We start from the raw sequence: 63,425 nt of genomic DNA, 5'->3' as shown, positions 1-63,425 counted from the left end.
AGCAAGCCCAGAAGAAACCTTAAAATTCTTCCTTTTCCATGTGTCTCTGCTGATATGATGTCATAACCAAAACTCAGTAACCACAATCTAAACTACACCATAGTATCCAGAACAGATTATTCTTATTCATTACTGGCTCCACAACAGTTTGGAAATGGAAAAAAAAAAAAAATCCCTTTCTCTTCCCATAAATCAATGGTAACTTTTCATTAGGTTTCATTTTACATGTCAGAATAAAACTTAGATGAGGCTCCAGGGTGCAGAGACCCAGGCAACACTTTACTTTTATTAAAATTATTTGCATCTGTTAAGATGCACATGAAGATTGCTTGATTCTTTTTTTTCTCTTTCCAAAATACTTGGCACTCAACCTTAGTGATGGAATTTAGAGTTCTGACCCTTAAGACTCCTGTCAGCAAGCTGAGGATGCAATTTGCTTTGGGGTTATCATAGCTCTGAAAAACTGAGCTAGATTTAACCTGGCATTTGAATCAGTTTGCAATCAAATAGAAAAGCAAAAATAGTATAATGGCTCATATTTTTTAATGTAGGCACCTGAGATTTTTGTTTGTTTTTGTTTTTTGGTTTTTTTCATCTTATAGATCAGCACTATTGGAACATTGGAGGGCTTTATAGAGTATTTTCTTTTTCATTTACCCAACAGGTTTGGTCAGATATGTTGAAGATTTTTTGCTAGGAATCTTCTGGAAAGATATGTTTTGGCAGTTACAGAAGGTCTTAGAGGGAGGCCTGAAGCTGAACAGAACTCTGTGTGCAGAGAAGATGTGTCTGTTCCCAACAGGTAGTTCTTGTCAAGGACCTGCAGGTTCAGCTCAGGTGATCCCTCAGAAGTTGATTATTCGGGTTTGAAACTTAAATGTCCTGGAAATCAGCCTGGAATTTGTGTTTAAGGACAAAACAAAACAAATCAAAACTTTCTGGAAGTTACTTCTGAGGTGATCGCTGTGTTCTGTGAATTTAAAATAGAACAAAGCTGGCTTAATTGTGTTGACTGGGTCTGAAATACCATGAATCCTACGCCTTCCGCACAATCCTGGCAGGTTGGTGTTCTGTCCTGGCCAAATCTCAGTTGTACCAAAGAAGGAAAACATGTAAGAAAATGTTATTTCACGGAATTAGTCAATTTTTCACATGTCAGGAAAGCTACAGATGAAAACTGAAGTGGGCTTTCATTTGTTCAAAAGTGGATTATCATCAAAAGAACAGAGCAAAAAGAAAAGTCTATTTTTCTCTACAGCTGATTTTGTAACTTGTGAATAAACCTTTGACAACATTTCAGTTTATGTTGAGCTGGTTCAAATTATGTGCTCAAATTTTATGCAATATTTGGCTTCCAGAAAAAGAGAGATCATAAAAGTGGGAGATAAATTGACAGACAAACCACAGACTCTGCCTAGAAGTGCAGAATGTGCCTTGTGATTTCTGTCAAAGGTGTTTATGAGATCGTGTTATGTGCAGGTAATTGCAAGAACCTGTCACTAAATTCACAAAATGACTGAATTAAAAATTCTGAGCATTCCATCTGCGTTTGGGGAAAAATGCTCTTTTAGATAGAGTAGAAATAATACTTAAAGAAAAATGAGGCAGCAAAAGCAGAACAGATTGTAAATGAGAAATGTATCCCAACAGAACTCCAACAAAGAGTGCTACAAGCAAACCTTCAGCCAGACTGCCTCTGACAAAACGCTTTCCCAACTGCTCCCAACTATGTGCTTCTTTGCCAAGGCACATGAAGCAGTTCATTAGGAAGAAATGCCTTTATCTGTTGGCCCAGAGTTGGGAATGTAGGTGGGGTTACACCACTGTGTCCCACAGAAGGGGCCAAGCTCCCACAAGAGGTGAGGTTCGTTGTGTGGTTGCCCCTTCTTGCTCCCTGTTGCCTTTTGTGGTCAAACCTGCCACCTTGGCCTCTCCTCGTCCTTTTTCCTTTGGAAGTCCAGCTATGTCTCTCCTGCAACCCAATCTGCTTTCCTGGTTCCACGCCTCCCGCTACAGAACAACATTTCATCAAAACCCATTTCTAATTAATATGTGCTGGATTTGGTCCCGCCTCGGAGAGAAAGTCCAACTGATTTGGGTGGGAGGAGGACCAATCTTTGTTGTGTTCTTTTCGGTTAGGAATGTACCAAGATCCTGTGAAGCCTAATCAAATAAAGGGATTTTCCTCTGACAGTCTCTCTGTCTCTCCTGAGTCTTTAGGAGGCTGTTCAGTTCATTAAAAGCACCTTGGAAAATGTTGCTCTTGGAGACGGCAAAAGGCGCAAACATGATTAGCTGCAGATGAGCAATTTCTTTTTAAAGATCAGGGAATTAGAATCCAGGCTTTGGAAATCTTTTCTGTTCTGTGGCACCAGTGGTTCCTTCTCGCTGCGCTTGGGAAGGATTATCTAAGAGGTGATTCTTTCCTTGCTGTGTGTTTGGAAGTGCACCACAGCCAAGCCAAGCAATGCACACCAGCACTTCTCTGTCAAGAGAGTCACGCTCTTTAATGGCATTTCCACCTCATGAACTGGTGTCAAATATTCTGCTGGAAACACATATTTCCAGGGCTGGAAAACCAAGTAAAGAATGGCTGGGAGTGCACCAGAGCATGTGCTGGATTGTGTAGGGGCTGCCTGCTGCCTTTGTGTCAGTATTTTCCTGCTGGGAGGTGCTCATGACCATGATTTGAATTAACAGAAGCCAAACCAAAAACAAAATTGGAAAAATCCTATTTTTTCTTTATTTCTTTTCTAGTAGTACCTACAGGTACAAATCAACCTTGTGTCTTTTTGTCTTGGGCATTGTACCTTAAGCTGGGTTTATGCTGTTAAAGATGACTAGGGCTGGGCCTGCAATCTTCCATAGTGATCTACTCCCTGAAACATTTTCACTCCATGCCATTTTTCTCTTTCCCAGAAAATGCTCAGAGATGGTTCAAATACTACCACGGGTCAGAGCCTGTTCCCAGGAGGAGGTGTGGGTGAGGCCACTCATTTTTTTTCACATGGACAAAAGTTTAGCCATATGTCCATAAGATGAATCACACCACTTGCCGTCAGGGCCAAGGAACAGGTCCTGGACTGTTTATCCTGCTTGTGTTGGTGTATCCTTTTGTAATCAGATAAAGGGCTTGCCTTTTAATACTTGCAATCTCAACAGAAAAGAAAATCAAAAGGGAAAAATAAAAGAAATATTGTTTTCCAGATGGTACAGAGAGATTAAAGACATGTTTGCCTAGTGCAATGGAGCATTGTGCAGATGTCCTCGAGCTAGTGCTGACCTGTGGTTGATACATGCTCGCCACAATGATGAAAAGAATATCTCTGCTGGACTGTCCAACTTTAGAAGTCGGTTCAAATTCCATATAAACCAAAGACCACTGAGAAGACAGTCAATAAAGTAGCAAAAAGACAGTTGAAAGGAGACATAAAATGAGGAGACTTTATTACAATCCTTGTATTTCATCTGGAGTGTGACTCCAGCACATTTGGTTTCATGAAAAGCCTCAACTTCTGAGCAGTTGCCAGTGTGATTTTCTGGTGGCATTTCTCTGCCTCAGAGTTGCAGGTCCCTTCAACTTTTCATGGAAGGATCATCAGACCACAGCAGTGCCTGTAATGTCCACTCATCACCTTCCTTTTTTTATCTCCTAGAATTGTAAGTTTTTTCACCCTTTTAGAGTTCTGAAAGAATCTGAATCCTGATAGAACAGCAACATGAGCTCTTTAATATGAAAATTGCATATTTATGCTCATCATGGGCCGTTCCAGCCTTTTTACAGAAGGACACTTCTAATCAAAGCATACTGAAACATCCCAGCTCAGTTTCCCTTTGCTGTGGGTGGGTGAACTGGGGTTTTATGACCCCATCCTACAGTAGTTTTAATGCTGACCATATTTCCTTGATTTTTGCCCCTTTGCCTTAATCACTGATAATTTTCCCTAAAAACTTTCTGGCTGAAGACTTGTTCTGTATCTTGACTGTCCACCCAGTGAAATACTTGTGACTAAATTTATCTGCCTTTTAAGTTGTTTTTAAATTGCCTTTAGCGTGTGATGTTTCCTTATCTTGGACAAGAGAGAGGAAAAAGGAAGGAGGCTATTTCTGCCATCTCTTTCCTCCTGCATGAAACCCTCCTCCCCCTTCCCTTCTCCCTGCCTTCCAAAGCTTTTGTTCATTTAAAATTAGCCCTTTGAGGTGTTCTTGGGAAAAGCAGGCTGCGCACAGCGAGCAACTCCCTGTGGGGAAGTTTGCTGCAGTAAACATGGGGCAGAACCTCAGTGAGTCACCTGGCTGGCGTCCCCCCAGTGTAGGAGGGACAGGGCAGTAGGAAACCCATAAAGAAACATGCCACCACCACCAGGGATGCCTCAGTAAAGCCATTTCCCATCCCATCCAGGCATCCTACCAGCAATTCCCTGCAAGCGTCAGTCCTCTTGGTAATTAGCGGGCACTGGATGCCTGGCTCTGATCTCATTGCCATTGTTTGACCAAAGGAAGGATTCAAAACAAGGCTTGGGGCCAAAAGTAAGGCCTGGAATGCTTTTAAAATTCAGGTTATCTTGCCCCCATTCTTTTTAATTTTTTTTTTCCCTAATTTCCCTTGCAGCTTAATTTTAGTGACACCCACTGGCCAAGGCTCAGCTGTAATGAATCCCTGGTAGCCCTGGTTGGATTGGAGAGAAGGTGTTGTCGGCCTGCAGTGCATCAGAGCAGTCTGATTGATCTGTCTGCCTCAGCTCAGCCACCTAGAAATGCTTGGGATAACTGTTGAACCTAAAAACGCCTCTGCTGAAGCTTTTCCCAATAAAGGCTTTGCAGGAGGGATGCAGCAAAACAAATTATCCTTTGTCAGCCTTTGATGAAAAAAAGAAAGCACGTGGGATGTTTTATTCAAACCACCTGTCAGGATCTTTGACAGAAGCTGTGTGAAACGGGAAGGAGAAGAAATACACAAAATGACCTTTTTTGGCATCTCCATTATCTGTTTTGTTGTTCTGCAGTGGAACACATGGATGGAGGGTTTGTTTTGCAGGAGAGGGAGGATGACAAATGCTAACAGCTTGTTTCAGGGGCTCTGCTGGGTGGAAGGTTTATAGCAGCTCCTGACAGCTTTGAAGGCAAAGAGAAAGGGCTTTATTTGATATTTAAGTAGTACCTGGACAGCTTGGATGATGAACTTTTTTCCCATTCTCTTGGTTTTCTCTAGACGTAGGTCAGATTTCAGGTTCTAGGAATTCCAAACCCCACCTTTCTAATGCTGCAGTTGTATAGATCTTCAGTGCTTGCCTTAAAATACCTATGAGTTAAGCTTCCTTATATTAATAAAACCTTGTTTTCAATGAGTAAATAGGAGTTTTTCCAAAGTCTTGCCCTACATTGTAGATGAGACACATCTGGTGTCATGACATCAATTTATCACATCTTTTCAGCTGGTACCTTCAACCAAGCCAGCTCTTGTTGTGGAGGTGGAGCAGCCAGGGCAGCAGAGATCTCAGCATGGGGGAATTGCTCTGCCAAGGGGTGTTTTGGTCTGGCCCATCAGACACTGACCCCACAGGGATGGCATTCACTGCTCGCAGCAAACACGGGCTGGGAACAGGACAAGGCTTTGAGAGGCTGCATAAATGGATGGACTGTTCCCAAGCAAGTGCCCATTCCTGTGACACTGGAAATTTACAGCTCGTGGTGGAAATGGTTATGTGTTTGCTGCCCCACCAGACAGAAAGCCTTTCTTCAGCTGGATATTTTACTGATCTGTTAGAATTTTGTGGTTTTATGGCATGGACATGCTTATCACGAAGGAAAAAAACGCAGAATCAGTGGTAGGTCTGATATTTCATCCAGAATGGAGCAGTGGCACAGAACCAGGACATTTCATATTACATTTCCATCTTCAGTTTTAATAGACAGCTTTAAAATTTACATTTTAAAACCATCTATAAGTTAATTTACAAAAAAAAAAAAAAACAAAACCTCAAAGACAAAGGAAGCACATATCACCTGTCAGAACTACAATCATGAGTGGTGTTTTCAAAGCAAAGATTTTATAAAAATTAATAAATACCAGAGCTAAGAAGACATGCGTATGTACACCACCAGGAAAGTATTTCCTGATTTAATTTTTTAAATAATTCCTTCATTTCTAAAGAATTTTTAATTAAAAAATAAATTTTGCAGATTTAGCATTTCAGAAGATCAAATATGATAAAGAGAAACAAATAGAAAGCCATGCCTGAGTGAAAGAATAATGAAGAAATAAAGAACAGCAAATTGTTGTCTTGAAGTAAAACAAACAACAAACAGGGGAATGAACATAAAGAAGAAAACCATAAAGAGTAAAGAAATTCAGAGCTCAACTGTCTATTAGTGAATTCCACCAGATTTCCATTGTGGTGACTAATAGAAGGTAGACTTCTATCCAAAAGAATATTTCATCTACCTTAAAAGAATTCTGCTTCTCCTTCCCATATCAGATGGGAGGACAAGTCATAATGTCAGTGTTTCTTCTGCCTCAAAGATTTTACATAGAAGAATTGTTTGTGGCTCTTCTTCTGATGATCTTGATATTGTGCATGGTAACTGTTAACACTGTTTTGGAATTTTTAAAGGGAAGTTTTCTCAGCTTTTGAAACATTTGCCTTCCTGAGCATCAAAATTTGATGTAATTTGATTTCGCTGCCCATAACTGTGCAGCCCTGTATAAAGTAATGAGGAATTCTCTTCCTTTAATATTTGGAAACAAACTAAAAAGCAAAAAATAAGTTTTCCCTCTTCCCACATTTTGCTGAGGATACAGTTTCTATAACCTTTTCCTCTCAGGAACAGACCAGCAGATAAAACTTTTTCCTTAATATCCTTAATATCCCTGATTTCCTGTTGTATTCTGGTCTCTCTTGAGACTACTGACTAATTGAACAGGATGAACATTGTGACATTGAGCTTCAACACAACACACAGATTCTGTTGTTATCTACATGGGAAAAATAAAATTGAGGACTGTCTTTGGATTTCCAGTGGCATCACCAAACACTGGCATCAGTCCTAGGAGGGATTGGAAGTTGCTGTTCATAGCTGGTCTCTGAGGGGACCTTGTTGACCTCAGTGTGAGCTCCTTTCTCAGCTCACTCTCTTTCTTGAGCCCTGACCAGCTCTTCTGAGCTCTTTGATACCTCCTTGCTCCATCCTGCCTCGCTGGTCTGTGTATCTTGGAAATATTTCCAGGCTAAGCAGTGGATGTGTGATAGTTCACTGAACTGTAAACCACCCACTTAGATCACCTTCTGTATGCCCTGAAATGAATTTGTCTTTAACAATTTCAGAGTTTTTTTCTGAGGAGAGTAAAGAATTTAACCAGGTTATAGAGGATGACACTTTATCCAGCAATGCCCAGCACAGACTTCATTTTGAAGTTAAGTAAATACAGGTGCATGTGGAGCTGGTTGCAAAAATACATTATCATAGAAATATAAAATATGCTGTGTTGGAAGGAACCCACCAGAATCATGGAATCCACCTTCTGACCTTGCACAGGACACCCAAAAAATCCCACCCTGGGCCTGCGAGCGTTTTCCAAATGCTTCCTGAAACTAGGCAGACTTGGAGCTGTGCTCCTTTCCAAGTTCAGTGCCCCACCACGCTCTGGGGGAAGAACTTTTTCCTGATATCAGCCTAAACCAAAAATTCTATTTGTCTCCATCCAAAAAGGACACTCAGGCAAGAGGAACTCAGTGTTTTAGGGGGGCCCTAGGTCTGCCATCCCCGTGCACACCTGGAATACTGGGAACACTCTCTTTGTTCAAGGGAACAATCAACTGATGCCCCCATTCCCTCTATCACGAATCCCCAGGACTCTTTGCTATACATGAAGGAAGGAGTGGGAGAAATAAAATAAAACATAAAAAAGTCCAGGAGCATCTTGAGGACTGTCAGGAAAAATCAGGTGGGACATGAACTGAAGCTCTGTAGTTACAAGCAAATACTTGTTGCTTTCTTTTTTGGAAAATTGCTGCAGATGTTCAAGCAAATTGAAGAAAACTTAGTAAGAGCCTGTGAAATGAAATCATGTCTTCCATTACGAAGCTTGTTTGCTTTCTTTTCTGAGCCCCAGAGAGGATTTTAAAATGCTCTAAATTGTTTGTTTTGACTTAAGTCAAGATTAATTAAGTTTTCCTTGGATATAGCTGGGCATGTCCAGAAACAATTGGATGAGTATGAAATAAAAGTGTACATGGTAGGTAAGAACTCTAACTTTTCAAGTAATTTATAAATCCCGAGGCAGATGACTCCCAATTTCAATATTGACTTGAAAATTATTAAGGAATAGGGAACCTTTTGTTTTATTGATGATTTTTAAGCCTTTCTTTGCAAATAATTTTCTGAAAAAAATAGTAGAAAGTGATATTGTCCCATGAATTCCAGAGAAGTTAGCAAGTTCAATAGCTGCAAGGAGAGGTGGATTTTAGAGCTAAATGAGATAATTTTAATTATGTGGCTTGAACACTTCCTAACCCAGGCCAGCATATCTAAGCCAGTAATTCCTGTGGTGAGTTTCATAACATCTGGTTGAGATAACCCAAGTGTTTCTTAACTGGGTTTCATAAGGCACCTCTTCATCTCAGCCCTCACCTCTTATCAGTCTGTGCTGTTCTATGAAATATTCCTGTTTTATCAGTAGAATAATGGAAGGAATTTTCAGGGGTGTCTCAGAAAGCAAAACCCTTGAATTTCATCTGACAGAGACTTGAACAACATGAAGGACTTCAATGTAGGTTTTAAAAGGGCGTCTCCACAATCATGGGCGTGAGGAGGTGGATAATGAGGAAGATCTCCTTTTAAGCCTTTCAAATTTGCCCAGAGTGCTTATTTCCCATCCCTTGGAAAACCTGAGGAATATCCTGCAAAGTAGGAACGATTCGTTCTGAGCTGTTCAACACTTTTCTCCCTCTGTTTTCTCCATGTTGTCAGCACACTGGCTTTGGTTTCAAACCAAAATTAATCACTTTGCAGGCAAACAGGCTGGCTCTAGAGGTTTGCAGTGTTTTCTTCAGAGGGTGGGTTTATTTTGGAGGTCAAGGGAAGAGTTGCCAAGCAGCTGCCAGAGCTGATGGATAGAAGGCAATTGCAGGAATGTCCAGAAATGTTTCATTGTTCTTTAGTTGTTTAAACAAATGGATGCAGGATGAACTCCAGGTTGTTCTGGGTGTGGGCATTGGCCAAAAGAGAGGACTTTGCAAATGTATGTATATTATTATTTTTTTAATGGAATTTTGTTGTTATTTCCACTGTTTCAGCAAGCTGGAGAATTCCAGAAATATAACAAGTTTATGTTGTTGTTGTTGTTGTTGTTGTTGAAACAAATGATTCGAATTCAGAACTTGGTTTGAGAAAGGATTTGTAAGAAGTTGGGACCTAATGGGCCTAAATCACTTCACTCTGTTATAGTGATTGCTTAAAGTGCTGCTAATACCACCAAAAAAACCCCTGCCTATTTTTATTAGAAAACAGTAACTCCACATATAGTGGTGTGTTTATATTAAAAGATTACACGGGCTATCACATGAGCAGACACCATGAGAGCATTTAATATTTTGGGCTGAAGAAGTTTCATACCCAACTGGTTCCTGGAAAAAAACACCCCTCCAGGAGCTGGGTTGAACTGGAAAAGAAGTGAAAGCACAGCTTGTAAACCTGAAATTTCTCACATGCATAAACTGTGTGTGAAACACAAGTATTTTATCCCTCCATTGTGCCCTGGGATTAATTAATTCTGGAGTATTCATTTACAGAATGAAGATAAATAATGATGGCTGAGGACCACTGAAGTGCCTGGCATTTAAACAACACTTATACTACAAAAAACCACTGAAATTAGCCCTGAAATTAGGCTTCAAAATCTGTCTAGAAACAAAAACCAACTGCTGCTGCTGGAAAGAATGGTGTTGCACATCTGGAAAGTCAGAGAGTGTTCAATTGTTTAAAAATGGCAACTGGGTTATGATTTAGCTCGAAATAAATGATAAAAAATTCCTTTGCCCCACTGAGGCAGCACCAGGCCTTTAAGCAGATTAATTAAATGTTGACAGTGATAATGGCAGATTAAGGGATATTTTGCCTATAGAGGATTTGCTGTTAATAAGGGAAGCTGTTAGCAGTTATTAGGTTTTATAGGCTGAATATTGCCTAAGTAGGAGAGTGAGGTCCTCTGTAAGTGGACTTGTTCCCTGCTATCTTCAAAGGTATTTTCAAACTTTCTCATGTGGTTTTGGAGTTGTTGAAAAGGAATGCAATGACTTTGCAACCTGCAGTATGAAATATTATTCATCATTTTGACCTTTTGAGAAGGTTTTGGGTTTTGGGATGGTGTTTTGTGTTGGTTGGAATCTTTTTTTTTGGTTTTGGCTTATTATGTGGAAAAAAACGGAGATAAAAAAATCAGAGGAAGAAACAGTGGAGTGAAAAATGATGTTTTCTGAAATATTTGCTGTGTTAGAGACATGAGTTTCTTCTCCACCTCATATTTTGTTATTTGGGGCCGCCCTGTTTTCTTGCATTGGCTTGCTCTGAAAATGTTTTGGTCACATTAAGTAGGCAAGAAAAAATCAACAAAATAAGTCAGAATGAAGTCTTATCATGGGGGACATGGCCCTTGGAGTGCCTTGGTTTTCAGTTATCATGTTTCCAGAACTATGTGGATCGCTCTGTAGGCTCTATAATTTAGGGGATAGACATTGTGGGGAGGGAGATGTTCCTGTCACCTCATTTTAAAAACCCAAGTTTGACACAAAGTTCAGCAGTTTGGGATCCGTGCACTTATTCAAAGGAGAGAGACGTGTTGGTGAGAGCCTCTGGAGAAGCCTCTCTTGCAATCCAGGAGACAAATCACATAACTGTGATCCTCTTCCCATGATAATCAGTCCTGAGGGACCACAGCATGGGGATTTGCAGCCCAGAAAAGGCAAAACCTTAAGAAAAAAATTAGTCTTTGGAAAGATGGCAACTTCTCAGTTTGTCCTGCTGGCATTGGCTTGGACCCAGTCTCTCTGAAGCAGAATTTAAGCCTTGAGTCAGAGGTGTTAATTCTTGCAAGGGCTGAGTAAAGAAATGCTGTGTCTGGAGTAAATCCTCGTGGGTGACACACCAGGGCTGGTTGTGGAACTTCTGTGCACTGTGAAACCTGGATATTGGGTTGTATAAAGTGAAAGAAGTTTTAGTGAGGAAAACTTTCCTTCCTCTGGTGTGTTCTTAATGCAACTGGTCCTGTGATATCCCAAGAGCCTCAGGACTTTCCCTTCTTTCTACTTCCTCTGGCAAAAATATTTGTCTCTCAACTCGCCTGTCTTTAGTTAGCAAGAAGGAGTGGTTTCCTTTGAGATTTATTCCCCTGCTTTGAGGCTGATCCCCTCCATATCTGCATCAGTGACCATTGCATTCCCACCTGGTCTGGGGACTGCTCTGACTTCCAGTGAAGCCAGCAGGATCCATTTCGTGGCCTTCAGTGGCCAGCTTTGATTATCCTCTGAAGGCCAAAAGACAAACACAAATAAAAACGTTGATCTATCACATCATCAGCACCACAGAGCAAAGCATCAGGAATGCATTTATTTCACATTAGGATAAAACTATCAGAGAAGCCAGAATCATTAAATCTGACAGGACATTAACAGGCAGGAATGATTTGGAGGAGGCTGTCAGGGAAATCCCAAGACTGAAATACAAATTATGTTGAAATAGTGCCTATTCAGTGATAAGTTAATGCTCAGAAATTCTGCTTTAACATCTGCACAGTTTTCTCAGATCCATAAATCCTGAAGCAATTCCATATGAAATTAGAGCTTCTTCTATCAAGGCACCTTTCATCTCATATCCATCCCACTCTTGGAATGGTTTTAATACAGGCAGAGAAGATATCTGGAATGACACCAGGAGGTGATTCATAGGCAAAACCCACGTGCAGAGGGTACACAAGTTTGTTTTCTTGGGCAAAGACCCTGCCCTTGGCTCTCTGGTCTGGAGGTAGGTGGGTCTGGAGATAGGTGGGTCAGCAGGCATGCACTGGAAAGAAGTTGGAAAAGAAGAAAAAATGTTGTTCCTCTGCCTCATCAGTTTTGATTATCTTCCTCCTTGTTTTTCTGAATTTTCCGCATGAAATTATTAAGGAATCACAATAATAAGGAAATTAGAATGTCCCTGTTAATGACAGGGCATGGGTCTTTAGAGCAGACCAGGTGCTCCTTGGCATTCCATGCTTCCACTCTTGGCTCCATCACATTCCAGGGTGACAGGATGATTGGAGTGATCTGGTTTGGGAGATTGCATGAGCTGCTTTAGGAGTTCTCCAGCTGTTTCCTCCTTTTGGACAGATAGCAAACTACTGCAAAACATTTCTTGTGGCTCCTTCAATCCTCAAAGATCTTTACAAACCAGAGATGTGTTTCTGAGGCCTGTTTTCACAGCTTTCTGAAAGTCTTCTTACCTTTACTGTGTTTCCCACAGGAGAAGCCTATTAAATGCTCCTATTCCTTGCCAGCACAGGTTTTCTGTTCAGTGCACACTTGTTGGTTTGGAAAAAAATTCATGGTTAGTATTTTAAGAAATTTTGTGCTCATCACTTCCTCAGGGGAGTTATTATACAATAGGTCTTGTTGGGAAAGTTTCTCCTCCACCTTGATAATTTGTCCTAGGTTTACTCTTCCTAGGGGTGTATATATAAAAATATATATGTGATATATGATTATTATATATAATAATATATGTAACTATATGTAATTCAAATAAGTTCCTTATTCTGTTCTTTTAACACATCATTAAATCATATGATACCCCAGAGCCCTTCCTATCCTACAGCCTGGATAAATTACCCAGTCTCATGTGCCTTTTGCTAATATTCATTATTTTTCCAGCTTGCTTCTAGAAAGTCAGCACAGCCCCATGGCTGCAGGTCTGGGAATTCAAACCTAAATTCAATTTCTTGCTCTGCCATGTTCTTTCCATCAGACTCTGAGTATTCATCGTTAGTTCTCATCATTCCTTGTAAGTGCAAATATTATTTTTCTCAGCTTCATCAAGATCGAATCTCACTTGTTATTTTCCTGTCTCTATTTGTCCCTATTTACAGTGGGTTCTTCTTAAATTTTTTTCTTTTTTTTTCTTTTTTTTTTTTGGTGGTTGCCTTCCCCCAAATTAATCTCCTCCTACACCTGCAATGGCATTTAAAGGCTCTGATTTTTACCTCCTTTTTTTTTTTTTTTAACCTCCTTCTCTCTCTGGGAGGTAAAAAGAAATTTTTGCTCAGAAACATTGACAGTTCTGGCCAACAAGTGCTGCTCTAGAGAGGAGCAAAACTCTTTTGTCTTTATTTGTGGCATGTTTTTGGTACAGGAAATACCCCACTCCCTCACTTCTCATCTGATTCATCCAGTGATTTCAAAGAAAATAACAGCAGATAATTCGAAAGGAATTGCGGCAATTTATGCCTGGTGGGCTTGAGAAATTTTGCGGTATCTTTCCTCTACTTTTGATGAAAACTCTAAAGGTTTCTGTGTGGGGAGAGATTGGCAGGTTGTTTTTGTTGTTAAGCTGAGACAGCAATGTGTGGGTGGAAGAAGGTTTTGTTTGATTCAGTGCTGGGAAATGGGGGGACTTAATCTTGCCTCCAATATCCTGCTTCTCTCTGTTCAGTGGAAAACACTGGAGTGAGCAGCTAAAAGTCTCTGGGAGCAGCAAAGTGCTGCACAGCCTTGGTCAGCAGCCAAGGACAATGCCCAGAGCACATCTAAAATTGTGTTCTGTGTCTGAAAGCCAAGGAGAAGAGAGGTCAGAAGGCAGCAGCTGCAGCAGCAAGATTTGCACTGCCATGGTTAAGATGTAAATTGGGATATTTTAACAAGGGGAGACTTCATGTATCAGCACCTTCCTCTTTATCCTGCCTGGACTGTGCAGGTTCCAAAACCTAAATGATCCAGGGGAATCTGCTCTATAATTGCTCATACTGCACACGTGGAAATAAATTGAATTCTTCATCTCAGTCTTCATCATAGGTCTGAAACAGGTTACCTGCTTTTCTTAGTTAGGGGCCAGAAAAGACATTGGTAAAAATTTAATTCAGGTCCTTAAAAAACAAGAGAAAGAAACACTTTTTGAATCTGCCAGCAAAGAAGGGTTGGCTGGACATGGTGCCCACCTAGTGTGGGCAGGGGTATGGACAGCAGGAGGAAAAAAGGAAGAAAATTCTTCCTGGGAAGAACATTAACCAAAGAAAGAATTATATTTTTTTCCCCAAACATGATTTTATTTTACATAAAGTGCTATCCATACTGCTGGAGGCTCTTCACACAATACCAAAGGATGCTCCATGTGGAAATAGTCTGGATTAGCCTGAAAAAACAGGCTGGCTGCTTGAGTCCACTGCTGGAATCCTTGATAACTCTAAGACTTCTAGAACATTTAGACAGTTTAAAAGTGTATCTTAAGAGACAGGATGAACTTGAGCAGAAATACAATTTAATTTGAGCCAAAGCTCAAGTTTATAAACTTTTTTTAATTTTGCATGTATGGAGGTCTCCTCTCTGGCATTGTTCTTTTTCTGTTTTAAATTGGTCATCCTGGCTGCAAAGCAGAAGTTATAAAAACTTGGCTAAAAGCAGTGATTGAAAAAAGCTTTGGCTGATTTTTTTTTTGTAGTAACTTTGCAGAAAGATGGAGGAGTGAAAAAGAATTGTTTAAGGTAAAGCAGGGTACAGGGATAGTGGGAATTATCTGAAGAGTAATATATATGTATTTTGAAATGAAATGTTCCTGGCCATGCTTGCACTGAAGTTTGGAAACAGCTTTGTAATGGGAGAAACAGAGGAAAGAGAGGAAGAAGTAACTGTGAGCTGGAGCTTTATGCATTTACTGAAGTCAGAATATGATATGGATTCTTTTTAACAGCAGTGAATTGAATTTAATTATGGAAGAGGTCATGCACCTCACTTCTAACTTCCAAGAAACAGATGCTGGCAAAAGCACATGGGCCAGTGAAGAGATTGTGAATGTCATTCACATCAATGCAGAGGAAGCACATGGAATGAAAAAGTATCTCCCTGTTTTTCTCTAATATTTTTGCTCCAGGGTTGAGATGGTTTAAGAGATTAAGGACAGGATATGGACGATTTCAGCAGAGGAAAGCTTTTGAAATCAGACTGTGATTCTCAGCAAATGAAGAGGCTGCTGTGTGTTCAATAAAACTGTGTGGTTATCTCAGTCTAATTTATGGGGATGCACATGTAAGGCTATTCCTTCATGGCCCAATTCATTGCATTCAGCAAGATCAGAGCAAATTTCTCTATCAGCTCATGAATTTGAAATAGTGGAGTCAGAACTCAAACCAGGCTATAATTTATGCCACTGGAAAATCACTCTACTCATCCTTGTACTGGAGACTACTGGGCAGTGCCAATTATGGTGACTTTTAAGTCAAATTTAATCCAGCTGTTCCTCTTTGGGTGCTTTGTTTGGTGTGCCTGGGGGATTTCAAGCTGCATTAGACTTTGTTGTCTTTCATGGTCAGAAAATACTCCAGATTCCTTTATTCCTACCTCCTGTTCTATACAAACCAATTCCTGCCTTCATAGGAATTTTTCTAGTTCTTCCTGATTATATTTCTTCTGTTTACCAGTAACTACTGCTAGTACTCTGCTTATAAACTACTACTGCTCTATTGGTCCAGTGTGAGGGAAAAGTCAAAAGTAGAGAAAAGTAGAGAAAGTTTGTCTGCATTTTGCAGACTCTGGAATTTGTTGCTTTTGAACTATGGACACAATAGGAAGAGAAAGAATCTGGAAATCATCTCTCATGCCCATCCTATCCCTCTCCCTGCCCATCTCCCTCTAATGTCCCACATTGGCTCTGTGAGTTATTAAACCCAGGTGATGCATCAGCCAGACATTAAACTACTTGATCTTTACTACCTGATATTCATGTTGCATAAAAGGAAAAGAAAACATGCAAAAGCCCCGTGGCCAAGCCAGCTAGAGGAAATGGAAAACCACAGCAGCCTGCTAGGAAGGAGGAGAGATTATTACAGTGCAGTTGGGCAGAGCTTCTCCTCTGGAATAGTTAGGAACAAGCCTTTGGGGCAGGAGCTGTGACATCTGCCCTCCACTGCAGGAGTAACAGGAATCCTCCAAATCAAATGCCTGCCCTGAAGATTTCCATCCATAATTTCTTTTGCTGCAAATGCCAGCTTGATCTTGCTGTGGCACAGCTGGATGAATGAGAAATACTCCATGTCATCATCCTAATGGCTGCCCAGGATAACTGAAAGCAGTCCTGCTGAAAGTCCACAGAGGAGTTCCAGCTACAGATCCCACCACCTCATCCTCCTGTCACACTGTATTGGTGTGAAAAACCAGGTGTCTGCTAAGGAAGGCAGGAGCCTCCCTTGAAATGGAAAATGTAAATCCCCTCCCTCTGAATTATTATAATTTTGAAATTAAGGGGCTCTCAGGCAAGGAGATGGGAACAGGAATAACAGTTTTTTTATTAGGGAAGAAAATAAAAATTAAAAAAAATGCAAAACACAGCCAGAGTGAGAGCAGGAGCTGACCCCTGTGGGTCAGGGTGGTGGCACAGTCCCATCCCATGGGGGCTCAGCCCTCCTGCAGTGCCAGCTGTGCTTCTGCAGGAGCAGGGATCCTGCACAAGGCTGCAGTTTTCCTCTGCAGCTCCAGGGCTGCTGGAGATGGGCCTGCTCTTCCTCTGGGAATGTAGGGCAAGAGAAAGCTGCTCCTCTGGGAATGCAGTGGGCAAAGGCTGCTGTGCTGTTCCAGGCTCAGATTGTATCCAGGTAGGAATGCTTGGCTCCTGCCCTGGGTGGAGCATCTCCCCATGGGATGCTGGAATTTGATCAGCCCTGCAGGGACACTCAGTGGCCATGGAGAGCAGAGATCTCCTGGAGGGAGGATTGGCTGTGGGAGAGATAAAGAAAACTGCCCAATGAACAGAAAATAACTGTCCCACCTCTGACAGATGGCAATAGCACACCCCCAGCCACATCTTCTAACCTAAGGCACACACCTGGTGGATCCAGGTGATTGAAACTGCCTGTGTTTGTACAATAAAACTGAACAGGTCCAGGCCCTGGGGTTTGTCTCCTGCAGAAAACCATTTGTGTTATAAAGTTTCTACCATCCATCATCTCTAAGATGGTGTGGCTGTCTCCACAAATTTTCCTCTGGGAAAGGTAGGCTGATTACTTTTAAGAAACACCAGAGAAGGATTTAAAACCACCAAACTTCTTGGCTGAAGCACTGAAGCTGAGAACCTGGTTGTTACAGACTGGGATGCTGGAGTTCACTGGTTTCTCACCTGAACTATTTGGAAGGCATCCAGCTACATTTCTCCTGATATATTGGCTTCAGTTTCCCCACTGAATTTGTAGAGAAGCTGAGCCTACGTGGTATGATTCACATATTATTCCCTCAAACAGCACAGACTCTGAAAGTGCTGTGGATACTTTTCCAGGCACTTGATTTTAGCAGGGCTCTGTAGTCTCAGAGTCACTCCTGAATATGGATGGGAATGCAGAAAGGTTTGAAACAAAACGTTAAAATGATGTTTTCTGTCATCATGTGTGGCCGTGCTCAGGTGAACACTCACTACTACTGGTGTATAGCCCAGCCCCAATGAACCTTATTTTCCATCAGCACTGGTTGAAAAGAACAGAAAATAACAAAGATTATTGATCATGTTTTTCTCTGCATGTTGACAATCAGTGTATTAAAAGCTGATCTCTGTGATTATTGCCATGAGTCAGTGAGTGCCATCTGTCTCTTGGCACTGATAACTCAGCCAAGATCAATATCTACATCATCCTACCTTCGTGTCTTTCTTTTAAAAATTGTTTTAAATTTCTCTGAGTGATTTTCTTTTTAAGGACTTTCCAGGCTTTTAGTCTCTCTATGGAATAAGTGTGTTTATAAATCCTAGAAAACAGCATTGGAATTCTTACCCATTAAAGAATATCTGCCTTATACATTAGCAACTTACCATGCTCAAAAAACAAACAGAATTTCTGTATGCTTTTGCAGAAACAGAGGTTGTGCAGAGCAGTGGACACTGAGCCAGGACTCTTGGATCACCCAGGAAAGGCTCTGAGGGCTCTGTGGGCCCCCCAGGTTTGTTTTTACAAGAAATCCTTGACTCCAGCCAAGGACTGGTGCACTCTAGCATCCCATCCAGATGAGAGTCAGGAACGTGCCTCTACCAGCCCCTCCCCACCTCGTTCCCCTGGCTGCACAAATTCCCAATGGTTTGTCAAGCTGTTTGTATTTTATTTTAAAGCACAAGGCTCAAGCACTCTGTGACTACTGGAAGTCTTCCAAATACCAGTTAAACCCCAGCCTGAAATAAGCAATTTTCTCCTTATTTGAAACCTTCAAAACAATGCAAGCAATCTGCTTTCACTCTGTATCATCCACAAGGCCATGGATCACTGATTAATTTCTGTTCCTCATCTTCTAGGACTCTGTTTTGTCTCTTATCTCATATTTTATTTCCGTGCATTGTTATTGTGGAAGTTGCTATCAAGACTATTTTGCTGTAACTTAAATTTTAAAGATAGTTTGCAAGAAGTGCAGCAAAATTAGAGTGTTTTTCACCCTGTGCCAGTCCTGGTAATAATTTAAAAAAGAAAAATGGTGTGGCCCCTGAAAATCAAAGGTTTTCTTCTTAAGCCTGTTTTCTTGTGCCCCTGCAGAAGAGATCTGCTGTCCCAATGTGGATTTGCCACATAGCAAGGAAGGCCTATGGTGTATTTTTCATGGTGTGTTGTTGCTCTAAAGAAGTTGTAGATGACATTTAGCCTCTCTGAATACAGGTTTTGCTTCAGGCCGCAGCCTGTTGTGGTCAGTGGCAGAAAAACCAACCATGAATCTGCAATTTCAGTCCGTGGCAGAACTGCCCTGGGAAAGAGCATCGTTGGAGAGCAAATTTAGGTTTGAATCAAAGGCCCAGGGCCAAAATCTTCACAACACGGGCAGGGTGAAACTGACAGTCCCTTGGAATAAGTTGCTGTGTAATGCCCCATTCATCATTATTCTGATTTCTAGAGAACTGGTTACAGCATCACAAATGTCCCATGAGAAGGGAAGTCTCACAGCCCCAGCTCTTTTCACCACCAAAAATGCTTTTTCTCCATTATTCCTTCACAGTGCACCACCATTGTTTTCTTCTCCTGGAACATTTCCATTTATTGTCCTGGGAAAATCTGTGCTGGCAAATAATATCATGGAAGGGTCCTGAATTATTATCCCCACATTCTGTAAGTTCTCATTGTCCACAGGATCCTTGTTTATTCACATGTGGGTAAAAAGGTTCAGAACTAGGCCCGGAACAGTTAAACATCACATTTTCAGGTGGTGAAGGAAAAATGCAGCTGGAAACTGTAAGTTCACCAAGTTTATATCTAGCCAATTATTTTATTCTAATTTTAACATGTGGTAAGAAGGGTGGGGGGGAAAGTGGATATTTTGAGTTCACTGTGTTTTTGTTCTCATGAATAGCTGGCATATTGCTTTGCCAAATGGCACTGTGGATCCATGATGGAAAAGGTTATGCAGAACCCCTCATTTCTCTTCAGAATAGATGCAGCTCCTGACAGAAGAGAGCTGGATTTAAAGGTGATGCCAGGCAGAGCTTAGGCACTGAGGCTTATCATGTTTGTCCAATTATGAAAGTTGCTAAGTGTGCAGGCAATATCGTAATCCTAAAATGCAGGCAGGCAACGCACAGAATTATGTTTTTGAGTGTTTAATAGTTAAATCTGACATGTCATGGCTGGAAAAAATTGTTGTGACCTACAGTATTATAGATGTAAAACTTCTACATGGAGACAGGAATGAATCCAATTAATCCAAAGAAACAGCAAAGGCTATGAAAAGGCTAAAATTGATGAAGAAAAAAGTTTTGTAAATAACCTATTGCAGCAATGGTGGAGGGGCCTAAGAATAATCTTAAAATAATGAGGCAACAGAGAAAAACAGACCCAGTGCTATTAATGCAGAGGAGTTGGAACTGGATGATCTTTAATGTCCCTTCCAACCCAAACCACTCTAGGATTCTGTGAACATCACCAGGAGGATAAAGCAACATGAAAGAAAAAAAATGTAATTTAAGCTTAATGCAATAAACATCTTTATAATGGTGAGACCTGTCAGATCCTGGACCAGTTTTCCAGGGGTAGTAAATAACTCTCCACAATGAACAGATCTAAATTCAAGATGGAGAGAGAAATATAAAAATACTCCAGTAAAAAGTAGTATAAAAATAAGAAAATGTACAATTGATATATAAATGTTACAACTGAAAGACAATCGATACATAAACACTGCAATTAAAAGACACCCATAATTGTTTGAACTGAATTTCCATTTTCAGTGTTTGCATCCAGGTATTATTTTAGAGAAGTTTCTTGGAAAGACAAAAAAATTGGACCTTTCCATATGATTCTTCAGTTTCTTATATAATTGGAATTGTCCACAGTATTTGGTTGTTGAACATATCATAACATATACTGATTGCACTTTTCTTGGAAGAACTCCAAACCTTCTGCTTAAATAACTATGACCAACAACCCTCAAAATATTTGGTATTTTTCTTCTACATGTATTTTTTTTCCAGCTGTTACTTGAAACTGACTTGTCAAGGAATATATTAGGTTGGAGACAGCAAAATTGGAACCAGGTTGTCTAGAAATATGTGATGGGTTTCACCTGAGAGATTAAGGCGTGTATATATTGAGATGTTTACATGGAATTGTGTTCCATTTCCCACTGCAACCTGTGGATGTAATGAGTGGAGTCTAGAGAACAATTAAACTGATCAAATGTGTTCATTTTCCTCAATGCAGTCTTCAAAACTCCCTGAGCTCCTTCAGTTTTACCCCTTGATTCAGTTGTCTGAAGATGGGGTCTAGTGCCATTTGGGACAAACCTATATGGAAAAGGTGGGCATTATACAGGATCTACAAATTTATGGACTATCAGATGGAAAATGGAATCCCAAATAAAATAAATTCCCCTTGGCAGAAAAAATATGTTGCCTTGATACCCATATTAACGTAACTGAATTAAATCCCAGATCTCAACATATAAGGATCATAGGCACTTAGCTTACATGTAGGTGTGAACATTGAGACTTCTGATTTTTTGAGCAGAATGCCACCAGAAATCATCATTATTAAAAAAAAAATAAAGCTATAAATCATGGTGTTCCTAAGAGTTTCATGCACTCTCACACAGGTAATGAGTTTTTCAGCATGTAGGTTTGTTCATTTTGGCAGAATTCATGGATTGTTTAGTTTAAGATGTGAACATTTTATCATTTCCTAGCTGGTCTTGGAAGACATATTATAGAAACTTCCAATAACAGGAAAATAAAATACTTCAGAAAAAAAAAAATACCATGGAGAATACGATATTTCAATCACAATGCTGCACTGTTAGGTTTTACCCCCAGGTTTTATCTCGAGTGGAATCTGAGGGTTCATCACCTGAAATGAGGCTGTGAGAAAACAAATTACCTGGGCTTCTGGAATTTACTGACCATTTGAAATGTGTAACCAAAGAAAACACTGAGATTTGTCTTGTTGATCTTACTGTCACAGAGATTTGAACCATCATCTCTTGTGGAGCAGGGATGGACCAGATCCCCTGCAGAGGTCCCTTCCAGCATCAGCCACTCTGACATGCTGTGAACAAGTAGAGTGTAGAACAATAAAATTGTCCAGAACACTCAAAAAAGTAAAATTTTTGGTGTATAAAACATAACTTGGGAAAAGGTCTAAGATCAGACCACGAGAAAATGGAACAAATAGATGAAGATGCTTGTCCTCACTGCCTGCTCAGATTTTTCTATCAGCTTGTAAATACTGATTGAAAAGAAGATAATGAAAGTCCCTGAGAATGAAAATGATTTTTCATGTGATAGGAAAAGAACTAGATGAGGGATCAGAAGAGGAAGACAACAGATCAATAACTCCCAGTTAAGACTCATAGAGGATTTTGGATTTGGATGTTCCCAAGGCAAGGTAACCAAGATAACAAGGCAAGGTTGTGTAGCTTGAGATTTGAGATAAAGGAGAAGAGATGATAAGAGCCCAAATGAGATCTGCCCTTCAGTGGATGGACAGGAAAATTAATATTAAATAAAATATTATATGGAATAAGGTGGGATGACTCATGACATGAAAGTCTTTCCCAGTAACACAGAAACCTTGAAAGCTATGGAATTTTGCAGCTCATCTCTAGTTCCTCAAAGGGAGGTGAAGAGAAGGAGCCACACTGAGCAGGGTGACAACCTTGAGTGGACAGGTCTGTGTGCCACCTGCACAGGGGCAGGAGCTGGAAAATGAGGCAGAGTTGAGAGGTAGAAGGGGAAACATGAGGTAAGGGATGCTGTGAGTCATTCTGACACACCATTAATTATGTTTCCAAGCGTGGAGTGGGATTGTGTCAGTCCTGCATGTTTCTCAAGGTGGAAAGGGCTGACATGAGCCTGTGTGTGTGTCAAAGAGGCTTCCAAAGGGATTTAGGTGAGGTTGAAGTGATTCCTTATGGATGAGTTACTTTCCAGCCTCTCCAGGAAGAGAAACAGTACTGGAAAAATGTGCACTGAGCTGGATGTAAAGCTCAGGATGCATATCACCTTTAGCCATCTGCGGATGAAGGAGCAGCAGTTGATACTTCCAGGGAATGGTTTGCATCATCTGTCTTGGATGCTGTGCTGGGACAGGGTGCATTCCCATCTTTCAGTACCTTCAGGCCAGAGAAATGTCCTCCTTCCACTTCTCCAGGCTGAACAAACCCAATTATCTCAGCCCCCAAAAGGGATATTTTATTTTATTTTATTTTATTTTATTTTATTTTATTTTATTTTATTTTATTTTATTTTATTTTATTTTATTATTTTATTTTATTTTATTTTATTTTATTTTATTTTATTTTATTTTATTTTTTGTAACACTATTACAATGATAATTGCGTTTATATTCTGCTTCACCCCTAACCTGCAGAATTATCATGGAGATCTCAATTCTGGGAAATGGTGCTGAAACATCCAAAGTTTTGTGCAGGCTTCATGTCCTTTAACACATGCACAGATGTAAAGAAACATGGGGCAGATAGAAAATTTTGAAACCAGATTCTAAGATGGTGATAGAAACCTCTAAGTTTTCTCCTTTTCACCTCTGTAAATTGGATGTAAAAATGCTCTTGGGTAAGACTTTCCTGTCTGCGACTAATAGGAAGCATATGTGCAGAGAATACACTGGAGAAACAGTTCAAGAACATGTTATTCTAGGAGAATTATTTGTGTGATCCTGCCAAAGATATCAAGACTTTTGGTTACTGGCAATGTATGTGCTCACTGGACAATTCAGTACCCACCCCTGTGCAAGCAAAAGTTCCTACAAAATATCTTTATCATTTAGGACTCTGCATTAGGGCTTATTGCCCCCTTCTTTCACAGATTGTATGGTTATAGTGAGGCACTCAATGTGTTTATTCTGGAAAAGTCAATGCAAGTGAATCTTTAGAAGACCAAAATCTGAGCCTCAGCTACACTGTGGGACCCTGAGCCCCAGCCCCTCAAGAGCTCAGATTCCTGTCCTTAGTGTGAGTGAGAGCAGTAGCTGCAGAGTTTTGGAGTTTTGCTGAGCACGTGGAAGGACAGAAGTGTGAGCCTTGGACCCCAGGCAGTCCTCACCCTCTCCAGACAACGCAGACACAGCAGCAAGTCACAGAAGTAATTTTACCATTGCTTGTTATTTAACTTTTGTTTGTAACTATAGCTTTTGGCATAAAGATTCAGAAAGAAAGCTTTGGGAAGTCTTGTGTGAGTTAAAAGTGTTTCTCTTTTTGTTGATGATCCTTCAGGAACCAAAGAATCCAGCTGTCCATGAACTGTTGGCCACCTTGGAAAGGGTATAAAGGGCTGAGGTGGAGTTCCTTGTTTTCCCAGTGTGGCTGCAGATTGCACCTGAGTGCAGAAGGGTCAAGAGATAAGGGCAGACATGGAGCATACAAACATTGGGAACCCCAGGGCTGGAAAAACAAAGTGCATCTTCAAAACCCAAAGCAACAAATATAATAGCAGTCTACAGGAATGTTCCACAGAAAAAGTTATAGGCATGGACACAGAGAATTGAGAAATTGTTTATTTTGAACTCAGTAGATATTGGACAGAATTGAAAAAGCCTCCAAAACTGTGTGAAGAGGATAAAACACAAAAACCATGTTAGTCTTGTATTTTAAAATATAATATTTTATATTTTATATATTATTATATTTTTATATCTTACATTTTAAAATATAATCTTAGGATTATATTTTAAAAATTGGAAAGACTGGACAGAATTTTTCAATGAGCCAACAGCAGTGCAGTTGTCTGTTCTCCTGATGAGGAAATGAAAGACCCTTCATCAAGAACAGGTAACATTGGTGGTCAGCAGAAGAGACCCTTTTGGAAGTGGCTTGTCCTGTCAGCCAATGATTTTATGCTATCAAGGGTTCCAGAGATCTTTCAAGTTCTTTGGGCTTCAGGAAAGCACTGAAGAGAGGAAAAACTAAAGTTAATGTTGCTTTAGTGCGGTCTAATGATTAGGAACCATCCCCTGAGAAAACTCTGTGAGTTCAGTTTTCTGGTATCACAATAAAGACAAGTTAGTAAATAATCAATAGGAAAGGAAGGATTAATTATTCACAGTCCAATCAAAGTTGTTTTAATGAAGTCAAACTGAGGCTAAAATGTCTGGGAGACAAGACTGCAAGTTCTGTGTGTGGGAGGAGATAAATTTATCTGGCAAGTGGCAAATGAGGCACTGATAACTTTCTCAATGGAAACTATTGCAAAATAAAAACTTCTGGATTTACATGGAGAACATTCAGTAGAAGGTGGGAAGTGACCTTGCCTTTATAAACTGCTCCATTTAAAACTTGTTAAATGATGTGTCCAGCTCTGGAGCACATTTCAGAAAAGTAATCTAAACAATGGAGAGAGTTCAAAAGAGGATCCAGGGCAGGAAAGCAAATCTTTCACTACAAAGCCTAAAAGGCTTAAATTTCTCATAAAGAAAGGCCAAGGAACAATTCATCCCATGAAAAGAACTGCTGGTTCACCACCTTAATGGCTCTACCTGGAACTGCCATCCCCATCTCTTTGAGAAGGCTGGAAAATGTTGTAGCATGCTTTATATGTGGCTTTCCAGCAGGTTAAAATAGAAAATGAAAACAAGCACTGCCACATTAACACCTTGAAGAATTTGAACTCAACTATATTTTGGGGTAGGATGAGGCATCAGAAGTTTCCATCCAAATCTTGCATGGTATTGGATATCTGCATGGCAAGAGATATTCTAACCACCGACCTTACTTCTTCCTGTGACCACAATCTATATTGTGACATTGCTGCTTTTTAGGAGTAGGAGATATCAAATGTAAACAAAATATTTCAAACTGCCAATGCACTGGAAGATCTGAAATAAACCTGCACTTAATTGTTGGAATTTTATTCACTATGCATATTTACTCCTTATCTCATTCCCATTTCAGGTTATTCACATTGCACAGAGAGAGTGTTAAAAAGACTGGGGGTTACATTTGGTAAAACTATAATTTGAAATAACTTAATACACAGTCCCAGTTCTGTCACCTGGATGAGGGGAAATGCTCTTTTCAGCCACTGCAATTCCTTGGCCATGAAAGCCAAAATTTGTAAAAATTTGATGACCTCTACATGATTTCAGAGTGATGGAGACCCAAGCCATGGTTGGTCTTTCACCTCTGTGGCACTGCAGCCTGGAAGGTGATTTGGTATTCCCAGAGGACCAGTTCCTGATTTTGAAAGCAGCTAATCGGGAAGCCCAGCTGATCTCAGTTATTGTTTAAATCTCAGACAATTTGTGCAACAATGTCAGCCAAAACTCCTGCATGTGCAGAGAACAATGTCCAGCTGTTCCTTTTTTATTTCCCTTGAGCTTCCCTCTCTCAGATAAACTGACATTTTTCCTTCCACCATAATCCAAGCATAATTCTCATCTGAAACATACACAGCTGAGCCAAACTTGGCAATAATAATTTTTTCAGTTATTAGCTTTCCACTCCTTACTATTTGTTACTCTGGATCAATGGTGGTGGATAATAAAAGGAAACAGGATTACACCCTAATCCAGATCTGCAGCTGCTTTGTTAATAGAAATGTCACTCCTATGTGGCAGTGGCAACTGTCCCTGATTTTAAGGAGTCCAGCTGTGTCTCAAGAAGCTTGGGAGGTTCTGAATTCCAGGACAGCTGAAGCCCCCATAGGTGCTCTTTACATTCATGCTGTAAATATCCTTGCTCAAACCTGCCAAATCTGTTGTTTTTCTTGTCTTCCAGACCAGGGAAAATCATCCAGACTCCCTCTTCTTCTCCTCCCACCTCCAGTTATCCAGTCATTATGAAAAAGTGAATTAATTGCTGGGACAGACTTAATTTATGGAACACTCTTGAGCCCCTTTTGCTCTCCAGCTGAGCAGAGATATCCTTCCAAGACCCACATCTTTCCCAGTGCAAATTCCAAAATCCCTGCTCATTATTCATTTTTCTATCGTAGATGTCTCATTCACCCACAAGTTGGAGCAGTTTAGGGGACAAAACTCTAAAGGTTTACCTTGGAAATCCCTTGGAAGCTGAATCCTGAGGAGTTCTGCTGGATGCCATCACACTAAGGGGTTTCTTTCCTTACTTTCAGGCCACCTGAAGGGTCTGGGAAGGAGATTCCCATCTTCTCTCCTGCCCTGCAAAGGCAATAAAAGAGATGCAGGGCCACCACAATTGAAGAAAGTCATCCACCGTCTAATTCCAGGTTTTGGGATCCAGCTGTCATGTGAGTGAACTTTTCCTCCCTTACAGGGATGGGAAATGAATGCTGACATGATTTTTGACCTTTTCTCCTTGCCCTGGAGCTTGTGGATACACTATCCCACATTATGGGAGAAATCTTGATGGGGTGAGAGCTGTGGGAGGGAAATGACTGCTGTTTGAGTCAAACCAGGCAACTGACTGTTTTTTCCTGTTTCTTCCTTGTTTAGAAGGTCTTTGCCATTGAGTGCCATCCTGCCTTCCATTTTTTCCACCCTTCCTGAAGACACACAAGTCCACCCACCATGTCATCCATGGGATAAAGTGGGAATGCAGAGCAGGATGTTTCTAAAGCCCACAAACTCCTGCAAGTCTCTCAAAAGCAGCCAATTGAAGCTGTTCTTCCTCTTCACTTGTATTCAGAGTTCAAATTCCTCTGCCTAGGCTGAGTTGATTGTCCTTAGGCTTTGCTTTGTGAGCCTTGTTTCTCAGAATCTCTTCTTTTTTTTTTTTTTACCAATATTTTGGCAAATGACAACGTTTTTCTTTTGAATTTTAATTATTTTTCAGGGAGTTGGACAGATCACTGCAATCCTTACGTGGGTCTGTGCTGTTAACAGTAATGAGCACAGACAAAGCATTTGAACTACTCATGGATATCCTGAGAGCCTTACTGGAAGAATGAGCTTGGAAAACTGTGTCATATGAAAACACACACACATTTCTACAGCAGAATATAAATACTGAGTCTGGAATTACTGAGAGCTCTGCAAACCCTGGTGGGGGGTGTAATTATCCCAGCCTTCAGTGGCTGAAGGGAATGAAGGCACAAATTGAGGGTGTGACCCAGCTCTCTCCGTGCCACATTAGCCATTGTGGGCTCCTCTCCGACTGGCTTTTCCCATCTGTTAAAGGAAAATTTCTTCCCAGCTGGGTGAGACACACCACCACACCATGTGCACATCCAAAATCTATTTCTGTCTCAGCCAAAGGGTTTATTTTAGGTTGCTGCCTTGTGAGTACTTTTGAGTTTCCCCTGGACACAGACCCTGACCCCAATTTACCCATGGGATGGGGACTGCAGTGCAGGGATGGCACAAACAGGTCTTAAACCTCCACAGAAAGCTCTACAAGAGCTCATTTTATGGCAGCATCACTGGTTTATGCCCTGCTGCAGCATCAGTGTGAACACACTCAGGGAGGTGCTACCTCACCCTTACACAGCACAAATCCATAAGCACTTAACACTGGAGTCTTATTTCCTTTTGACATCAGGAAGGGATGGAAAAATAGGAGGGAATTTAATAGGGATAATTTGCTACTGCTCAGATGAGAACAGTCACACAACCAAAAAACTGAGACATGACTTTCAAAAGGCCAAAAGTTTTAAAGCTTACTGGATCTCAGCTTTGCTTCTCTTATGGAAAGCTGGGACCCAGTATAATTTATAGACTTTCTTCTCTTCTTTTTTTTTTAAAGTTGTGCATCTCTGTTTTTTGGCAAAATTTCTATACCCCATGGTGCTGCACATTGATGCTTTTCTACAAGGAAGGAAAATGGTCCTTCCTGTAAATATACACATATTTTTTGTGAATTCATTATAATTGATTTAGAATTACTTCTGCAAGGAATAATTAATCCATTCCAAGTTGTAGCTGAAGGAATAAATAATCCATTCCCCACTTGTTTCTGAAGAAATGGGGTTGGTCTTGCTAATATTGGTGTCACAAACAAACACTGTACTTTTGTGCATCAGAGTTCACTTTGAGGTAAAAACCTGGTCAATGTGGTTGATGGTGTCTCTGAGCATCCAAAGTGGATTTATAAACAGAGTCACGTGCCAGAAGTGCCTGTTTCTTTCCACTGACTGCAATGGAAACAAGTAAAACTAACAGAACAGGAAGTTTCTTATGTTAGATGGGGTGAATGCTACTATTTCTAAGGACTTTCTCTTTTTAAAAATTGATTTTCAATAGTTATCCCTTGGTCTTAGTCAAGCTTTGAGTTTTCTGCTCATGTAAGCAAAGGAGGATGAAACCAGCCAGGATTATGAATTTGCAGTAAGCTGGAAAAATACAGCTAAGAGATAATTATCAATCATTCATGATCAAAAGTGAGGAAGTGATGGAGGTAAAGGCTTTGCTGGGATCTTGTTCTGGTGTGGTATTTCCTGTTGATTTATGCCTGACGTGATGGAGCAGTGAGCAGGAGTAAAAGTCACAAGCATTGTTGAGTTAAAAGGGGCAGCTGTACGTTGGAGGCACAAGGTTAGAATTAAGATGAGCCTTGAGGATTATAAAACTGGTCTGAAGTACAAAGGAGGTTCTCTAGAGAGAGAAAATTCACTGTATTATAATCATAAAACATCAGATAAAGAACTACATTAACAGAAGACAAGAGAACCAAAAGAGGAAAGTTTACAAGAAAATGAGTTGATGAGTCTATAAAAAATTAGATGGACAACCTTTAAAAATCTTCCAAATTTTCACAACATCACATGTGGTTTAGCTTTTATTACAAGGGAGATTTGAAAAATTTGCATGTAAACACTGGAATCAAAGGAGTTCAGGAATCCCCCTCCTGGAAGAAGGTCTTTGAGACAGCCCAGAGGAGCTTCTGTCAGGAGGATTAAATGTAATGAAAATGCAGGGAAGACTCAGGAGCTCCCAAGGACGATCCATTCACTACAATTTTCTGTCACAGTCTTTCTAAAAGAGATACAAGTGCTCTGCCTATGCTGACTTGTTTGATTGCCTCATTTCTGCAGCCTGTATCAAATGCTGAATTCCTTTTCTGCTGCAATGTGATCTCACAGATTTTACAATTCCAGCTGACACTTCCCAGGCTGTGGCTGTGTGATAAACCTGACAAAGTTCACCTCAAGGCTTTTTTCTGCTTGGGAAATAGGTCACAAGTTTCACCTCGAGGTCTCCCTTTTATTTTCCCTATCAGTGCAACATCCAGTGCCCTATAACACTTGGCAGTTAAAAGAAATTCATTATTCTGAAGAAGTCTCTGATGTTGAATCAGCACCTCGGACTGTGCCAAAGACAAGCTGTGAGCCTGAGCAGTGGAGCCACGGGGAAACAGAGCACAGAGCACACACAGTGATCAAATCTGGTGACAAAACTCATGGAAACCACATAAAAAACCTCCCTGGAAACAACCAAATCATCAGCATTGCTCTCATGGAGCTTAGCAGATTAGGGCAGCAGCAGCTTGGACTGTGCTTTAAAAAACCAGGCAAACTCTGAAAATATTCCTATAGCAATAACAATGGTTTATTCACCTCCTGTGTTTGTGGTGAACTACCAAGGCTTTCATTAGCACAGTCACTGGTGTGTCATGCCTTTTATTCCTGGCAGACTTATTAATTTATGTAACACAATGTGCGGGGCAAAAAAAAAGGAAAAAAAAAATTGGTCAACCTCCCAGCGATGAACTGGGCACAGGAAATTCAAAAGGACAATTGTTGCTAAATATGTACACTAAGAAAAATGAATAATATTTGGAGTTCAGCCCTCAATGTGGTGGCATTTTCTGAGATTGAGAAACAAAATATTTCACAAGACAGCTGGGTAATTAAAAGTATTTGAGATGGTTTGTTTGGAGAAAGACATAAGATTTTCTTCTATTTTGTGGTAAGTGTTCATACCCCCTTTGTCACAAAAATGGCTTTACCTCAGAGTGTATTGATATTTGTTTGGTTAATATCTATTACTGATATGAGAAGGGCAATTATTAATATATTTATTCTGCTGGAAGTTGGCTCCTGCTAACAGAAGAGTGTGTGGCTTCTCTCTCCAGCATAAGCTTGGGGAGAAAAATGCCCAGTTTGGAAGAATTTGTGTGAATTTTGCCTTCTGACAGAAGATATTTCTGCTGAGACAACTTTTCTGTTCCTAGCACTCCATGCTGTGTGTCAAAGAACAGGCAGTGGTGAAGACTTCATGGTCCACAGTGCTGCATCCTCTGGAGAGATAATGCTGTCAAACTTGGTGGCACAAGGAAATCAAAAGGATAAAAAGCTCTGCTTCCTGATGCAGGCTGGTTTAGCAGTTGTCTGGGAAATTTCCTTTTGTGTCTGTGTTGGAAGATAGTAATCTTTTTATGTTTCACGTTCCACAAGTGTCAAAAAAAGGGTAACAACTGCCCTGTCACTGTTTGGCAGCTGTGCAGCTCTCATGGCCAGAGAATCAGAATTTCTAGAGAAGGGTAAGTGCTGACTCTGGAGCTGGGCAGCCCAGGCAGCCTAAAAAGATGGTTAAATGGAGACAGTGCAGTGTAAATGTCTGAAATCAAGGGCTGTTATCATGCTTTGAAAATTCTCACAATGAGAATTCATTGAGGGGCAGGCAAAGGACATCAGAGCAGCTGCAGCTGTTTTCATGGTGGACTCCTACAACTGGGGACATATGACACCCATGTGGCTTTGCTGTTTTTGTCATGAAAACCTCTGCTGTGCTGACAAATTTCTCACTGCATTATAGATGTTTTCAGGAAGTCCAATGGGGTCTTCTCAGAGGGGAGAACAACTTAAAATTGGAAGGAAACTCTCCGAGAACATTCAGGAGTGATTTTCTCTTCAGATTCGTTCAAAATCTCCTTCAAGAGAAAACAAATCTTAAATTATCTTTTCTATCAATCTGGGCTAAATGCTCAGTGATGTCAGAATCAGCCTCTGCTGATACTTAATTTCTTTTAATTTAATTGTACAAACAACGATTTTGTCCATTTAAAATTTATTAATAAGCTTTTCTCTTCTATTGTTTTATTATGGTCTGGAGGGCAAAAACAAAAAAAAAACCAAGAAAGGAACATGAGGATCAGAAAATCAGAAACATGGAATTGCTGTAGCAAGGAGGCTCAAGATGTAGTGAAAAGTTTTTAAAAAATCCATCAGGAGGATTATGTTATCTAGGTGAACATGGAGGAATGTACAGACACTTTTTGTATATAAGAAATGAAAAAAACTTGATCAGTCTTCAAAACCTGCTTTGATTTCACTGAATCATGAAGTACCGAAATGAAAATTCATCATGAGAACTTTATGTCTTTGAAGTTTGCTTGTTAGAGGGTGACAGCCCATCTTGCCTCCCAAAAGAGCAGGTGACTCATGTGGTGGATAAATAACTTCTGATCCCCCCAGAGGAGTTTGTGAGAATCCAGGTCCAGCTCCACAAAGGGATTTCAGTGTCCAGCTCCATGGGGGTGCTGCAGGCTCTGAGTTTTGCATACAGAGCGTGGCATTCCACTGTGGGGAACTGCAGAGAGAGTTCTCTTAAAAACGGGTGGCTGGGAATGAAATGAGGCCAAACCAGGAATGAAATAAAGCCAGTGCTGTATCTGAGAACTGCTTATTGGTAATGGAAATGAGAAGGAAAAGGAGTCACCCAAACAAAAGAGGGCTAGAAGAGACAGAAAAGAAGGAAACGGAATGGAAAAGGAATGGAGGAGAGGAGATGTTGCAGTCTGGCTCTCTGTGACTCCAAGTCCAGTCCAGCTGGGGGGAACATGGCAAAAATAGAGGGAGGGGAATGATGGAATTGCCCGAAAAATAAAGAACTTTAATAGCAAAATAACAAATGCAGAAACTGCATCATCTGAGGGCCAAGATCCAAAGATGAGGGGTGTGGTGAACATAACAATTTATAGGGGTATTCTGAGGGCAGAGGTCCAATCACAAATGCGAACTCAGAACATGACCTTAGATGTGACAGGTCACGAAACAACTGAGAACAAGGACCAGAAACATGACCTATACAAGAATAATTCCATTAACATACCAACTCCCATGAGCACACTCTTCTTGCCATGACCTGGCCAGATATTCCCTTTCAGTATCCCCCTTCCCGTGGTCTCAGATTGATGCCTCCTGTATATGCAACAGGGACTAAACCACTGTTCATCCCAGATGGTTGTGTTCCCACAAGGAGAGAGGGAGAAGACAGAGAGGAAAAGAGGGTGTTCCCACCAGCTGATCAGGGAAGAGCTGTTGGTGTCCAGTGGCCTGTGTGGCTCCACGGGCACGGCTCCTGCAGTGACGGACGCGCATGTGGTCAGCAGCGCTCAGACAGGAGGTCCAGGACCCTGGACAGAGTCGTGGTGAGGATGGCAGCCATGGTCTGGGTAGGGGAGGCAGGTTGGGAGCCCAGGCAAGGACGTGGGGAGAAGTGGCAGGGTGTGGAATCCTCTGAATCTTCCCCCCTCAGGGAAATCCTCAGAACCTTTCCTTGGAGAGACTTACCATAGAGTCTCTCCCCACCTGGCCAGACAGAAAGGACTTCCTCATGGTGGTCTGCAGCCCTATTGCCAATCTACATCAGATTGCTTTCCCCATTGGCCAGTTGATCCTGCCCACCCCAATTATTCATCCCTCATCCCCCCTTCAGACTGCTGCCCTTTGCCCTGCCCTTTGTACCACCCCTGTGCCCTCCCATACTTAAGCTTGTGCACAGCACATGGTCTTGGTCTTTTATCCCTTGTTCCCCTTTGCATGCTGAAATAAACCTTGCTGGAACTGACCATATAAAAGCCTTTCTGCCTCTCTTTGCTGAGCTAGCCATGGTGAGTATGGTATGTATGGACTTTTCTAGAATTTTGCTTTGCCTGCATGCTTACCCAAGCAGCTTTTCCACAGGAGATGCTTTTTGGGAAATAAGATATAGGTAGCAGCAATCACCATCTAAACCCCACCCTGCTACAGCAGGGGTCAGGCATACAGGGAGGTAGGACAGACATGAGGGTGAGCAAGAATCAGCCAGGGCAGGAGAGCCAGAAGGCCAGAGCAAAAGAGGGAGCAAATGGGCCAAAAAACAGCAGCAAGCCCCAGTGACAGTGGAGACCATTGGCCCAGTCCCACCTTTCTTTGCCACCCATTGATGGAGACCTTTCCATGACCTGGTTGGAGAAGCCCCTCCACAGTGTCTCCTACTCAGTGTCTCATGTGAGGTGCTCCAGGCTGAGCCTCCCCAGAGATGAGGCTTCCCCCACTCCTGGCTGCAAGTGGCACCTGGACACTCTCTTCCTCCCTCCCCTCTCGTGTCTCTGACACCCCTGACAGCTAGGGGTGAGTCTAAATCAAAACCAAATTGGATCATCACTCAGGGAGCAAATCCAGCTGAGCAGCTCAGGAGAGAATTTTCCTCTGGCAGATGGAGGACGCATGGATGCTTAGACTGGCTGGTAGTGAATCCCCTGGAGAGGGGGAAGTGTGTGAAATATTCCACTTCCCCAGTCTTAGGAGTGTTAAATCAGGGATTCAATCTAAAGCCCCTCCCAGTTTGCTCACACTGATGGGTGTTATGTTGTGATCAGGCAGCTCCTGCAGAGAAATCTCCAAGCATCTTTACCTTGTCTCAATTTCCACCCTGTACTTTTTACATCAGCATCATGGAGAGGTTCTGCTTCTATCCAGAAAGTGATTTGAGCCCAGGAAGCAGATCCTGAGGGTTGGTGCAAATCTGTTGAAGTTTGTATGTGTTATTCTTACAGGAGACTCCACCTGTGAACTACAACTTTCTGTATGTTTTCATTCTACCCATCAGTGCTCAAATCCTCCCCATTTCTGAGATGTTTTAGGCAGGATACATGGATCTCCTGGTTCTTCCCTGCTCCATGGCTTTGCTGTCCTCCGTGGTGGTGGGAGTGGTGATGGCTCAGAGGGGTGAAAGCCCATGGGCAGAAGTGGGCATTTCTGTAGTCTCTGAAACAAGGTAAAAAAGCTTTCCTAGAACTGCTGCTTGCCTGCTGAAAGACTTGTCTGGCAGGGTCACAGCATAACTAATTCTTCTCAAGAAAGGAGTAATTGTATTTTGCTGAACTTCCCCTGGATCTTTCAATCATTTGACTGCTGGACTTATGTTCATTCCTTCTGCCCTTAGACTTTGACTGTTCCTTCACCTAAGAGGGAAATTCCCAGAGATTTCATGTTAGCCAAGACCAAATTTGAAGTCTCTGACATTTGTTTCTTGATCAAAAGGCAGAGATCCTGAGCAATCTGATGGGTGGGATCCCAGAGCAAAGCCCATCACTTCAACGAGTACATTTGTTTTCTGAATGAAATCTTAAGGGACATTTGTGCTATAGCCCTCCAAAATTTGATTTGTTTCATGCAAAAAAGGAGTCAGCCCTGAGATCTTGGCAATGAAAATCCCATTACTGTGAGCTTGATTTTTCATTCAGCTGTCTGTAGTGTAACAAAATCAAAGAGAGGTTGGGAATACTCTGGTCTAAGTCATCTGTGAAGAAACACCCCTCAGATAAAAAGCTCCTTTTTCCTTCTTGCTTCCAACAGATCTGTTCTTAATTGCCTGTCCTAAACACTGACTTAAGTTTGGCAATCATCTCTATTTCTAGAAAAATCCAAACTTCACCTTCAAGTGTGATGGATAAGCTAAAACCATGCCCAGAAAAGCTGTCTGCACAAACCCCAGCTTATCTGATATGCAGGAAATTGGATTTTTGCCCCTTTTTGGGGGGCTTCTGGTGGTTTTGGGGTTTGAGTGTGCTTTAGTTTCTTTATCAAGCACCGGGGTCTTTGCCATCAGCCTCAGTAACATGGGATGGAGCTTGCTTTTTGGAAAAGTGACGTAGTGCATTGGACACCAGTTAGATTTGTGTTGTGGTAGACATTTCTGAAGAAGTCCAACTGATGCGTGCTTTCTCTACTCACATTTTCTCTCCCCCTTTTTCCTTATTACACTCACACCATTGTATAATTTAATTTTTCCACAATTCCCTCTATTTGTGCAGAGTATTTGTTCTTTTGTTGTCATCCCTTTCCTTTTCCTCACTTGGTGTTTTTTTATGTACAGGAAAAGTCTGTCTCTTCTCTTTTATTTGTGAGTATTCCCTGTGGTTGTCTTTAATTAATTTCAGATTTTTTTTTCCTTTTTCTGTCTGAATGAACATTTTGTTCATTTACCGTGGCACCAAGTTCCAAAATACAACAAGAGAGGTTGGCAACATTTATGAAAAGACAAATGGAGAGTCCCAGGATGAAAATGCAAATGTGAGATGACCAGTGGGTTCAACACCAAGGTGGGGCCCAACCTTCTCCTCTTGAGGTGCATTTAATGTTTGTGTTCTTCACATAAAGGTCTGGCTTTCCTGGGGTCCTGTCTGTGGCACAGGCCAGTCAGGGAGACCAAGAAGAGACTGCAGAAATCAGGGGAGCATTTTGCAGTACTTCCCCAGGCTGTTTTCCCACCTTCTGAAAGTTTTCCTTGGAGGGGTTCTTCCTCACCTTATCAGTACTGATACAGAGGTGGCTTGGTCATCCAGTTCCTAATTGTAGGAAGAGGTGAGTAAAGAGGGAGTTTCCTGTGGACATGGGTGACTATCTGGGCAGCTCCATCCCACAGAGGCCAATTTGGGACACATGGAAACTCTTGCAAACTATTCATGGAGCTCTGCTGTCTCACTTCCCTGAGGTGTGTGATACATGTCCTGCCTGGATCTTTGGCACCCTCTTGGAAGGACCAGGGAAGCTGATCAATGGAGATCTTTGATAGTGTTTATAGTAAATAAAAAGTTCTACTGGACAGGATACAACTACAATCAACTGTATCTTATATTAAAATTCCACTATGTTCCACTATTTGGCTAAATTTGATTTTTGATTTGTCTGTCACATTGTTCCTTATTGAAGGCCCACTCTTTATTTTTTCCTTTTTCACTGGTACAGTCCTGTTGGGTAAGTGTATCATAAAACAAAAAGGAAATAAAATTGGCTATATGTAAAATCAAGAACATCTGATGCCTAGAAAGAATAAGAACTTGGGTATGTCAAGCTGCAGACATCTGGGCTTTTATTTAAACTGTTTTCAGCTTTGTCACTGAATCATCTTTTGAAAACCAAATATATTTTAAAACCCCCCTTATTGGCTGTCTGATACGATCCAGGTGTGTATTTGAATTTTTTCTTCTTCCTGGCATATTGTCCACATGAAAAAACCTTGAATTAATTTAAGCACAATTCAGAAGATGTTACCAGTACATTAAAGAAAGAAGAGAAAAAAGAGGAGGCATAGAAGTAGGCTGCTTTTAACCACCCATCCTTCAAGAGTTGTGCCTGGGGAATTACCTCCTGCCTCTGGAACAGAATTTCCTTGGTTTGAAGTCAGAGCAGACCCCGGGATTTATTGCTGGAGACACCCACAGCTGCTGGAGCGTGCAGGGCTTTGAGAGCTCAGGGGTTAATCTGAGCCGTGTGTCCCAGCCCCGTGGAGGTAAAGCCAGGCACTGAGACCTTTTGCTCCGAGAGGCTCTGGCACTGCCGGGAGGTTCATTTTGTCTGCAAAACCAAGCATGTAATTTCCCTTCTCCCTTGCTGTCCCCTCTGTCTCTCTGTCTGTCCAGTCCTGTGGCTCAGCAGAAGCAGAGTTTCCCTGGAGACAGCCAGGACAGCTGAGCTGACCTTCAGCAGGGTGGTGAGAGATGGGCTTTCACTGCAGGACCTGGGCTAGGAAGCCCCCAAATTGGCTTTTTTCCTGCCAGACAGAAGGGGAAGGCTGGGGAAACCCCGAGACGCCTCCGTGCTTGGAAGCAGAAAAGTGAAGAAATGACATAAATTTAAAAAAAAATAAATTAAAAAAGTCATGCTTGGCATCCAAATTACATGCATTTAAAGCTTCCAGCTTACCACAGTGTTATGGCAGATTTACACAGAGATTAAAAATGATCCCTCACGAGTGAACACCAGCTCGTGTGAGCTGTGTAAATCCAAGAGCGTCCGTACAGCCGCCAGACTTGGCATCCAAAACATCTCTGAGTCCACAGAGCCAGCAGAAGGGACATTTCTACCTTTTATTTTAAAAAAGAAACAGAGCTACTGAAGCCTCTGGAGTGTGGATTCAGCTGTCAGTCTTATTTACTACTTTCAGCTGTTATCTGCTGCCACTGAAACTGAGCGTGAATAACTTACCAGCCTGCACTGATAACTTTGCTTTCTGTTTCAGCTCCAGACAGAAATCCCATCAAAGCTTTCATCCCCATCCACGTGCTGAAAGATGACACAGGAGTTAAAGAAGTGAGGCTGAAATTCCTTAGGCTCTCCTAAAGATTTTTCCAAGAATTTTAAAAAGCCTCTTAAAAACGGCGGCAGAGATCGAACGCCGTTAAGGGAGGGGAAAAGGAAGAAAAAAACTTTGGCAGGCAAACAGTGTCTTACATCAATCTAGCAGTCAGCATCTATGTAGATGTTCTTTCCTCCTTTTGTGCAACACCCCTTCCCTCCTACAGACCACCCAAAGCCCTATAAATAATCCAAGGACTGTATTTTTCCTCCAGATTTCTCTTCAGACCTCAAAGGGAAAATATCAGGCAAAGGAAGGGAGAGAGGGAGAAGGGAAAGTGAGGAGGGGAGAGAGAGAGAGAGAGAGAGTAAAGATGGCTAGTGAATTCAGAAAGAAAATATTCTGGAGGGCAGTGGTGGCTGAGTTCCTGGCCATGAGCCTTTTCATTTTTATCAGCATTGGCTCGGCTCTGGGCTTCAACTTCCCCGTGGTGGCCAACAAAACATCAACGAGGTCTCAGGACAACGTGAAGGTTTCTCTGGCTTTTGGGTTATCCATCGCTACCATGGCACAGAGTGTGGGCCACATCAGTGGGGCACACCTGAACCCAGCTGTCACCCTGGGGCTGCTGCTCAGCTGCCAGATCAGCATCTTCAAGGCGCTCATGTACATCCTCGCCCAGTGCCTGGGGGCAGTGGTGGCCACGGCCATTCTCTCAGGAGTCACCTCCTCTCTCCCAGGAAACTCCCTGGGGCTTAATGCTGTAAGTAGAAACTTTGAATTCCTCCTTATTTTCTTTTTTTTCTTTTTAATATAAATGTGGCAGCTGTAATTTACTAAAAATGTAGGGGTTCTTTCTGTTGATGCTGGTGACCTCAGAGAGCTTGACTGTTTATTGTAGGAGAGAATCCAGTCCTGACTGATAACCAGGATGTCATAGGGATGGGCCTTCCTCCCCACCCTAATTTTGGAGCTTTAGGACATTCTGGTCGTGATCAGTTTTGCTTATGCTCAGTTTTGTACTTCCAAGTTGCTGAAAGGTGGCTTTTGATGCCAATTTAACACTGAAAGCACTGGCAGTTTTATGATCTTTAGTAGTTCTGGGGGTCTCTAAGGTGACATGTTGATTAATGTGCATACATCAGTGTTGTTTTGGCTTCTGTGAGTGTGGTTAATTTTCATTACTTAACTAATGGTTTGTGTATTCTGGTGATGGCTGCAGTGAAAACCCATGGGAGCAGAGAGGTGGCAGCAGGAGAAATCCCATCCCCAAATGTGTGAGCAGTACCTGTTGCATTAGGCAGAGTGCTCAGATCCTGCCTGGCAGAATCCCAGCTGCCCTTTTGTGCATTTCTGGGCAAAAATTGGACAAATCCTGAATTCTCACATGTAAACTGGAAGGAAATGTGAGGCAGCTGCAGGTAACTGGGGTGCAGGTTAAAGCTCTCTCCTGGCCAGATGCTCACATCACGCTGCCTAAAAACTGCCTGGCCACAACTCCTCCTCCTCAAAATGTCATTTTGCTGTTTTTGTTGCAGAATAATAGGAGAGAAAAAAGGATAAATACACTTCTAAACTTGAAATCATCCCACTGTCAGAGGCAGTGCTACAGCCACTGCAGGACACACAGTGCTAAAAATGGAAATTCCTTCTGGTCACTTACTTGACCTGATCTCTTAAGAATAAGTATTTCACTTATTTTCCTTGGCCCCTTTCTTTCAGGATATTCCTGACTGCAGTTTGTAAATTGAGCTAATTTGAAATCTTCTGCCCATTTGTAGTCACAAGGGTATTTGGGGCATAAAACTGCAAATGCAACATCTCTTCTGAAATAACTTAGGCAAAACAGCAATACAGTTTTGCATACTGTAATTTGACATCACAATTAATTCAGAACATGAGTCAAGTTTTCAAAAGAGTATAAAATCAGATATTAAGGTGATTCCTGGGCAGCTCAGTATCATTCACCCTCGTGTTACTCTGTGAGTTGGCTGCTCACCTCCCTCTCTCCTGGTGCCTGCAGCTATTCCATCCTACCAGTGCTTTGGAAATTTTGATGGGTTAACTCAAAACATTCTGGGGAAGAAGAGCAAATAATTTTATTTGCTCCAGAAGGCTCTGGCTGCAAGTGTGATATGTGATCTTTTCCTCTGAAACCACTGACAGGGGGAACAGCTCAACCACATGGGACAGGGTGCCTGCCCAAGTGGTTTCCTCGAGAGGTCCAACTGCCATTAAACAGGGGAGGTCTGGTTTTGGTAGCACTTTAGCTTGGTTTTTCCCTTGTGCTTCCATAAAATCCTGATGACTGGTTCCTTCCTCTGACCAAAGCTCTAAACCTGGCCATTTGTGAAGGGGGGTGAAGCTCTCCTTGTCCATCAGTCAGTAACTCCTTAAGCTACAAAAGCAAAACCAGGCAAGGTTAAGTCTCCGTCATATAAATTTTACAAATCAATCAGCAATTTCTGTGCAGTGGAATAACAGAGGCTGTAGTTTCTGAATGCTCTGATCTCATTGTTTGTCATTGGAAAATATTCAGAATTTTGTTTCTTTTTTCTTTTGCGTCCACCTACAAATGTTCTGGCTGGAGGAGCAGTGGGGAGACCCCCCTGGGGATAGTGAGGGCAGCAGCTGTTCTGCCTTGTGAGAGAGAACTAGAGAGGAGAGGAAAGGAAAGCAAATCCATTCATTTCCCAGGGACAAGCCCGGACTGCCTGGGGAGGGGAGGGCTGAGGGGGAGCAGGGTCTGAGCCCAAGGCAGGGGGAGCAGCAGCAGAGGGGCTGTGCTGGTGCAGAGCTGATCTCAACGGGGCACATCCTGAACCCACAGCACCGAGGTGCCTCCTCCAGCAAAGAGCTGGCAAAAACCACAGAGTTGCTTTTATTATGTTTTTTAACCTGAGGATAAGAAGGGGAGGCTCAGAGCTGGCATCCCTGCCAGCTGCTCTCTCTCCTGGCCCTTCTTCTGGATAACGAGGTGTGGATTCCCTGCTCAGAAAAAAAAAAATGAAAGAAAGAGAGTGCTGCTTGTTTGATAAGGTTGGGAAGAGGGTCTGGATGTTTGTGGCTTTGTCCTCTGTTCTGACCCTGCTGTGTTCTTGGAGAGGTGTTTTTTACAGGAAAAATGTGGTGGGGGCACTGTGTAGTGGAGTGAGTGGCCATCCAGTGTTCCCAGTGCATACTGGGTGGGGCTGCATGCCTGAACTTGGATTTCCCCTGCCTGGCTGCAGGTCCTGCACTGAGGGACCAGCTGAGAACCCATTTCCACTGGCTGCTCTAATCCACAGAGAATAAGGGACAAAGAGAGGCACTTCAACCTCTAGATCTGTTGAGTTGCTTCCAGAGACACCCAGATGCTCTTTGCCATGCTGAGGCTCCAGGCTTGGAAGCCTCTGCTAAGAATCCAAAATCAAGTGGGATAAATCCATGTCTTTCTCATTGCACAAAAGGAAAAAAGGAAACACAATCAAATGAAGCACAAAACATGGACAATGCAACGCTGAGGAAGAAGGGAGGATGAAAATGCAGGATGTTCCTTTAACGTGTTCAGTATTAAGGTCTGGTTTACACTAAGACAAGCAAACCAGTCACACATTAGGATTCTCATCCAAACCTTGCTTAAGTCAACAGCCATATTTTTAGTTACTTTGGCTGGTCCCAAGTAAGACATTTTGGAAAACACTCAGAGGTGTATTTAGATTACTGAATCCTTTTAAGACACTTAACTTCCAATATATTTTACTAGTGGAGTGGGTTCCAAAGTAAAAACTTTGAGATTTGGAGAAGCTGGAAGAGAATTATTCAGTGTGTTTGCTCTTCTAAAAAATTAAATATTTTTCCTTACATCATCTTGTATTTTTTTTTTAAGTTGTATTACTACATGTTACAAATTTCCATTAGGTAAAGCTGTAAGAATAGAAAATACCAGATCCAAAATGCACTCATCTGCCAGCAGAGCTGGCTATTGTCTGGTGAGGACAGATCTGGAGTTTGGATAATGGAACAAACTACTCAGCACAGGCAGTTAATGAACAACAAAGAGCTCAAGCAGGAAAGACGGGAGAGAAGAGACTTCTGTGCTGTAAAGTAACACAATATTTGCTGTTAAACAATGTTCATCTGGAGAACTTTTAGCAAACTTTTAAAAACATGGTCATAAAATTTCTTCAGCTTGGGTTATTTTATATATTTGTATTTATTTTTCTATCCATCTGTCTATCTGTGGAGTTGCATATATAATAACCTGAGCTAAATATATAGGTATATATAAATAATTAGAATTTTGTGACAAATGCAGACACTCCTTCACAATTTTCACCATTTCATAGTTTTCTGTATTTTGGCATAATGATGAGAATGCCAGGAAATGTGTCCCCAAACTCTCGGGGCTATAATTTGGAGACACTGTTTGAAAACTCTTCCTTAGAGTTTATGATGGAAGATATTATTTTAAAAGTTATAAGTGGATCAAAAATTGTAGGCAAGAAAAACAGACCTGAAGGTAGATAAAGGGAAAAGAAAAACAACCAAGAATAACAAATAAGAGGGCTTGGGTTTAGAAAACACTCAGTGGACTGATAAATGTTGTTTGTGTAACTAAGGAGCTCTCTGGAAAAGCCAGAGGAGATCTGTGGTCAGTGGATTCAGAGGTCATTTTAAGACAGGTGAATATTCATATGGATGCTATTCCTGGAGCATGGAGAGTAACTTGCTGCTGGAACACCCTTTGAATTTCTGCTGTGACTGGCTGTGTCTCTGCTGCTCCCTGGGGCTGCCCAAGTCAGGATCAGCCGTGGCAGAGTTGGTGCACACAAGGGTGCCCTGTCCTTTGGGGATAAACACCCCGTGTCCAGCTCTAGATTTATCAAGGGCAGGGAAAAATGAGGCCTTTGCTGGCTTTGACTCCTCATACCAGGCCAGCATCTGCTGCTTTGACCTTCCAGCCTCACCAAAGGCACACCACAGAACCACAGGATCATGGAATAGTTTGGGTTGGAAGGGACCTTAAAGATCCAACCCCCTGCCATGGGCAGGGACACCTTCCACCATCCCAGGCTGCTCCAAACCCCATCCAACCTGCCTTGGACACTGCCAGGGATGGGACTGAGTCCTCTTTCCATAACTACTGCCACTTAGCTGGATTGTAATCCAGCAGCATCAGAGCAACTTGGAACCTCAATCCTGGAGATTTTTAGGTTTTCTTTCCTTTACTGTCTACATGCTCCAGTCTTATTCTGCCACTTGGGGAAGATGAACAATCTTTTACCTCCAGGAGAGTGGAGCATAGGATGTGATAAGATATGCGGATCCTTATCATCTGCAGATGATCTTATCTCTAGAGCATCCATGCTGGTGAATTTTCTCTCAACAAATTCCCAATTTACATTTCCAGTGCAAACATATTTTTTGCACCAGCACTGGGAATTCCCTTTCTGTAGTTGAGACCTGCCACACCTTTTACTGCTGTTTGTGGGTCAGCACTGAAGTGTTTCTCCTGATATTCCTTCCCTATTGGATGCTTCCCATCCTTTAGAAACTTGTCCTGGAGGGGATTCCCCATGGGAATCACCACACTCCCCACATTTTGTCCACACCAGTGGCCTTCTCACCATGGGGAGCAGGACTTGCCTGGTTGCCCTGGATGACTCAGTGTTTGCCTTGTGATTTCCCTGTCTCCTCGTGCCCGCGCCCTACGAGCCCGTTCTCCAACCTCCAATTAAACAAAGCCGGCTCGAGTTGGAAGAACATCCAAAATAAACTGAGAGCTTGACAGTGTGAGGGGACAATTGAGTAAGTGATGCTGCTTTTCCTCTGAGTCACTGTGGAAAATTGCAGCTCCAGAGGTGCTGCTGGATGGACGAGACATGCAGCTGAGATCCTGACCTTTAGTGCTTATTGAAAAATTCTTGGATGCCTTTTTTTTTTCAATGCAGATAATATTTTGTGCCTTTCTCAAGTCTAGGACAGTGAGGAGCTTCATTTTCCCTGTCTCTGCCCTCTGCCCTGCCTATTTTTAATCCAGGTTAGGCTTCTCCTGCCAATCCTGGCTCTGCTGGGACGTCTGCATGCTTGAGGACTCAAACATTCACAAGGGGCCAAAAGCTGCTGCCTTTTTAAAACGAGCAAAATTGTTCCGGTACATGACATTGATCTGGGATTTTTATTTCTTAACAAAGGCTGTCACAACAATAGCTCATTGTTCACTGTCAGTTTTTGCAGCAGAGGGCTTTTAAGGCTTGCCAGCATTGTACTGAGAGTCCCCGGGCAGGGCAGGTGGGACACAGGAAAGGCACCTGCTCAAAGCTGGCCACGGTCTCGGCCTCTTTTTAATGAGTTCACACAGTGACAGCAGAAACATCTGGGCTGAGATGTAAACCTGATGGTTATCACCCATCCCCCAGAGAATCTGGGGTCATGGCTCTAATCCTTATCTCAGATCTCAGAGCTTTTTATCTGATTTCCATTTCCATGAAGATTTGCTTAGCGCCTCTCCACTAATAGAGCCATATCCCGGGATTTTGGCAGGGAGCACAGAGGGATGCAGCAGCATGGCCTTTTCTGGGACAAGGAGAGGCCCTTGGTGCTCAGCCTCCTGCAGCTCTGTCCTTTTGTGCCAGAACAGAGCAGGTCAAAGTGGGTTTTGTGCCACTGGATCCAAGGATGAGCGTTTGGAAAATGCTCTGCAGGACACAAAGGTTCTCTTCTTTTATTTCTACTTAGAAATGGTAGAAATTCCTGAAAAGGGTGCACAGGGTGTTTAAAACAATGAATTGCCATAGATCTAAAAAATTATTAATTTGGTAGATAAGTTAATATTGTAATACAAATGGAGTGGGATTTTCAGATAATGATTTTTTTTCTGTGTTAGATCAACTGTCAAATAAATAAGTAGAATTTATTTTGCCACCAGCCTTCCTGAGTGGTCAACAAACCATCAAAATTGGTTTCCTTTCCACAGAGTTCTCTGATTACACCAAATATATTTGGGTGTTCTGTGTATATTTGTGTTTTATGTGTTTGCACACCCCCAAACACACTCACACACCAGAGACAAATGGGCAGAAAGTTCTTCAGATGAGATAAATGCAAATTTCAATTTTTAATTTAAATTAATTGGAAAGTTAAAAAAAAAATCTATTAATAAGTGTGGGTTCTGAACCAAAATCTGACATGGCAAGGACCACAGCCTGAGAAAAAATGGAAATGTCCACAGCAAGAGAATTAATATTATGGATTACATCTGGTTAAACTGGTGCAATGGTAAGAAAAAAAAAAAATCTAGGTTTTTGTATCAGGGCTCATGGGTTCTAGTGGTTAATGTAAACCTTTAGGGAGCTGAGAATAACATTTCTTTAATCAGAGAACCTAAAAACTATCACTATCTACATAGATATTTTTAAGTGAAGCATTTTTAAAGTGACGATACCAAACCACATCACAAGTAGTAAAGGAAGAAAAGATAGCCCCTGAAAAATTTCCTGTTTGTCTCCAGAGGAAATTGCCTGTTTTCTTTAGGGCAGTAGGACATTTTTGCTTATTTGTCCATTCTCCAGCTGAATGGAGAGAATTCAATAACAGAGGGGTTTTTACCTGGTACCACAATTGCCTCCTGGAGGTTTCTCTGGCCTGGCTGGGAACATTCTGAGCCCTGAGTATTTATTAATGTGTAATTGGTGGGAAAATGCTGATCTTCCTGGCATCCAGAGCTGTAGCTGGTGTTTGACTGCTGCAGCTCCATTGAACTGAAGAGATCTGAGGCTGAGGCACAACATCAACCTGTTAAATCAAATATACAGAGCCTGACAGGCATCCTGGAGGAAATTATACACAGCAGGAGGGCGAAAATGTGGGCTGAGAGCTCTGCAAGGCACAACTCCTAGACTAGAAAGGAGTAAAGAAATCCTCTGTGTGCTTCCCTGGACGAGTCCTGTGCAGTCCCTCTCTAGGAACTGCTGGGAGGTGTCACAGAAAACTCAACTTTTCCAGGCTCTCAATGCTAATTCTGTGCCAAGTGGAGTCAATGAAGGCTTTCAGAGCAGAAATGTGGCACGTTTCCTCACACATTTACACACACAACTCCTCCTGAGGGCACTGATGACTGTTCTTGGAATAGGTAAGGTCAGGTTTGGCCCCTTTTCCTTCCTTCGTTGGGACTTCTTGCTTGATGAACAAGGTGGAGAAATGGAGGAGCTGAAATTGTCCCCCCAATTCCTGAAATGCATTGCACAGGCTCAGAGATGGTTTTTAACTCCATGGAAATGCCAAGTCTTCAGTGCTTATTTATGACTCATAAATTTTGAGAACTTCACAGATTTGCTGGAGTTTGTCTAGAAATATAAAATGAATATTAGTTATGTGAAAATGCCAACAACCATACTGTGAGGTTTGTACAAACCCAGGTGTTATTCCAGTAACAATATAGAAAGGACGTTCCTATTTGGCTCAAAATTCAGAAATGCCCAAAATTCCCCACTGAAATACTATCTCCTTCTGGCTGGTAACAGAGGAGATAATAAACAGCTCTGTGGTATAAATGAGTGCTTCAACTATTACAGAAAATTAACTATTTGCTTGGGTTTGGCTGGGTAAAGAAAAAAAAAACAAAAACAAAACCTCACAATTCCCCATCCTGTGAATAGAAGTTGTTTATTTCTCAGCAGCAACATTGAACCAAAAAAAAAAGAAAAAATTTCTCCCAAGCAACTTTCCCAGAGGCACATTAAAAACTAAAAGTGTAAATAAAAAAAAAATTATCTTTATCTAACCAGCTGTGCTAAAAACAAGCCCTGTAGAGGAACATTTACTGCCTGTCTTGGTCTGACATACAAATTTTATGTGCTCTGGTTTAATATAATAATCATTCTCCCCTCTTTCTCTCCATGGCACTAAAACACCAAGCCCTGGATAATTTCTCCTCAGCCTGCAGAGGGTGGGAGGAGGGAACTTAGCCTCATTCCTGGAGGGTGTCTGCTGCCTAAGGAACGGAAAATATGATTTCTGCTTTGGGAATTGAATGAGTCCCCTTTAGAGCTCTTAAGGCTGTATTTATAGGAAGGATAATCTTGCAGAGGACAATATGTTTTGTCCCCAGGTTCTGCTGAATGCTTCCATTGTTGATGTAGGATACAATCCAAAGCTAATTTATAAGCAGCTTCTGAGTTCTCCTGTCGAATAATTTTAAGTGAAACTCTTTAGATATTTGCCTGTCTCTCCTTACTAAAGAAATGAGACTTTTGTACTTCCTGAATTGCTAATACTCAATTAATGGGTAAAGAAACATCCATTTCAGAGTGATACTGTTAAATAGCAAGGGTAGAAGTGAATAGCTGTAGTGAAACAGCCAGGGATGAATCTCTGAATCAATTCTGACTATCACTCAAGGTTTATAGCTTTGGAGATGTGGGAGAGACTTCCAGGAGAATAAAGGTATGTTATCAATATGGAAATCATCAAGTTCTTTTCATGACAGAGTTGGAACTGAAAGAGTGAGAAAAGTCAAACAAAATGACAGGCAAGACAGTGGGATGTGGTTTGGAGGGAAGTAGGGAGACGAATTTCTGAGATTACATTTGTATAACATCCCTTTAAAGAACTTTGCCAGCCAAACACTTAAATGATAGCTAGTTGGCATAAAAAAGAATGATTAATATTTCAAAAGAGTGGGAGATGAAGAGAGAATGAACCATCTAAACTATTGTGAAGAGTTTTCCTTATTCAGTAAAAGAAGGAAAGTCAAAGAAGGGAAATTTTAAGCTATAAGAAGAAAATGCTGTAAGACGACAAGAATTTATTTGAATAAAATGTTAATTTTAAGAAAAATGTCTGCCAAAGCAGAGAAAAGGTAGTAATTTAGGTAGGATGGTGAGGATATGCAAGGAAGAGAAGTCCCAGCCATTAAAAATGCTGTGGCTTAAATTTTCTCCCTCAAAACCACACCAGCAGACTGGACTTATTTCGTAAGAATTGGGAAAGCTGACATTCCCCCTGCTAAAAAATAGACTTTTGCAATACCAGAGGCCTCTTTTTTAAATTTTTTTCTGGAGCAATGAGAAATTAATCCCTGTTATATGAAAGGAAGCTGGGCCCTGGAAGCTCCAATCCAGGGCTAAGGGTTTGTTGGATGAGATGGAGCTCAGCCCCACATGATGGAACCACCTTGCATAACAAAGTGTCTTATCCATATAACGGGAAACAGGTTTGAACTTGATATACTTTCACTGGTAATGAGAAAAATATGAAGCCACTAGAGAAGTACACAGTGGGGTTTACCTTGGGCCAGTTTAATTTCCTGTCCCCATTTCTCTTCCGAAGGCGGACAACTCATAAATATCCTGTCCTAAAAAAAAAAAAAATTAAAAAAAAATCAAAAGGAAAGAAAACACACCATTAATTCGCCCAAATGGTTGCTGTGGGAGTCACTCAGCTAAACATGGCAGTTAAGGGCACTTCTGGGAAACAAATTCTGTAGTTCCCATCTCCTGTGTGATGTTACGGAGAGCTGGAAGCGATGTGGCCACTGCCCATTTCCTAAGACATAAAGCAGGTGTTCCTCTCAGCTAATTGCCCTCATGTTCATGTCTAGATAACATTTTTTGGGGTTTTACACTCCTCATTTGAATGTCTCTTGAGCCACTGTGCCTTCAGTCCTTCCTTAGTTTCCAATCTGTTGCATCTCAGGAGTTTTCTGAATAAGATGTGACTTCTGTACATTTACTGAATTCTGGTAGATTTTTATTCCATCACATCGTTCAGATTTGCAGTGAATTGAGAGGAAAAAATATTAATCATGGGATTGTTAAGGCTGGAAATGGAATTCAGCTCACAGGAGGATGCACCTCCCTTGGGGTGTCTACATGTTCTGCTTCTTGTCTGGGAGCTGTGAGGTCGAGGTGGAATTACTCACTGCAAGCTGATGCAGCCAGGATTGGTTCAGCTGATCAGATAAATGCGTCCACAGACAACTCTCCCATCTTGCCAATGATTCAGCCCATTTCTTATGTGTGTTTCTGATGCTTCTTCTGTCAAAACACTGACATTAGAAATGAAGTTTAGTGGAATTATTCATGTGAACAAAAAAGGAAAAGAAGTCTGTGTAGGCTCTCTTGGAGATGAATATGGGCTTGTGTATTTCTTTTAACCACTTAGAGCATGTTTGGTTCCTTAAAGCTCTGAATCCATTCCTCAAGTGTCCCAGGTCTGAAGCCTGAAAAGCTCAGGGACTTGCCATGCTGTTCTCTGCCTTCTGACAATTTTTCTGTTACCTTAATGAGGGTTATTGGACTGCAGAGAGAAGATGTCAAAGATTCCCCAGCAGATGCCTCAAGGACAGATGCAGTGCCAGCCCACATACCCTCTGACCACTGCTAAGAGGTACCAGTGCAGGGAAAAAGGCTTTGCAGTGTGGGTACAGGTCACTGGAAGGGGTTCTCTTCACTCCAACAATGCACTAGAAGTGTCTGTGTCTCATTTCAGAGCATTATTTTGTCTATTTAGGAACCAGAGATATTGGACACCTTCTATTTTGGATAGTCTAAGCAACAGAATGGCAGATGTTAAAAACAGCTGTTGATTTTTAGTCAGGTCTCTAATGTGTGGAACTGCTTCCTACTAAATTCAGATTAAGCTTTAGACAACACTGAAGCTTCTGGAGTCTGATATTCTACAAAATCTTCCACAAAAGTTCAAACTTTCCTTAAAAACCCGAATAATATAAAAAAAATACAAGCAAAGAATGACAAACCCATGTTTGTGTCTCCTTGGTTCTGTCAACAGCTTAAACCAGCAGATTCAAAAGGTGCAAAATGTTATCTGGGTTAGCCTTGCAAGTCCTCTGCGAATGAGGATGATATAAATATAAATATAAATATGAATATAAATGATATAAATATACATAATATAAATATAAATATATAGAAATAGAAATAATAGAAATATGCACTTGTACATGTACATTTTAACCTGACAGAAAGGAATGTACCTTCCTATTTTCCCTTTATAAATCTTTCCTGGGGTGTGCTTGGGATGGTGCTGTTCCATGTGTACCATGGAGGGCCCAGGAGGCTGCTGCAGTAATAATTTACCTCTGATAAGGAGTCAAATAAATATTCTGTTATTCTACACTTACACACTGCAGATCCACAGGCCCCAGCAGTGCAGGACATCCAAGGTTTGCCTGGGTTTGTCCCATTTTGGAGCACAGCCCAGAGTCCTTGCTCTCACAGTAGAATCTTAATGTTTCTGGCAGGCTGTGTAAAATTACATGGCTGGAGGAAAGCAAAAGGTTTCCTATGATATTTCCAGGTTTTTTTTGATCCCACACAGCCCATCAATAAGTGTTGATTAGCAGGGAGAATGACCTCATGTCACGTCAGCTGTAGGATGTGTTTTTCCTGGAGGGAAAGGAAGAATATGATTTCCACCTCTCAAAGATAAGGATTATGACAGGTTTTTAAAGAATAATTTTGCTCTTATTTTCTTTTATAGAAGCCCTTCAAGAGAAGAGAAAGCCCAATGGTTGGGCAGTGTTTAATCTTTTAAAATGTCAAGGCTTTGTCAAATGCTAACATTGATGTGTCAGACCTCAGCTCTGGGTTCTCTGGGGTTGCATTATGATAGAAAAGAATTTGGTTTCTTATCTGCATTTGGGCATGTGCACATCAGTCACTTACTTCCTAAGACACCTGGCTTTTAGGTTTGGCCATTTGGCCTTCCAAATGTGAGATTAGATTTTCCAGAGGGTTTATAGTCCAGGTTCTTAAATTGGTTTTGATACAAGGAAACGCACTGGAAACCTAAATTGTTGAGAGACAAGAATCCCACTGTCTCTAGAGTGAAAAAAAAAAGTGTTTATTTTTAAAATTTACAAAAGCAATAGAATATTAATTCAGAAATATCAAGCATGAATTTCTAGATCTTGCCATTTGCAGTGCATCTTGTATGGATGCATTTATGTCAGACTCATACTTCTCATGTGTAAGTCCTAATAATCATGAAGGTTTCATTAATGGATTTCAGTTTCTACTCTGTGGATGCTGAAGGAACCAAAATACCCATCCTTTCAACCAAAATTCCCTTCTATTTGTGGATAAACTACTTCCAACTCAGAGGATATCACCCCTGCACGTTAAAGAGCAAGCTATAAGAATACATTATTAGTATTTCAGAATAGCAGGATTTAAAAATCAGATTTATGCTAAGTAAAGACTCAAATTACTTTTTTCCATTACTTAGGAATTTGATACTAAACTTTGGTAAAGAGAAGAAACAAGAAATGTGAATAGCACCTGTGGAAAGTGAAGCACAGTTCAGTTAACCATCTTTAAGTTTTAAGGTTTTTCAAATATTAGCTTTGGGGAAATTAGGGCATATACCACAAAATCAGATTAATAGCAGGATTTCCCGTGGTTTCATTGTTCTGGACAGGTCACAATAACATGTAATTATGTTTTTTGCCATGAATGACCCAGCAGTTTTTAATGCAGGGGCTCTGACAGATGTGATAACCCACTGATAGCACAAATTAATATAAGTTTTGCAGAGTTTGCTTCCTACTCTGGGTCACATTCTCAGTTCTCTGGCCTGTGGCCAAGCTCATGTTTCATCCCATCCATGCAAGTGAATTATTTCTGCTTAACATCAAGTTATTCAGCTGAGTAACAGACTTGCCTTGACTTAATGGAGACACCACTGAATACAGCAATTAAAAGCAGAACTCAAAACTTGTTATAACATAAAATAGTTTACCTCCATGGTTTTTTGTAAGGTACAAGTTTTTAGCAGTATTATATGGCAGCATTCCCTGAAATATGACAGCATTTCTGCTCTGTAATGTCCATTTATGTGAATCCCCATGGTTTCAATATGCTCTACAGCACTTACAAGAAACTGTGGTGATTTCATGACTAATAATACCATTGGAATATTTATCCCTGACAGTTTCAGTTTTTCTAGGTAATCTACTTCAATAGGAAACTGAAGCACTCCCATCAGCCCCTTGGGATTCCTTAACTGGGGATTTTTTAAATGTATCCCAAAAGAAGTGAAATGAGCTTCATTTTGAGTCTAAGGTACCAAAATGTAGTTCAGATGTGAGTTAGGTGTCTAAACTCTTTGTAGGCACATGAGATCTATTAGAAACTAAAATATAGAGCTTTCAAATGATCTCCTTTATTTCATCAGGTGAATGGATCTCATCTGCATTGACTACACCATTATCTGTGCAATGAGACATACATTGACTAACTATTAGTATCTAGAGATGTTTTACGTACTTTTGGTCTTCTGTCACATCTACCAGTCCCCCATGAACTCTGTGGAAATCTCAGGGTATTTCCTGTGGCTTTAGAGGCATATTTTCAAGCAATTAATTCACAGTATAGGTGGAACATTAATATCTTAATGTGGAAGTCCCTGAAGCAATGAGTGACTATCCTAAGGCACCACAGTTCACTTCTGAGAAGTAAACTCTGCTGGAGCTGTCTCTGGCTGATTTGTTTCTCACATGTAGAGCAATTCCACTCTCACTGTGCACAGTGGCTGAGTGTTCACTTTGACTGGAAGCAGCAACCACTCAAAAAAAGAGAGCTGCTTATGCCTAGGCTTGAGTACAGCAGGGAGTGTTTCAAAACTAACTTATCTTATTTTTTTTTTTTCTATTTCTTCCTGTTTTTTCCCCCTGTTAAGCAAAAGGAACCCCAGGAGGGAAATGGATGTGCAGGTTCATATTGAGGAATTAGACACCTCAGAACTTGTTACACTGCTTGAAGCCGTGCAGGAATATGAAATAACCTTTTCCTTCTTGCCTCCATGCAGCTTTCAGAGGGAATCAATGCAGGCCAAGGGCTGGGAATTGAAATCATCGCCACCTTCCAGCTGGTGCTGTGTGTCCTGGCCACCACAGACCGGAGAAGGAACGACGTCTCGGGATCGGCACCTTTGGCCATTGGTCTCTCCGTTGCCTTGGGCCATCTTCTTGCTGTAAGTTTTAGCCCTCAGAGGTTATATCTGCTATGTCCCACCTTGGGGTGGGCCAGTGAGATGATGGGGAAGCTTCATCTGTGCCTCACCTGTGGTTCTCTTTCCACCTCCTAGATTGATTACACCGGCTGTGGAATTAACCCAGCCAGATCTTTCGGCTCAGCGCTCATCGCCAACAACTTTGAAAATCACTGGGTAAGTTGAGTAAATTTCTTTAACTCTCAAGAGACTCTGAAAACACACCTACGAGATCAGAAACATTTCAACACCTATCATTAGGACCAAGTCAGAGAGTTGGCTTTTTGATTTCATCTAACAAAGAATATTCTCCTTTAAATCCTGACTACCTTCAGGCAAAAAAAGTCCTCAGGCTCATTCAGTCTCTGTACTTAAAGTAATACAGTAGATTTTGTCTGGTTATTCCCCTTTATATTTATTTATTTCAAACATTTTAGTTGTTTAAACCTTATTACACAGAATCTTGTATTGTGTATTTATTGTTTAAATTAAATTTGTAAAGTGCTACTGCTTAATCTGGTAAAATCTAATTTAGAAAGATTCTTAAGCAGGTTTATAAACTGGAATGGATCATCTAATATTTAAGAGCTAATAAAATGTTCAGCATCTTAAAGCTGAGTGTCTGCTTATGTGTTTTCAAGGATAAGTGCTGTGGAAACACTATAAATTTTAGATTATTCCTTGTGTTTAAATGTGGTTAAAATGAGGTGCTTCACAAAAACTTACTTATTTCACCAAAGCTCAATAAAGAAGGCTGATATAAAGTTGTAAATGAACTTGTGTTCTTGAATATATAAATAGGGCTTGTTTCAGCTCTCCTACTTATGATTTTGGCAGCCAGTTGCATAGGCAGAGGTGGAAATTTAGTGGTAATACAATGGGGTTGTGAAAATTTTGGATATGGATTCCAAATTCATCTAAAGAGTAAAACAAAAAGGAGGACACTGGGAAAATTTTGGCAGTGTCTACCACTTGAATGCTATTGTTAGGACACTATAGGGATGTAACTAAGTGAGGAGCTGATATTTTCAGACTTTAATAGGAATATTATTATCCTTTGTAGAGACAGAAGAAGATAGATGTAATAATTTGTGTTAAACTACTGATATTGCTGAATAAAAGAGTTTCCAGACTCAGTAGTGCTTTGGCAAAGTCTTCAATATCTTCTGTTATTTCTAACAAAATCAACTTGTCTACTAAAATCCTATTACTACCTGTCCTTCTAAATTTTAATTTCTTAAGTGGTTAGGCCAGTTCAGTCACAGCAATATCACCAGCTAAGCACCATCTAGGGGTAAATTAAGCCCCTAATTAAGTCCTTGTTAAATATTACTTTCAATTCACCTATCAGTGGAATTTAATAGGAAAATAGAAACTAATGCCCTGTCATTTTAGAAATTATGCTCCCCTGCCAACTCTATCTGGAGTAGCAGAGATGTTTTAGCAGTAGGCAACTGATTTTAAATATCACAATTTGACAGCATAGTCACAGTTATTCATCCCTGGGTCTACCACCAACTCATGGCGACAAATTCCTGGTTTTATGCCACATGGTTAAGTAAATATTCAGGTCGACAGGCTGCAAATTTCACTGTGAAAATCCTCAGAGGAGCTTCAAATGCAAAAATACCTGATGCAATGGCTTGGATTTGTATTCCAGATTTTCTGGGTTGGCCCAATCATTGGAGGAGCAAGTGCTGCCCTGATTTATGACTTCATCCTGGCTCCCAGAACCAGCGACCTCACCGACCGCATGAAGGTGTGGACCAGTGGCCAAGTAGAAGAGTATGACCTGGAAGGGGATGACATGAACTCCCGGGTTGAAATGAAGCCAAAATAAAGAAGGGCATGGAGAGAGGCTAAAAAAAAGCAAAAAAAAAAAAAAAAAAAAAAGGCAAAAAAAAAAAGCAGCACATTGGTTTCCGAAGATTTTATCAGTGTTATAGACTCTTTGTAAACCAGCAAGCAGTACTTTTTTTTTTTTTTAATTCAATACAGTTTTCCTTTTTTTTTTTTTTTACCCCAATCCTAATAGCATTTTTTTTTATATCTGGGGTTTTTCAATTACAGAGTCTTTAGGTTGAGAAGTCATGACCTAAACAAAATGGGGTGAAGTTTATTTAGGTCACCTTTGCATGACCTAAATAAATTGGGCTGAAGTTTAACCCTTCCCTTGGTACCACCCAATTCTGAGGTGTATTTATCATGGGGGGTTCTCCTACCAGAGTACTCAGTAATAAATAGTTCCAATGACCAGTTTGTTTCCTGAAAGAATAGATATTGAGGACAGAGAATCATCTGGACCAATAACAGAGGCCTTACACTTGAAAAAACAGTATTTATACAAAAATGCAAGGCTGGCATCTAATACCAGCAATGAATGGGGAAAAAAACCCAATTTCAAATCAGTACCCAAAAGCGTCTTTTGTAAGGAAAGGTTACTAAAGATTATTTGCTATGTAAAATTACCCATAATTTTCTAAATTATTGATCATATTTGAGAAAGAGGGCCAGGAAAGTTAGGCAGGGTAAGAATTTCCAGAGTCACAGGATCTTTCAGACTTTCTAGTGTTTCATTCTCCCTGAACCTGCATCCAGCTGCTTGTGAGGGGAGAATATATGTGACAAAAAAAAAAAAAGTAGATATATTAACTCCTGGGAAGTAATAACTAGAATTCAAATTGAAGAGTAATAACAATGGCAACAAGAGCGATGTGGTGTCAATGTGTAAACAGGATCTGATGGTTCCTGTGACTACTCTGAATTTGTTCACCTTGTGAAATTTATCATGTGATTTAAAGCAAAACAAGGAGAAAAGAAGTCCCCTTTCTCTCTGACCCTATTCCAACAGCCAGCGCTGTGACATTCAGGGACCACAAACAGATGAACACACGGTATATTTTCTAATGAGGGACAAATACATACCTGTAAGTCCATTTTGGGGGTGGTTGCTTTGTTTTTTATATATATATATATATATATATATAAATGTTTATATATATGTTTTATACAGAAAGCCTAGTGTACTGTTTTGTAAGAAAATAAGAGCATAAAGACAAGTGGAAAGAATTGCAGCAGTGCTTAGCAAAATAAACGACACTGGAAATGAGAAAGAAAATTAACTCTAAATGATGTGGAAGACTATTTTCTGTTTAAATTTGCGTGTGTGTGTGCTACTTATGATTTCCTGAGTAACCCAAAGCATTAGCTGATCTTACCTACTAACTATAGAACATAGTTAAAGCAGACACGTGCTGATACACTAGTTCTGCAGTAAACAATTTTCCATAAGAAATGAGGCCCAGAGGAACTGATGGAAAATCAGCAAACTCCATCATTCAGCAAAACCCCCCAGAGGTAATGGGATGGATTCTCCTCTCTGAGAGACAGTGTGGGATTGGGAGGTGAGGTAGGATTGGCATAGGAATCTGTATGGGTTGGATCATTTAATCAACTTGAGCAGTTGGACAATAAAAAAAGAATAAAAATGAAAATACCAGCAAAATAAACCCGAATATATTTTATCTTTCTTGTCTGCATTTGGTGTGCTATCCCATGTATTGCCTATGTACATAGAGCATGATTGGATTTTGGGGTGGTTTAAAAATAAAAAAAAATCAGTTGTGCTAACATACAAACTGTTCATGATTCTTCATTTTTAATATGTCATGTAATGCAATTTAATTTTCTTCACCATTTTTCAAGTGCCCACCTGTAAGACTGCCAATTTCTACTTTTCCACTCTTCACTTGATGCTTCCCTTTAGGGAAAGGAATGTTCTTTGTTTTTATGGCAGGCAAAGCAGACCCTCAACTGGAAGTGAACCCTTCCAAATCATACTCAGAAACGAAGCAGAGAACCAGCATCTTGTACCCACTTTCTAGAATAACTTTCCAATTTTATCTGCTGTTTTCCCAGTACCTCCATTGACTCCAAATTAACCCTTTTTTACCTTACAGAATGTCTGAGCCAGAGAGAGAGAGCCGGAACAGTTGCAGAACTCACTCACAGTGAATAGTTTATTTTGACAAATTTCAGGTAACTGAAGAGTTAATGGTGCAAAAAAATGTGAAATTCACAATTTGTTCCTTCGCCTACACCTTGCAAAGAACTTGGCTTATTTTTTTAATGCTTCAACGTCCAAAGGCCGAAGACAAAAACCACTCTCTTTCCATTTGGTTTGTGATAGAACTGCACCATATTAGCTGCTCTAGCTTATGTTCATTAAAGTAATAAATAGAATAGATTGAAAACGTACGATAATTGTTTCACTAGTGAGAAAAGAAACAAAAATAAACCCCCAAATACCAAACCCAAATCAAAGTAAATGAAGTGTGATTTGTTGGTGTATTTCGTAGAATCACAGAATCATTGAAAGTTTTCTGTTGGAAGGGACTTTAAAATCATCTAATTCCAATCTACTGCTGTGGGCAGGGAAAATTTCCACTAGACCTTGTATTCATAGTGACAACTTTAAACAATTTACAGTAAAGCTCTTAAGAAAAAAAAAAATTTAAGGTGAATTCCAGGCTTAAACCCCTCCATTCTTCTTAAATAAAGAGAAGCTTAATGGTGTATTTTAAAGTGCTTTTGTAGCACTTAGACCCTGAACTGAGAGCAGGGATTCAGGCCATGGCTGCTAATGGTGCTCCCACTCCTGCACAAATGGTTTTGCTTTGTGCTAGACAAGCACCCTTCAAAGTCATCATCAGCTCATTAAAATAGTTGAAACATACCCAGCAAAGGAATTAAAGGCATGAAGCAGCGAGTATCGAAACTGCTAACAAGTGTCAAGTGGGCAAATGTGATTGCCCAGAAACTCAACAAAATGTCCCTGACAAAGCCAGCCTGGGACATGGCTGTTCAACCAGCTCCTGTGATGTCTGCACTGAGAGCTCCTGATCCATGGACTAATGGGGGCTCCCTGAGCCCTGGAGATTCCCCGGGCACAAACCTCTGTTTGTCACATATTCTAACAGGAAAAGGCCGTAGAATCCTAGTGATGCCTCAGGTTTAGCTTTTATATTTTTCAGATTCTGTGCTGCTTTAGGGTGTGGGTCTGAGCTTCACATCAGGGGATGGTGAACTCTGCACAGAGCAGGGAGACAAAACAATTCCTGCTCCAGCTGGGCACCAAGGACAAAGGATCCAAATCTCAGCCCAAGAGCACAAACCCCGTGGGCTGGAGAGAGAAAAACAAGCAGGATGGGACTGCGGGGGCTGCAGCTGGGATTGGACACTGAACTGCAATGTGCACATGGAGCAGAGCTGATCCCAGGGAGAGACCCCGGCAGCGCTCGTGCATTTTGGGACCATTTGGGTTCATCTTGGGTGCAGCCCTGGCTGGGCTCTGGTGCTGCCCAAGGTGGATCCATTGAAGAGACATTTTTAATAAATCCCTACTTTATTCTTTAGCTCTGTCCAGCCTCTGCCTTCACAAGGCATCAGTTTCTGGCAACTGCAGTAGGACAGAAGGCATCTGGAAAACACCCTGGACCAGAACCAGAGGAATGGTTTGGATTGGAAGGGAGCTTAAATGTCATCCAGTTCCAAACCCTAGGAACACCTAGGGACTCCTTCCACTACCCCAGGTTGCTCCAAGCCACATCCAGATTGACCTTGGACACTTCCAGATATGGGGCAGCCACAGCTTCTCAGGGCCACCTGTGCCGGGGCCTCCCTACCCTCTGAGTGAAGATGATAAAGGCTGGATGCTTCCCAGGATTATCCAGGAACCCCCAACCATGGTCTCAGTCCCACAGCATCCCCAAACACCCACACTCTCTGTAAAGCAAAAAGCACAAGGAAACATTCCCAAATCCAGGATCGTGGGTGTGAGTGCCTGTATGTGCCATCCCAAATATCCCAAATTTTCCCTGGGCAAAGCTGAGCAAAGCAAAGGTGATTCAATTTGCTTTTTCTGAGTGAAGATTGCCATCCCAGGAGTATGCAGGTGTTCCCATTCTGTGGTTTGCACAGGTGACAAAGCATCCTCTGCTTAATCCAGCACAAGACAATCTACAAAAAGCCTGAGGAAGGTGCTTTGGACTCACTCCTGAGAAACCCCTGTTGCTCCACTGACTCCATGGACAATCTAGGGAGATTTGGGCCCTAACTTTACCCACCTGTCTTTAGAACGAAATGCATATTCTGCCTCCCCATTGTAACTGCTGTAAATTTAATTTTAGATTTCACCTTACTCTACTCTACACAGACTTCTAACACGTGCAAGGAAAGAAAGGCAATTGAAACCTAACATAATGACAGCCAGCACTCCAGGAAGCTTCCATTGTCCTTCCATATCCACCAGCTGCACCAGTCACAATTCACAGCTTAATGTTTTTAAAAATTAAGATAACACAATAATACAAATATAGAGTTTCTCATCGTATTTCAATGTTTTTGCTGCTTTTACCCAGCTGAAGTTTGGATGTGCCAAGTATCACACAATAAATTATATTAGGAATATGGATGTTATGATTCAGTTAGAGCCTGGGCTTGTGTAAACATCTGTGTGCAAACATTTGTGTCAAGAATAGTTCTGGGTTTCATTCAATCTTGATGCCCTTGAAGGTACCATTTTTTTTGTATATAAGTTGTCTGATATTACCTAAATTAGCCCAGAATTCTTTCTGGAGGCAAATGCATCATTTTATAACTTTCCAAAGCTGAATCGTGAAATAGAATCTCGGCTTAAATAGATTAATTGCTAATTAGGTATTAGCCATCTATGGGATTGCTTTGCTTTGCTTTAGGTTACTGAAATTAATTTGCCAGGCAGGGCTATGAATGATGTTCCTGAGAAGGCTCAATCCCTGTTGAATTCAAGGTTCCCCTTTGCTATTGGAAAGTAAAACTTTCCAGGCACCTGTACTCCTCACCACTCCCAAGTAGCCATGGATGCCTGCCCGTGGCCATTCCTGTTCCTTACAGGCCTGCTGCCTGTAATTCTGTGATAAATTACTGTATAGTCCAGAATTTGGTAAGGGCAGAGCACAAAATAAACACAGGAACAGAGAATGGATGGAGGGAAGTGACACACGAGGTGACTGGTTTGTGGATTTTAATAGCACTTAGAAGGATTAATTCTTGTTTCACCTTGGTTGAACTCTGTGCCCTACTGCCCCGTATCCATACCTGTTTGAATGAGAGGTTTTCACCTTTTTCAATAATTTTGTTATCAAGTTTATAGGTTTGGATAAAACCAGAACCCCACAAACTCAATACACTCCCCTGCTCATGATTTCCTGAACTTCCTGATCTGTCATGCCCTAAAGTTTGCCATGAGCTGCCCTCATTGTGCCTTTTCCTCTGTTTTGTTTCTATTCTTGTCTTAGAGCAGGAATTGAGAAGTTGGTGGAAAATGATCAGTGTAGTGATAATATTGGCCCATTTTTGGTAACACTTCTAGAAAATGTCTACCTCTTTCTTATCTTTTCCTTTAGACTTTACTTGCAAAGTCATGAGAAGGACCATTATCAATTACAGCTGATCCCTGCTTTTAATCTCTTCTCCCTTCAGCTTCTGCTCAGTTCCGTGCTCTGAAGGGTGTATCCTTTCTCCTAGACAAAACCTTGGAGGGGCCATTTATTAATTTATTTTTCCTTTGCCATTGAAAGCAAACAGAACAATGTTTCCTGGAAGCATGGGAGCCAAACAGAAACTCTTGACTAAAAGTGGCTGTTAAGTGCAATTGCTGGAAACAGTTATAGTTTTTATTTTTTTTTCTCCCTGAAAAGTAAATGGAGCACTTGCAGGTACCAATGTGTCCAAAAGACCAATGTGACTGTAAAAACAGCAAGCTGCTGCACACACTTGATTTCCTTTGGGGATCTCCAACTTTTTCTTGCTTCACTATTTTACATCATTGCTTGATCAAGAAGAACTTGGCATGAAATAAAGGGGAGAGAGAGAAATGATGGGCTTGCCTGATGCTATATCCTATCAGTGCTGTGTGGGAAGAGTGTTACTGTGTTTTCTGTCTTGGAGCCAGATCTGATTTACTCAAAATTATTTAACATTGTTCAAGGAGTGAAAGAGGAACTAAATTATATTCCTATCTGGCTTAACAGTGGTTTGTGTTGTCATGGCAATGTGAAATGTTTTTTTTGTGATACTAGGGAGAGGCAGTTCATGCTTTCATGTGGGCTGTAAGAGACCTGACCTCAGCTCTGTCTTGTCAAGGCCCAAACCAGGCAAGGGAGTGAGGCTCAAACACCTATTCCAACCTGTGAAAAAAGACCTCTCATGTGCCAATTTTACACATATTCCTTGCTAATCCATGTCATTCAATTTCTGTTCACCTTCAAAGTGTGCCTCAATGAGCCTTTCTTTATAAACATTATTGATAAAGGAGACCTGATCAGATAGACTGGTTTATTTGCCACAGGTGGGTATTTTGTCTCTAGAACTTTTCTTTTCCATTTATGTCATTGCTGAGGTTGCCAGATGTACATAATTTTTAATTAAACTTTGCCTAGAGAATGCACAGAAAATTATGTATGACTCTAAGTTCACATTTCCATTTCCATGGCTTGTAGGGAAAAGATTGTAAAAATAGGAGAGTTGTATTTCACTACTGAAAAAAAAAAACAATCCAAGAAAACACCTCAAGAATACTCAAGAATTTTCATGATTTGCCATGTGCAGCTTGGATGAAGCCATCTTGGAATAGGAGGGTGTGCTGGCTTTGCTAGACCCACCAAAGAGGGGTAGATTTTAGTTGTTTTATTAGAAGTCATATCATACTACTTGCTCTTGGCTCTAACAGACAAGAACTTGATTATTTTGTTTACTAACATAAACATATGCTGCAATAATATATCTTGGTGACAATTTAGGAGGGTGTCACTCTCAGTTGTCACCTGTCTCTGCCCAGTGTGTGCACAGAAATGAGCTTTTCCAGAACTGAGCTCCAACAAGGTGGTCCTCCTGTTGTGTGCACTCTGGGAGTGGCTATTTTTGGAGAACTTGGAGAAATGACTGATTTCTGTCTCCTGCTCAAGCTTTGGCAGGAGTGAAGCTGTGAATCTGCTCAAAACTGGAACTTTTGGCTTTGAGGGGCTTTAAAGACAACATGGTCCCTGTGTGAACACTTTGGTGATTTGGGCACTTGAGATTCACACGTCTGAGTTGTGTTTCTGTCCTCACTCAAGTACTTTGGCTTGTCACATGAGGACTTCTCACATGGATTTTCAAGCACTTCATGCTTCTATTGCATCTGACCTTTTGTCAAAACATCCAGAGTGGTTAATTATTATGCTGTGGTTTCCACTGCATGAACAATAACCTCTTTCTTTCCCTAAAGGATTGTTTGTCCAATTAACTGCTTTTGTCTGATATTGTTAAAAAGCCTTGACTTTGCCTCCTTGATACATAATAGCTCTTTCCTGAACCCATTCAAACTTTGAATTCATTGTTAAATTTTAATAATGGCCTCAGAAAAAATGTAGGGTTTCACCACTATGCATTTATTCCAAATATAAACCAGCATAAAAGATCTAAATTGTGCCCAGTCTTAGGAGCTTTGCTTAGTAAAGTCTCTAGGATGTTTTGCATGAATAAAGAAAATGGAATAGACATGGAAGAGCTGCAAAGTCTGCAGATTTAATTAATTGGCAAGGTATGGGATTTAGTGGTAGCTGAGGTATGGAAACCAGTGGGATCCCCCACTGTGCCAGGCTGGACCCTCAGACTGGCATCTGATTTCCATGTGACTCAATAAAAAGTGGGTGTAGGGGTATAAAACTGTGCATGGAGTCTTGCATATGGAAAAGCACAGATGTGGGCCAGAGTTATGTAAAATTACTGATGAGTCTGTGTGGGACACTGATCTCCAACTCTTGTTAGCCCAGTGAAGATATAAAGCAATTCTTGGATGAGTTTTGATGGAGATGCAGGTGGCAGCTGATATTAAGTTCATGGACATGATCTGGACTGCTGTTTTTATTGTTTCTTTAGGGGGCTTGGATTTTTTTTTAAATTACATTTTTTTTAATGTGGGAGGGAAACCTTATCTCTTCATACAGCATTCTGTCAATGTTTTGAAGCAGATTATTATTTTGAATAAGGTTAGGACACTGCATAATTTTGTTATTCCCAGGAAGATGTATTTTGACTTCCAAGTCAAGACTTATAAATATAAATGTTGACAAGGAAGGACTGCACTTGTGAGCTGATTTTCTTAAGGCCCAGTAAAGTCACAGCAAGTCTACTGAATTCACTTAGTGAAATATGGAAATTCTTCAGATGATAAAATTAGGTTTAATTGGATAACTGAAAACTTCTCTGACAATACTGATGGGATCCTGATAGACTCTAATAGAAAGCTGTCTCCTTTGTATAAGTCTGTACAGATTTATATAATCAGGACACCAAGACAGGATCTGTAGTTTTGAAGAGAATATTTTTAAAGAAAACCTAAAAAGTCCAACAAGAATAAAAGCATTTGCAATATTTGACATGGATCTTTACACTCTGGTTTTTACCTTATAGCTGAGTTTGACAACTAAAAAGCAAATATAAAAATTAT

The 63,425-nt window shown here is 41.1% G+C and overlaps 1 protein-coding gene and 1 long non-coding RNA gene across 3 annotated transcripts; one reads left to right on the top strand and one right to left on the bottom strand.

Annotated features, from left to right (window-relative positions):
- Nucleotides 1–24,230: 24,230 nt before the first annotated feature.
- On the bottom strand, nucleotides 24,231–38,079 carry LOC135301140 (uncharacterized). Of its 2 annotated transcripts, XR_010362896.1 has the most exons (4): nucleotides 37,810–38,079; nucleotides 37,528–37,688; nucleotides 26,692–26,818; nucleotides 24,231–24,591 (listed from the first exon to the last, which is right to left on the bottom strand). It is a non-coding gene; the product is annotated as an uncharacterized LOC135301140 (long non-coding RNA). The 2 variants fall into 2 exon arrangements; XR_010362909.1 differs by lacking the exon at nucleotides 37,528–37,688.
- Nucleotides 38,080–38,164: 85 nt separating this feature from the next.
- Nucleotides 38,165–56,532, top strand: AQP1 (aquaporin 1 (Colton blood group)). Its single transcript, XM_064421341.1, has 4 exons — nucleotides 38,165–38,663; nucleotides 52,712–52,876; nucleotides 52,991–53,071; nucleotides 54,555–56,532. The coding sequence occupies exons 1-4, from the start codon at nucleotides 38,274–38,276 to the stop codon at nucleotides 54,732–54,734; spliced, it is 816 nt and encodes a 271-aa protein (XP_064277411.1). The 5' UTR covers nucleotides 38,165–38,273; the 3' UTR covers nucleotides 54,735–56,532.
- The last annotated feature ends 6,893 nt before the right edge of the window (nucleotides 56,533–63,425 follow it).

Source organism: Passer domesticus, chromosome 1 (assembly GCF_036417665.1).
Source record: "Passer domesticus isolate bPasDom1 chromosome 1, bPasDom1.hap1, whole genome shotgun sequence".
NCBI classification, from domain to species: domain Eukaryota; kingdom Metazoa; phylum Chordata; class Aves; order Passeriformes; family Passeridae; genus Passer; species Passer domesticus.
Note: the sequence above shows the minus strand (reverse complement) of the source record. Positions and strands in the feature narration are given on the sequence as shown.

Bases quoted from the DNA above. Each gene is read 5' to 3' on its own strand.
- AQP1 (XM_064421341.1), top strand. From the start codon at position 38,274: ATGGCTAGTGAATTCAGAAAGAAAATATTCTGGAGGGCAGTGGTGGCT. The intron at 38,664-52,711 runs GTAAGTAGAAAC...GCCTCCATGCAG, and splicing joins ACTCCCTGGGGCTTAATGCT to CTTTCAGAGGGAATCAATGC. The intron at 53,072-54,554 runs GTAAGTTGAGTA...TTTGTATTCCAG, and splicing joins ACAACTTTGAAAATCACTGG to ATTTTCTGGGTTGGCCCAAT.